Here is a 72,089-nt window from a genome sequence, read left to right on the forward strand (position 1 = left end):
ATGGCACTTGTACTATGTATGTGACAAATGTGATATACATATGTGATGCACATATATATACTGTACATAGATAGATAGATAGATAGATAGATAGATAGATAGATAGATAGATAGATAGATAGATAGATAGATAGATAGATAGATAGATAGATAGATAGATAGATAGATAGATAGATAGACAGACAGCATCTGCTGGAGCAGCTGGCCGCAGAGGCTCCCTGTGTCTGCACATCCGCTGCAGGGATTAGTACCGTTCATCGAGTGCCCCTCAGCGCGAACATCCAAACTCTCCTCCTTCCAACTCCCCCATTCCCCCATGACCCCTAAAGCACTCGCCCCCCAAATCCCCTCTCCCAGGAGCTGCCTGAAAAAGAGCCCGCAGCACACAGCAGCCTCCCGCAATGCTTCTGCATACATCTAGCTAGACCAGCTAATGACTGCTAAATAGAACGGGATGTGCAACAATAGAGGTATTTCTATGCCCCCCTAATGGACTCTGCTGAATATATTCGCATCATTTACACCAGCTAATGAACAATAAATGGAGTGGGATGTGGAATGATGAAAAAGCATTTTATTTGTTATGCTAGACACCTCCTACCAGATTAGCAATGGATTGCAATTTGAATATTTTAAAGTCTGAATGAAATTGCAATATACTAATGATTTGGCATTTGTAATACCTCTAAGTACCAAAATTTGTGCCAACACCTAGTGTTTATTTTTGATTTACTGTACATTTGTGAAAACTGAATCGTGTACTATGTCAACTGTTCCTAACTCTCTGTGAGCACTAAAACACAACACACTGTACATTCATTCATTCATTCATTTATTGTCTGGTCAGGGTCGCAGTGGGCCTGATTCATTGGGGGAAAGGCAGGAAACACCCAAGGCAGATTTCCAGTTCATCACAGGGCAGACACATTCACACACACTCTGACACTAAGGGCAATTTGTAGTAGCTTCAATTGGCCTCACTGTATGTCTTTGGGCTTGTGGAAGGAACCTGGAGCACCCGAAGGAAACCCACACAGACACAGTAAGAACAAACAAACTTGACACAGAAAGGACCCTGGAGAATCGAACCCAGGCCCTTCTTGCTGTGAGGTGACAAGTCTAAGCAGTTACCGAAGTCTGAGAGGTTAGAGAAAAGATAGTACTAGTAAGCAGAGGGTTGCTGGTTTAAGCCTCACTCCGGGCCAAGTTGCTACTCTTGGGCACCTGAACAAGACTCTTAACCTTCAACTGTTCAAACTGTATTCAGTCACAGGTGTAAATTGCTTTGGATAAAAGCTTTCACCAGATGCAGTTCTGCCTGTTAATAAATCTAAATATTCAAATAGACTTCTTATCCCAGCAAGTGTGAATATTGTGTTTAATAAAATGTGCGTTTAATAAAGATTAGACTATATTTTATAAACAGTTAATGTAGATTATTCCTGCGTTCCCTGCTTAATGAGAGTCAACTCAGGTACTGTGGTCAGTATCAGTACTGCAGGATACTGAATTATTCAAGCAATATACTGCACCTGGGATTTAGATGGGATTTAGATGCACCAACATATGGAACAAAAAAGCAGAAGCATTATTCCTATAAATCAGGCTAAAACATGAGCATATATATCCAGCTAATCCACTAGATATAGGGGGGGGGGGGGGGTCTGACTGGACATACATATGGTTCATGATCGCCCTCTTCTGGTGATTTCTGCTGAACTGAAATGAAATTTGCTAGTCATTACTGTGCTGAATCAGAGGACACAGCAGTGGTAGTTTAATGGATAAGGAAGTGGACTAGCTCTGCCAAGCTGCCACTGTTAGGCCCCTGAGTAAGACCCTTAACCCTTAATTGCATGTATTGTATTCAGTCACTTTGAATAAAAGTAAATAAGTCATGACTTCAGGTAATTCATTTATAATTAAAGTCAGTATTGATGTTGTTCCATGAGAAGTGATGTGTATTATTGCACACTGAACTACTATAGCCATTACCAGAACTTTCGGCGCATCACTATGCACAGCCACCTTACACATACTGCACACTTATGACACATGTATGTGGTACTGTTCACAATGCACAGCCACATTACCTATACTCTATACTTTTTTTGCTGGTACTGCACAGTCTCTATCTATTTTGTATGCTTTTCTTACATATTACTTTTTACATATTACTGTCAAGGATATGTTCTCAGTATTGCATTGCTTTTATCTCTTCCTAAATTGTAGGTTTTTTTTGCTATATTCTATGTATATTGCACTATAGATATCTACTTTCACAGCTGTAATTATGTTAGGTTATTTTTACTCGTCTTTTTTCTTCTGCACTGCTGTGATCTATCTGTCTGTCTGTCTGTCTGTCTATCTATCTATCTATCTATCTATCTATCTATCTATCTATCTATCTATCTATCTATCTATCTATCTATCTATCTATCCATCCATCCATCCATCCATCCATCCATCCATCCATCCATCCATCCATCCATCCATCCATCCATCCATCCATCCATCCATCCATCCATCCATCCATCCATCCATCCATCCATCCATCCATGCTTTTAAGTGCTGATAAACATACCTGTTTACTAAAAGTAATATTAATGTAAAAAGAATTTCCATATTCACACAGTCATATTTCATCTATGCTGTAACTGGGGAAAAAAATCACATGATCTTTCTCAAGTTTAAATAAAATCTGTTTATTTGAGCAACTGGATTTTCACTTTATCCCACGTTTTATTGCTTTATAAAACAAATGTGCAATAAGTAAAGTAAGAGTAAGCAACAATATGAAAAAAACATTCTGAGGTGATGGTTAAAAGCTGGTCAGTTTCATACCAAGTCAGAACTTACCTACGTTTTTTATATTATTGTTTCCCCTTTAGGGTGCTCGTATGGTGCTGAGATTCTGTAAATCCATATTGCTGGTCAGACGATTGCAAGGACATTATTGGCTAATGTCCGAGGTGGGGAGGGGGGAAGTGGAGGGTGGTGCGAAACACCCTAGCCACTGGAGGTCAGTGCCGATCCCAAGCCCAGATAAAAATAGGGGGGTTGTGTCATTATTCCATCCCTTTCAGTCACTGGTTATCTTTGGTTATAGTGTTTTATGACAGATACCTGATTTTAATCAGGTTTTAAACACATAATGAAAAAATAATATAGAACTGAATTACAGACAGTGGATTTGGATGAAACACGGTTTTAAATGAGGCTCTGAGGTTTTCCTATACAAGTACAAACATTATTTGTATCCTTCTAGGCTGAGCTCAGTTTTCTGGGGGTTTTATACCACAATTATGTACCGATTGATTGTCTGACACACTTGATGGTTTGTCTCATCCAAAGCAAACCTACCCCCTCTCCCCCCACCCCATTTATGGGCTTTTGTATGTGTGCCAGCCAGCTGGATCCTGCATGCCAGGAAAGAAGAAAGTGATTAATGAACACCATCTGAATCTTTAATCATGCTAGAGTAGATCAGTTAATTGTAATGAATAGTTGTGCGTAAACATCCCTGAGAAAGGACAGGTGCTGGGCAACACCACATTAGCTTGATCAAAAGGACTTTGCTTAGAATTTACGATGTTCATGGGGTTTAAAGTCCCTTAGGATAAATATTATCTTATAATTACTTTATTTTCTTCGTAATCATTTCACTCTGGTCTGGGAACAGCGGACACAGCAGTACAACGTAGGTGGGGTGCTGGTGTATTGCAGGGTGTTACACAGTTACTCATTCTCACTTACACCTAGGCTACATTAAGTAGCCAAACCACCTGCTGGCATGTGGTTTGTTGATCTGGGATCAACATTGCTCCTGGACTGAAGTGTGTTTACCCCTGTGTTCCATCACCTTTCCTTCTAATCAGACTTTGTAATCGTTTGGGGAACTGAGGATTTTTTCCTTATTCTTTCTTGAAACAGGACTTCAGTTGCTCAACAGTTGTTGTCGTCTGATTCTTCTTTTCATGCTGCATCATATATTTATAATAGGAAACAGATCTGGACTGCAGGCAGGCCGGTCAAGCACATGCCCTCTGTGTCTAGAAAAGCTATGCTCTCGTAGCGTGTACAGAATAAAGCCTGGAATAGTCTTGGACTAGATGTGTCTCTATAAATGATATGGATATTTCGAATCGTATTCCTAAATAAAGGTACAGATCTGCTTATCTTATAATAACAGCATTAATGTAGCCCAGATTATTTACCAAATATACAACAATAACTGTGATCACATGGGTAAAATTTGCCCGATACAGTCTCGATAGCTAATTGAACCCAAAATAATCTTTATAGCTAGAATCAGCCATCCAAGAGAAGCAAGTAATATTTACAATCCTATTTTTTTGTAATTGATGAGAGTAAACCTGCAGGATGCCTTTAATTATTGGGACTGTATAATAAAAGAATGCTCTCCAACAGCAATTAAACAAAATACTTCTGGCAACCTAAGCAATATGCTAGCGAGTACAATATGAGAATTCTTCTTCTCCTTTGCATTCTTTCTTTCATGCCTGGCATGTTTGCAGTCCCTCCTGGCACTCATATGCATCTTCTAGTTCTGACAATAAATCATCATAAATGCTTAATTTCTGCCTCTTATTAAACGCCCCCATTTATAAGCAATTACGGTGGTCTCCCAGGAACAGCCACTGCCCTCGAGACCGAGCATCATTTACTCAGTAATGCCAAAATGACAATGGAGAAAAGACAAAAGCTGCCTGATTGACTCGCACGCCTGCCAAGAAAGTCTCCAATAGCAAAACACCTTTTGTGTGGAGATACAAAGACAGCATGGGCTACAGTGAAACAATATTGGAGTCCCTGAGATGCAGGACACACAATTTTATGTAAAATCCAAAAATATAAAGGGGAGAAAGTGAAAAGCGGTGAAAGCAAAACACCATCTGTGGAGAAAATCCACAAGATTTGTTGTTTTATGTCACTCCAGGAGTCTTATTAAGAAGAGATGCACGTCTTCCACTGATATGGCACCTGAGCCCATCCGTTCCTTTCCATCCCTTTACAGACGACACGTCATCCATCCAGCAGCTTCACAGTTGAGTCGCGAATCAAAATATCATAATATTACAGTGAAAACAAAACAGTAGGTACAACAGTGACCCAGTCTAAGAAAAGGAAAGGAGTAGATTAGTTTAAAAGCTCAACAACAAAGTGGTATTTAATGACATGATTGGACATGACTAACGTACACTTCAGTACAAACGTGATGTGGTGCAATTAGTATTCATACCTCTACAGGAAGCTTCATCAAACACTGTTCCTGACTGGAACCTGGGATTTTTTGAGGAGGAATCCAGCTTTTTAGTCACGTGACTTTGACGCATGTTGAGGTGTTTGACACTGCACTCACCTCACCACAGCCCTGACAGGCTCAGCAAGCATGCATCACATCTGAGGGATTACAGTTCTCCACTGGGGGAGCCCCCTGCCAGCACTTGTGCAAACCCGAGCACAGCAACCCCATACGTTTCTTTGGAAACACGATTGTGATAAATAACGGCAGCGTGAGCTGTGTTCAACAGTCAGAAAACACAAGCAAAAACAAAATAAAAATACTTCAAGCCTAAACAGCGTCTGGTTTATAAATCCAGTCATGTGGTGGAAAAGACACCCTTACAAATGATTGAGTTTAGGTGTTTAATCAACACCAGTTAACAGGTGTATACAATCAATCAAATAAAATAATATGCTCTGTAGCAATTATTTGGCCAGTTCCCTTTTTCTCAGGGCCCGTACCTTAACTTTAATGAACACCTTTGGGATGAATTGGAACATTGGTTCTTTTGGTTCAGGAACTGGTGCTGGACGAGATGACATGGCAAACAATTCCAATGTTCTTTTGTCTTAATGGGGCATTCTGTTTCCAACAAACATACTTTGGAATATTGTACAAGCCCTACCAGAAGAGTGGAGTCAGGGTGCGGGGCTTGTATTTTTAGGAATGGACTGTCCAACAAGCTCATGTTCAGGTGTCATCATACATATACGTGTGAAATATTGTTTTATGTCTACCAATAGCTGGTTGCTTCTCCATTGTAACCCTAAAACAGATGAAGCTGTTTCTGAAGATATGTGTTACATACAAACCTCATTTCCAGAAAAGTTGGGACATTTTGTAAAATACAATAAGACACAAATCTGTCAGTTAAATACATGTTCAAGATAATCAACAAAAGTACAAAGAAATGACTTCTAATGTTTTGGTTGACCAACTTGTTATAAAAACATTTTGAACACAATTTCTGTTGAGACAAGGGCAAAATAAGAGTGAAAGGTTTATAAAATATTTGGTCAGGGCCACAGTGGGATTTTAGAAACACTGGCCCAAAGCTAGAACACTGTGGATAGACTAGTCATCTCTTATTAATATATACCTACAAGCAATTTGGGGTAGGTATGGGCTTACTTGTGGGTGTTTGGACGACTGACCGTAACTGCAGTACCCAATGGAAAATAACATGGACACCCAGAAAGTAACTGAAGACTGGAATAAAATAGAGATTCTCAGGACCTGGATCTATGTGGTGCCACTACTTTGCATTTTGATAAAAATCCAGTTGCCCTGTGATGGACTGGTGACCTGTCCAGGGTGTTTCCTGCCTTTTGCCCAGTGAATCAAGTCAAGTTAAATTATTTGTATAGCGCTTTTTACAACAGACATTGTATTAAGCAGCTTCCAGAATCCAGGACCAACAGACCAAAAACTCTTGTTGAGCAAGCCAAAGGTGACAGTGGCAAGGAAAAACTCCCTTAAATTACAGCGGGGACCTTCATCCTCCTTGGGTAAATCGGATCCATCGTGACCCCTAATAGGATAAAGTGATGGTAAACAGACATTGAATAAATTAATGAATAAAACCCAGTGTTAACGTATTGATACTTCTGTTAAAATGGGATGGAATTGTAAAAACTGGTAGAGCAGATGCCATACAAGACTAAAATCCTGAAGACCTGATTTCAAATCTTGTGTATGGTCAGTGTGTATATGAAGTTTTGCTTGTTCTTTCTACCAGTTTTCAAAACAGGCAAAAGATGGATTGGCTATGCTACATCCCACGTGTGTTGATAGGTGAGTATATGCTGCACTGCATTTTTTTTTTCTGGGGGGCGGGGGGGATGGGGGCGCATGAACCTCAAGACTATTTAAATTGAAGCAGCTATTAAAGGTAAATTAATAAAAGAGCTAATTAATGAATCTTACTAAATCTATTTGTCATTTTGTCACTTGAGATGCACATATCATTAGTGGTGTACTAAATTAAACAAATAAATAAAATAACCAATACAAACTAAGGCCAACTGAAGAATGGCCATATAAATATAACCATACACAGTCTTATGAAATAACTAAGGTTTGGGAGACAGAACACGGCTGAAACTCTTGGATGGATTATCGTACCCACCTCCTCCGTTTCTACCACAGCTCTTTGTGTTTTAGTTTTCTTAAATAAAAAATGGGAAATGGGGGACGATTCGGCCACTTTGAACTCTGAACTCCAGCCCAACATACTCAGATTTATCATCCTCCCAACTCCCCCACCACTCATTTTCCATACTGACTCATAATCACTTCTCATTCACTACAGTTGAAGGACTGGCCAGCATTTGTAAATAGGTTTGGATATGCTTTACATATTGTCCACCAGCTTGGACATATAACTGTAATCCTGGACCTTTATAAAATTAATGGGGAATTTTTTTATGGAAAAACTGGGATTTCCATGGGAAGGAGACACAACAATTAGTTTACTGACAAGAATCAATCCTGGATAAACTCAGACCACACAAGAAGATGCCGAAAAAGGAAATTTATGATCTGCTCACTTGGTCGACCGGGAACTCAGCAAATTCTCATTGTAATTTATTTACTTCTGCATGTGTGTCACAATATTTGAATATTTGGCTGACGAGTGTGTTGTTTTTCTTTCATTGATTTGAATTCATAAGTATTCATTAGGCTAGGATATTTATTCTAATATGCAAATGAACACAACCCATGAGATGATCAGCATTCCTAGTTTTCAGATCTGAGTAAGCCCATGACAGTTATTCCAATACCACTCATCACATTCATATTCATTAGCTGGCTTCATTATATTGAACAATATTGGAAGTGTGTTTGGGATTGCTTTAGGTGATCATGTTTAGTAATCATAATTATTAGCTGCAGTCTTCCCAGTAAATTATTAAATCTCTGCAGTGGCGGATAGAACTGAGAGCCAGCACAAGTTTTCTTTCCAATTCTCAAAGTTATTTGTTGATTTAGAGAGAAATGAGAGACTTAAATGAATAACCTTAACCCCCACACATTCTGCATCTAAAAAGCTGTAGCATGTACAGAATGAGGTCTAGAATTTTCTTGCTGGCCACCAATGCATCCCCATGCTATGACAGTTGTTGGCTTTTGCGCCTTTCACTGATAGCAGTCTGGATGGTACTTTTAATCTTTGGCACAGTGAACCCGACTTCCTTTTTTACCGAAAACAAGCTGTTTCCCGTGGACTCATCTGAGCACAGCTCACATCTCCACCATCTTTCTGTCCATTTGAGAAGAGCTCGGGCCCATAGAATTGATGTACTGCTTTCTATTTGTATAATAGAGTTTCAGGTTGCACTTCTTGCTGCAGAGGCGTACTATGTTAAGTGATAATGGTTTTCTGAAGTACTCCTGAGCCTATGTGGCTATATTTATCACATTAGCATGATGGTTTCTCATGCAATGCAGTCTGAGAGCTCCAGCTTTGCCCTACACGGACTGAGATCTCAAACTTTTTACTCTTTTTACAGGATATTTCAATAAAAAAATTGTTTTACTACCAAACAGCTGTGCAACAAATGAAATGTTTAAGCATGTAGGTTTGTAATAAATTCTGTTCAAGTTAACCAGTCTGATTTGAATTCCTCCTGCAGCAATTATTGCAGAGCCCGAGGGTGAAGAGGATGGCTTGGGAGCTAATTACACCAATTAATCTACTAAATTGGGACTGAAGCATGATGAATCTTTATTCTTAATTAGGACGTGCTTAAGGATAGCAATGTTCTAAATGCAGCAATGTTCTAAAAAGAAACCAAAGGCAACACAACTCTATTTTTTTAGAAACAGCAACCTGCTCTGAATGGACCTGTTGTAGTGAGTAGTAGTGACTTAATTAGGGATCAGCAATTTGAGATTTATGGTTCTTTGGACCTTCGTTTACACTTTAACTTCAGTCACTGTCTGTAGTACGTTCTCCCAGGGGTGTGGGTTTAATTCATGTGGGAGAACATGTGAACCCATCACAGACAGTAAGCAAAGGCGAAAATTCCAGCACACGTTAACACTGCCGCAGTTTATCTTTTAATAGTTTTTATTGCCACCCAGTGGTGAAAATGTAGAATTGCAACCATTAAATCTACACAGCAGGGAGTCTCATGAACTTAATTACAAATATAAACAAGTGTGTATTTAAAATGAATTATTATTTATACTTTAAAAAGTGCTTCCTCTTTTTAAAAGGGTTTCCACAAGAGTTTTGTGGATTTTAGTCAAAAGAGAATCTGCGACGTCGAACACAGACGTTGGATGAAAAAGTCTGCAGTTGCAGTCACTGGAGTTCTTTGTGGACCTTGCTTTGTGCACAGTGGAACAGGAAATGGCCTTCCCCAAACTGTTGCAACAAAGCTGGAAGCCTATATTTGATATATAATTAATTTTATGACCCCGTTATCAGTGGGATTTGTTGTTCTCAGCACAGTTTATCTTTTAATAGTTTTTAGTGCCACCCAGTGGTGAAAATGTAGAATGGCAACCATTAAATCACAGCAGGAAGTCTCATTAACTTCATTACAAATATAAACTCGAAGTGTGTACTTAAAACTAATGATTATTTATACTTTCGCAAGGCTGTTAGCAATTGCAGATTTGAAGCTTATACAACAAGTAATAATTATGGTTCATTTTCTAACATTGTGGTTTATTTTGGCTAATTACTCTCAGCAAACAAGCTTAAGCTTCCCAAATTTACAAGAGTCCTTGTACTTGCAATTTAAAAATCCCTTTTTGATTCTTCAGGTTTGATTGATGTTTAATTGTAGGTCAGGCGAAGAAAGTGGAAGAAAGCTGAAAACTGTACGATTTAGTACCATTTGCATAAAGGTAGCCCCATGCCCTGGGATGGATTGGTGACTTGTTCGGGGTGTTTCCTACTTTTCACCCAATGAATCTGACCCAGGTCAGGATAAAGCAGTGGTAAAACAAAAAAAGAATGAATAAACAACTGATTCCTTTTTGCTGCACCCATTAAGGGTCGACACAGTGGATCATTCACCCACATACTTAATTTTTACACCAGATGCCCTTTTCTGACGCAACAAGGGCTGGGCCCTGACCCTAAGGGTGTACTGATGTTCCTCTAGTGGCTGCATTTACATAACGCCATGTGTCTTGATCATGACAAATAATTTTCCATGTGTGGTTGTAAAAACATATAGTTTACACTCTGGTAGAAGCCCCACCCCACCCCAGATTTAGTACATTTAACATTAAATTGTATGGTGCAAAGGATTAAATTACCAGAGCAAATGGACAGACAATAACTTTTTATTTTGCCCAGTGACACATCATATTAATATACATGTATGTACAATACATGACACCTAATTTACATTTTTAGAAATCAAACCAAGCAATAAAAAAATGAAATCTCTTGCACCTTAGCTTTAAGTTAAACTAAAAGCATTGTTATATTCTACAAACTCTTAACTCTCAATAATAGTTGCATATTACGTGTGTGAAAATGCACTAGCAACAGCACTCACAGATGGCTGATGGGAGATAACGTATAGGCCGGCTGGTTATGATCTGTGCACATTCATTCCTCCGTGAAAAAAATGGCATTTTTCTAAAATGGATTAATTACAAACATCCAACATTTACATTCTTTTAATAAGATACAATACACAGATATTACTCCATGTCGTTACCCAGAACCATTTTCAGCTATTACATGGAGTGATCTAGTTCTACTGGCTCTAGAGTGCATACCGAACAACAACTCTGACATATTCTACACAAAATGCTCACACGACCACATACACTATTGCATTTAGTAGAGCAACTTCAGTGCAAATTACTCCCGAGTACGTGAGGTGAGGACAAAAAGAAATCCAGTTCTGTCTGTACAATACAATAGTCCAGAAAAAATGCGATATATAGCTTTATCTCGTGATCAAGAAAACAACTGTTTTCAAGATACACTTGTTTGAGATTTTTTCCTCACATTTCTGATAGGCTGAGGCGGCACATTTCTGTGTTCTTCTGTGATAAAGATCAACAAACATTAATTTGAAAATTGTCTAGCACTAATAAACAAGCGTCATTCCCTGATCAAAGCAAAAACTAATGCAAGTTTCATTATGTGGATACAAAACAAAGTACAAAAGAGGCAGTCTATGCATTTGATCATTAAAAAAGTTGTGATCACAAAAAACTGTTTTAGGTATCTTAAGATCAAAAGTAAAACAACTAAAATCGTAATCAACATCAGTTTTCTTAAGATCACAAGAGCAAAAAAACAACGCCTTTTCTGGACTTTTATTACATCACTTAAGCAGCTGAACTAAAACTTAAAAACTCTTCTGTGTTCCAAATGAAAAGAATAAATAATAAAAAATAAAAAAACGGCACCAGGGTCTGAAAGCATTCGAAGCCATGTGCTACTGGATATGAGTGCATTCCGCTACTACTACTATATTAGTCTCATTATATACAATAACATTCAGTGAGCAAGTGTAGCGTGTGATAGTTATGAATGGCTGTTAATGGGTCAAGCCAAACGCTGAGGCAAATAATGGTGCAGTTATATTACAAGGTGCATGAGAAGGAGAAACAGTGTATGTGTATATACACAACAATCAATAACATCTGGTCGTTTCAAGAGTGTACAATTAATTTCTTTTTCTTTCTTTTGTTCTAAAACACACACAATCACAAAAAATGACCTGATCGTTTTGACCAGGATTGTTATCAAGCGAGAGAGAGAAAGAGAGAAACAGCGCCCTCTACCTGTGAATTCCTGAATGTGTCTGGACCTTTTTGGATAAGTGGTTCCCAACTGGTCCGGCCAAAGCTGTGTCCCCAAAGTTCATTCTAGTTCATTTTATGTATAAAAAAAATCCATACTGCAGCAAAAGTTTGCAAACTAAAAGATCAATCAGTTAAAATCCAGACACTAATAATGACAATTAAAATGCACATGCCACATTAAAATGCAAAACTACTGCCTTATAATTTTAGTCCTGATAATATCAGGGACATTAGCCAATCTCAAAAAAGGTGCCAAGCTTTATGCTTCTGATATAACAATACATACAGTTCCCCCATCACCCCACACACCACCCCCTAAAAATCAATATCTGTTTTAAAGTAAACTACTGCAATCCATGAGCAAGTTACAATGCACTGATTGTATTGAATGGAAATGTTGAATGAAATTGCACTCAAGTCTGTAAAGTGTCATACTTTTGACAGTCTATTGCTAAAGTTTATATGCTTTTTTTAAAAGGCAGTGATGGTTTCCTACTTGCACCCAAGACCAGTAGTTAGTCGACTGTTAACTGCCATCATAAAACCTCCCTGAACCATATATCTCCTGCTAACCTACAAAGGTTAAAGTTTTAAAAAAGCCAGAACAAAATTTCATGTCTGGTCACGTCTGCTGTTGAACATTAACAACAGCACGTCTGCTGTTGGACAGTCACCAGTTGAGGACCACTGCTTCAGAAAAATCTGCATAAACCCAACACCCCCGCCCAAAAAAACTACATTTATTAATTATATCTAGACCAGAACAGACAGGCACAGAGAAAACTCTTGACATTTAAACAGAGGTGAAATAACCACATAGTGGTAAGACCTTGTGTCTAAAAACTAAATTTCCACCAAGTCAGGAAAATTAAATTTTCTATAAACGACACGACTTGAAACAAATCCTAAAAACAAAAGAAATCACGGTTGTGCACTTGTTTTGGAAGACTACGTTACAGTATCCTATTAGAGACAAATATATAAATAACTGGTTTAAATAATTTAAACTTTTTAGTTTAACCAAGGTCACATCGACCGCGTTCTTAAAATCTTAAATTGGGTGTGATTACATGCACACAATGACTGGACAACTGTAGTTCTAAGAAAAAATGGGGAATTGTTTTGACAATAAACCCCTTGGCAGTGTTACATGCACGTCAGCACTTCAAAATCAAGTAACAGTAAAATTCAGGCGTCTATATAAATGAGCAGTGTGTTTACTTCCAGTAATGTTGGAAGTGTCATTTGATAAATATTGACCCAGCAGATAGGAATGTTTGATAAAAGTGTTATTCTAAACACACACATGATTACTCTATTACTCTATTATAATACAGGGGGGTGAACAAATGTTTACTGTCTCAGTTAAACACCGATCACTTGAGCTGAACTATGTTCCAATACGTGACACAGACATTCCCCGTAGGTTAGACGACACCACCACCAATGATGTGTTTGTTCCACACGTGTGCAGTTATAGAAAGCTGGCAGGAATATGAAAACAAGTCTACATGTACATGTTACTGGGGTCAAATTCTGGAAGCTTCACCAGATTAAAAAATAATAATAATATAATAAAAAATAAAGTGGAGCTTGATTTTTACATAAACACTAGCAGCAATCAATATCAGATTATTGGTGTGCATGTAAACACACTCTGTGACGGGCGCTGCTTTTGGGACCATGCTATCTGTGCTCTTGTGGGCTAACGGAAAATAAACACACAACTAATCACATAAGTTTAAGGACTGCTTAAATATAAAAAATAAGACAGCAATAGTAGTTACAGTACATAATTATCACCTTGAGTAGTGTAGTGATGTTGCTTGTTGGTAGTTTAAGTGTTTTTAAAAGAACAAGTAGTTAAGTGTTACTTTTTTATTTGCACAATGATGTTTGTAATTCCAATCATTTTGGAATTAGGCATGTCTAAAATATTAAACTGGGCAACCTGTCTCCAAATGAATGCATTTTCTTTCCCATCTCACTCACAACAAAGAAATAGAGAGATAGAGGGTAACCTGAGCTCATTAGGAGAGGCTCATCAGGAGGAGTACAATGTGTGTTCGAGGCTCGATTGTAGCCCGCATCAGGCAGGAGAGATGAGGACCGTGATGGGGGATGAATGCCGCTGCGGGTGGTACAGACTCTTTTAAGGTGTCTGGGCACCAGATCTTTTAAACGTTCCCAGTAGGCTTTGCACACCTTTCTTGACGCTAGAGCCCACTCTGCGAGCCACAGAGTCGGCAGGGGGTCCAGGCAGACACGAGATGGTGCTTGGGGGTCTTCCGTCCAGACACTTCTGGTACCTCAGCTGAGACACAGATGGAAACAAATGCAACGTTAGAAATATGGCCAGACATGTACTGAAGTTGTGACAGTGGTTCGGTCTGAACACCTAGTGAGCTTTCTACACAGACACATTTTATGCCATCCTACACGCTCCTGAGAAGAAGGCTGTTCGAATTCTTACGTGCCTTAAAATGCTGCCTATTAAAGTGCCTTATTTTAAAGCGATAATCTGACTGAATAGCGATGGAGCATCCGATGCTTCCTTAGAGATGAAGGCAATCCCAGCATTCAATGCGGCACGACTTCTTACAAAAAATTACAAATAATGGTTCTTTTCAAATGTAAATAAATTCTAATTCATTTTTAATTTGTGTAAAGGTGTACAAGTGTCATTTATTTGCAAATTTGGGCTTGTCAGTGACAGTTTAACTGTTTTTGGTACACAGAGGGAGATGTTAGCTGGCAAGCTAGTGGGTTGTGCCACCTCATCCCATTGGTTTGAATGGTCTAAGGCTAACTGTGTTAGCTTAGTAAGCGAAACTGTGGTGACGTAATCACCGTTTAAGTATTGTGTCCAAATAAGCTGCCTTATGAGTTCGATGTCTTGTTGGAATCCTCTCTACTTAGGCAGCTGTCTAGATAGGCAGTAGGCAGCAAGGCAGTTAATTATGTTTTCGAACAGACCCAGTGTTTCCAATACAAATTTAAAAATCTGATATTGGCCAATTAAAAAAAAAAACGCACAGTAAACCCTTGCTGTTCACTCACCATGCAGGCAGCTTGCACAGCTTCACTCAGACTGGCAGCGTTGGGCTCACACCAGAACATGTGGCAGATGAAGTTTCCAGGACCCTCAGCCACGATGAATGCAAAGGTGTGGACATCCTTCCCTACGCCCATGAATGACAGGAAGCGCACGCGGCACTCTGACAGAACTTCCTCGGTCTACGTCCACACCAATATTAGAGAATTAGCAAAACGGATACAACCCATTTCATTATAAGATTAATGGTTCAGATATAAAAATGTGTGTGTGTGTGTAGACTTACATCTGAAACGAGGATGGTAAGAGTAGCAGAGGCCACATTCACAGTCACAGGATTCCACTCAGCTTTGTCTTTGGAGGCAAGTGCAGTTTCCAAGGAGGAATTAAGAATGTCCATGCCTGAGTGAGACACAAATTAAAGCAAGGATCGTCAAGCAGCACAAAGGAATTATGCAAAATTCAAACAGCTGAATTTCAACCATGCTACTGTATGGATAATCTAGGGCAGTAATGCCTTTATTTGTCATTTATACATTTACACATTTACAGTACAATACATTCTTTATGTGCATATTCCAGCTTCTTTGGAAGCTGGGGTCAGAGCACAGGGACAGCCATTGTACAATATTGTAAACCATGTGACTCATTTACATAGTTTGGCAGAAAATCCTTGACAAATGATTGCTTCTAGGTTTAAGTTCAAAGCTTCAAAAAAAAGAAAGGCGTTACTCACCTACTGGTTTTGCCACAGGAACACTACCAAGGTAGCGAACCTGGAAACGCTGGACCAGCTCATTCTTTGGTGCTGGGAACTCTAAAAGTAAAAAATAAATAATTAAATAATTAAATGCAAATAAACCTCTGCTAAGCAAGAAAACCATAAGTGCTCGTCTAACACTTGCACCTGACGGATATCATTATGTCCACTTTAACGGGAGATTTTCACTATACTGTAGGCAAACCAATATGGGCATCACCACATCTTTCATTCTTCAGACAATGTGTTATGCAAATAAAGGTGTATTAGGCTGATGTTTCTGCTTAAATTCTGAATAATGTCACATACCCTGAACTGGGATGTCCACAAGTTTTGAAGGGTCAATGTTAAATCTGTTCAGACCTGACTTTGATGACTTTCTCTGTTCCATGATCTGTGAAAGAAATTCTCCAGGTTTATACACAATAGACACAACTTCATTACAAACAAGCAAAATCCAGGTAAGACTGCCTATTGGTGCTCCATTAAAATAACTCCACTACTTATTTACTAAACACCTATGTTCAAATACATCAGGGGTGTCAAATTCATTACAAAACTCAGTCATGAGTTAAATAGATCTGCTGACTACATAAATCACTATCCTACATTAATAATAGCAGAAACTGACATACAAATCATGAAGATAATTAATTTTATAACTAAAATTATGAAATGAACCACAAGACATTGTTTATTCAAAAGAAGAGAAGTGCTTACTTTGGAACAGATGTCATGCATGCTGGTGGCAATGTTCTTGGCAGGAGTGTCACAACGGAACACGTGACACTTCAAAACATGGGTTAGCTTGTCTCGAGCCACATAAGCAAAGTCCCTGTGGTGAGAAACAAATGTTTACAACTGTGTGCTTGCATGAAACAAATAGCCTAATGTTTGACGTCTGAAGAGAAATGGTGAAAAATGATGGGCAACGTGTAGGATTAAATGCTACCAGATTATAATAAAACCATTTACCATCACATCATTTTAAAAAACTAATACAATGAATTAAACACACACACACACAGACACACACAACACTATGACAGTAACGAAAACTTGATTGGTGGAATGAAAATCGGCTGCAGTACCGTACTGCAGTGAAAACAACAAATATGAAAAATAGGGCACAATAAAAGCAATACACTACCTCTCCCTGAGTCCCAGAATGCAGCAGCATAAAGAGAAACCAAACAAGGTTTGAACAGCAAATAAAGCAAGAAGCACAACAAAAATCCAACTTAGTTTAGCAGGTCAATGTGAAATAAATGAAATAACGCAAGTGTCCTTTAGCAAAGCATATATTAATTATGAAGCATCATTACAGAGGAGAAATCAAATTCAAACCTAAAATCAGACAAACAACAAAAACACTAAAAACAAGGGCTGAACCATTTTAATCAATTAGCAGGTCTAATACTACAATAACCAATAACAGATCTACACTGATGATTGTCAGGTTTCTCCTGGTGCAAGACAATGCCCAGCCTCATGTGGCCAGAACATGGAGGCAATTCCTAGAGAACAAGGACAATGTCTTTGACAAGCTCTCACGTTTTCCAAACCTGAATCTAAGTGAGAACCTTTGGGACATTATGTCAGTGCATCTGATGCTACCAAGCAGTGCCACAGACTGTCCAGGACCTTACTGATCCAGGTCTGGGTGGAGAGCCAAGAGGACACCATTCACAGTCTCATAAGGAGAATGCCCAGACGTTGCTGGGAGTGCATACCGACACGTGGGGGCCATACACACTAATGAGTAACATTATGAGTTGCTGTGATGAAATTCACACAAATTGGATAAGCCTTGGATCAGACTTGAATCTTTCACTCATCTAGATGTGATGTGTGATGTGGTTCCCTTATTTTTTTGAGCAGTGTAGAAGGACATAAAGGTATGTATATTTTTGACCCAACATAATGGGTTAAAAAAATCCCACATCTTAAAACTTAAATAAGCAAACATGTAAAATTTTGGGTGCAAGAATTAGGCTTCACTTTCTTCATATTTTGTGCCACACGTCTGTCTCTTAATTTTTTTTTTTTAGGCTTGGTTGGTGTACTGACCTGCCATTGTCCCTGCCGACACCCCAAACACGGATGCTGACTATAGGCTGTGAGTGGAGAAGGGTCTGTCCCAGAGGATCAATCAGATTTAGCATTTCGTTCTCCAGAACTAGAAGCATGTCCTTCCCCTGCAAAATACGGTAAAAAGTTGAATAAAATTTTATTCAGTAAACACGCAGCAATGCACTCTATCTGCAACACGCATGCACGTAGACAGACGCACCTCTCCCCAGATGCCAGCAGTGTCGTGCAGGTTGTGTTTGTGGTAGGAGAGTTGTCGAATGCAGTTATTGACAGCCACGCTGCTCTTGCCAGGTGCCATTTCTTCTTCTGATATCTCCACCCAGCCAAGAGATCGCACAGCAAAACACTACAACACAAAAAAAAGATTATGAGTAATAACAGGGACTGACAGTGACAGTTATGAACAACACTACTGAAAACCAGCTTCATACCTTGGCCTCTCCATCAGCGCTGTATGAATTTGGTTTCTCTTCAGTCTCTGACTGGGAACAACTGGGCATTAAAAAATTTAAAAAATTTAAAAAACATGTTAAAAACACTGTTAAAAATGAAAACAATGAAAAAAGCACATTCAACTTGTGGTAAAGACTTTAACAATACTCAGTGTGCATCAACACAATGTTCAGTTTTGCAGAGGTTAACTGGCCAAATCAACAAAACACAAAAAGTTCAGTGTCTGTTAGATGCCCAGCTAGGTCAACAGCACCGCTGGGTTTCAAAATAACAAGTTTGAGATCTCAACGGTCCTGGGCTGGGGCATTAGTCTGCTGAACCACGTAAGTGCACATTAGAAATGAGAAGGAAATGGAGATCTAAAATTTTTTTACTTTAGTTGAATAGCATCCAGAAGTAAAGCACTGCTTAACCATGATGCATGCTAATGGAATCTTGCATAATTAGAGTATGGTGAAACTGACCACAGTACCTCTCTTACCAAACTGAATTAAAGTACCTGAGATTGATGGAGGCATAGCGCAGAGTGGCTCCTTCAAATTCTTTCAGACTTTGATCAGAAGTAACATCCTCCTTCATCACAAACATAAAGAAAACCCATGTTAGGTAACCCGCAAATTCTTTAAATATTTGCACAGTTAAACAGTGTAATAAAAAAAAGCTGAAATAAAAATTACTGAACCTACCTTCCAGAGGTCGTCATTAAATCTATTTTGACGACCAACACCAGTCCATGTGATCTAAAAGAAACCACACAGAGACGAGGCCACATTTTTTAAAATTCAGCCTACTCTGTCTAGCTGTTCAACACATAATTTTAGAAACTACATAGTTTTTTTCCACATTTTTCCAGTTTAAAAACAAAAAAAATGTATAACCGCTCTTACCTGCGGTTCCTCAGAGGGCGTTATTGCAGGTGAGGTGCTTGATGGTCTCTCTGGCACTGCACCCTCCTCCATTGGAGATGGTGGTTCCCATTGTGTGGTGCCTGTTGGAATATGCCAGTAGTAGGTGCCAGAGGTGTCCCGCACACGCATCCACCCAGCTGGCAGGTCCGAGTCTGTCTCAAACGCACTGCGGTCCCAGTAGGACTCTAAAAAAGGGGTGTTTACATTAAGGAACAAAGGCACTTAAGAAGTAGCAATGCTCTTTGTATGGTTTAAAACATGCACTTTATTTTGTTCGTTTACTCTGGTTAATTTGGAGAATTTTCCCAGAGAGAAAAATCAAAGCACACCAAAATACATCCTTTTTAATGTTACCCTGTACTTTTGATTGCTTCCTGCTAATGAGAATGTGAGACTGTATAATAAAGCTTAAAGTTTTGCATTTTTAAGGGCATCATCAAACAACTAGAATAAATAATAAAAATAAGCTTACGCTACCTGAGTCTCCATCAGGAGTGCTAGTGGCTGTGCTACCCTGGGACAGAGACATGCAGCTAGAGTCTTCATCACTAGGTGCTCCATTCTTGCTGAACAGTAAGCATTTGTTTCTGCCTCCTCCTTCTTCACCTTTCCTCGAGTCACTGCTGCTCTGCGCCTCTGATGAGTCTGTGTCCTTCTCTCCACCGCTAACAGGAAGGCTCTCCTCTTCTTCATCATCCTCATACTCTTCCTCCTTACTTTTGGGAATTTCAGAGGTATCGATCAGAAGAGGCTCGTTGGCTGCATTCCTGATGTCTATGTCAGAGCAGAGGACCTTGAGGTTCTTATTGTTCTCAATGTCATGCTCCTGCTCTTCGAGAATGCGGTTCTGGTTCGGGTTGTTGTCTGGGCTCTCGTTTTCATTTTCCATGAGGTTAAGGTTCTGATCTGGGTTTCTGTTTAGGTCCTGTTGCTTCTCAGCGACTTTGCGCAGCTGGTTCTGACCCTCCTTTAACCATTTGGCATTGCTTCCAGAGACGGTGTGACCCTGCTCGTTCTCTTGATTTCTCGCCCGCTCCTCTTCGAGGTGCTGTTGGGACACCTCATCGTCCACACCGCCCATGATGTCGTTTAGGAGCTGGGAGGGGGTGGTGTTGGCGTAGATGAGACGGCTCTTTGGAGAGGAGTTTTTAGCTTTGCCTTTTGGGCCTAGCTCTGTGTCAAGTAAAGCGTTGTGGGGGCAGCGCAGATCAAGGCTCAATGAAGAGGGCTCACACGTGTTCTCGTTAGCCAAATCTGAGGTCCTCTCCAAAGACATGGCACAGAGATGGATGTTTCTGTAAAGTTCATGTGAAAGAGCAATTAATGGAATAAAACAGCATGTTCAAATTAGTGCTATTTAGCCAGTAATAAAGTTGATTTCTTTTTTTTATTTCAGTTCCATGTTTTCCACCACTTTATCCTGGTCAGGGTCGTAGTGGATGTAATTTCCCCCGAATCACTTGGCGCAATGCAGTAACACACCCCAAACAAGACTCATCGCAGGGTCACCATCACTTATGTTAAGCACTATTTTTTTTATCCCTATAATAGTCGGCATATAAAAAACTGGACCCGGTCACTTATGTTCCTTTTCCACTGCATGATATCCTATGGTACAGTATATTTTTACATCCATGATCCCACACTTATTGGCTTTTTCCACTGCATCAACATAAGTCTATGTGACGGATACTGTGCCTAGATACCCAGGCTATATTTGGTTACCCTTCTGGTCCAGGGACCAGGGGCTAAACGTACTGAAGCAGGCCATATGGGTGGGGTGAGAAACAGTGCTGGCCATTGACTGGGCAAACAGAATCACCAGTGAAGTGAGAGAATACAAAGGCCATATTCAAACCCAACTGTAACAGGTTTTATTACAGTGCTGCCATGAAAAACAAACTTACAAGGGGTTGCAGAAAATGTAACAGCTAAATGCAGCAGAGAAAACTCTTGCATACCATTCATATAGCACATTAGGTACAAATGTACCTTTGTGTACAGTGCAATGGGAAAAATGGCTTTCATTTGTTTCAATAGGGAAGAAATTAAACCAGTTGACGCTGTAAACACACTTTTGGATCTCTAGCATAACTGTGCAAGAGCCTGGTTACCATCATTTTGTAGCAGTTGGCCCAAAAAAACTCCAGATAAATGTGTATAAGGTAGATTTGGTTAAAGAATGATTTTAGAGATTTCGCTTTTGATACTTCTAATGAACAAAGATCTAATGAATAAAGATCTCTTAAATTTGGCTTTAACGCTATGGAGGCTCACGTCCGTTGGCATCCAGTGGAGGGCAAATGCAGGGAAACTAGCCCTTCTGCACAGCTCACTGACTACAGTGTCAACAGCTCCTTACCGTGGAGAAACTCTCACTTGCTAACCATCGGTAAGTATGCGAGAACATTATTATTCATTTATGGTATTATTTTCATTTATGGTCAGTTTAAAAAAGAGGGCCTAAATTTCAGTTCTGTAAAACTGCTATCCAGGTCAAGTGGTAAAATAAGCAACGGTAGTTTAGTGGATAAGGTACTGGACTGGTAATCAAAAGCTGGTTCAAGGCTGACACTGTTGGCCCCCTGAGCAAGGTCTTTAAGCCTCGATTGCTTGCATTGTTTTCAGTCTCAGTTCTAAATCACTTTGGATAAAACTCTGACCTGCGAACCATCAGTGAGTGTGCAAATATTACTTTCTAGAAAGGTGGCATCGGATGAATGCCATAAATGTAAGGCATGGCAAAATGGGTCTCTCCAAAACAGAGCTGGCTATTCTAAACTGACCCAAGTGTGAATGAGAGAGTATATAAGCAAATGTATAGAGATCTAAGATCCAGGGTGTATCCCTGCCCTGAGGCCAGGGTTTCTGGGTGGCTCAGGACCCGCCGCAACCCAGACTGGGACGTTCTAAATGTATTAATTAATTATCAAGGTTAACAAAAATACAGTCCAGTGTAAAGTGTCTATTATTTATTCTCTAAGAAACAGAAATATACCTAACTTCATTCTTTAAAAAAAATCACTTGTGTGCATGGAGGCGGTATTCTGCTTCAAATCACTGCAAATGAGTGAACACCAGGACATGGTTAGATTTCTTCTGTTTTCGTTAACAGGACCGTTAGTCAGATGTCACCAGATACACAATTAATAACTATTTATTGTTATTCTTTAACTAGCTAGTAATTTGGTACCCGCAGTTAGCTTATAGAGTACAGGTCTGGGTAAATGCAGTAACACGTAGCTAGCAACTAGCGCAGGCCGTACCGTTAGCTGCGCATTTAGCCTAGCGACCGAAGCTAAAGGCTAACATTATCGAACAGCCTTCTAACGAACCGTTTTCAACATAAAATGGACAATGTAATGTTTAAATAACCCAAATATAATTCGCGAGTTGTTTAAGCTAATAAAAACACGTAACGTCGCTTCCCTGCGAATTGTCCTCAAGCTAAATCCCAAACTAGCTAACGCTTTAGTTCATCCTCCATGATTTCACTGTGGAGACTGATCCTCAGATCATACCGCCACAACACAAACACATCCTTACAGCTAAAGACCGCTGAGTATACAGTCATTAAAACCAAAAACAATACAATAACTCACCTTTAGCCAATAATTTTCATTTATATCCGGCAATGCCCTATTACCGAGGACGCGAATGGAACTCGTCCCGCTACAGATCCGTATCTGGTCCGCTGTCTCTATTAGGGCTGTCAGTCGATCCCATAAAGAGTCGATTCTCCAAGTCCAGCCTGTGGGAATGAGGAGTCGACTCTTAAAAATGTACAGTCGATTCCCAACAGTGCAGAATCGACTGCGGTGCACACAGTAGTGCGTTGTAGCAGTCTGACAAACGCTCCATTCACAGCACCAACAGCAACCTGATCACTTTACAAGTTACACATTGTACAAGTGTTAATGCTGAACAATTATTTACTTTAATGCAGTAACATTAGTGTGGAGTCCATAATTCTGTTTTTTCAGTGATTTATTATTGTTATCCAAATAATTAGCCATATTCTGTCATGTACACCATCGATCCAAACCTACGAATGTACCGTATAATATACCGCACGTTTTTAATTAAGAAATTAAAATAGTCTTGTAGAATCGATTCACTAAATGCAGTCTATTGAATTTAAACACCAGGAATCAGAATCGGAGTTGTTTTGAACAATTCAATGAATCGAACAGCCCTAGGAACCATTGCTTACGTAACACACCCCACGTTAAAACGGCGTCATAGGAACAGGGGGGCAGTGCACTGATGCTGTATCGATTTTACCTCTTGCATTTAGTTTAAACCCAATTTATTTAGCATTTTTAAGTAAAACATCTTTTAATGTAAGATTTTAATTTAACTGGCCAAACACAATTTTAACTTTTAAATGTTCTTATTCCAAAAGCAGACACTAAAGATAAACAGACTTAATAGATAGAATAATTTACTTTGGCAATTAATTACCAATGTGCTTTCAAGTATTAATAATTTGTTTATTTGATTATGATATTTGGCTTAATCGCCAAGCCTTTTGTGACAGCTCCTTAGTTTGCACCATGGTTGCAACACACCTTGAACCCTTAAATCTCTGGGTGTTGTTTATATAACACATCACAACAGAAGCAAACCAAGACTCGTTATTAAGTTCCCAATGGTTTAATCATGTTGTAACCCACTTTAGATCACACAGACTAGCAGTAGGTGTTATAACAGTAATATTACATAGGGGTTAAATAATTGTGACAAAGCAGTATTAACAAAAATATTCTGCCACTGTGGAAAAGCATATCATTCATTTATTTATTTTTGTTTGTTTGTTTATTTGCAGTAACATTCAACTGATAGACTTTGTTTGCAGCAAAATCTAGCTCTGCAGAAAAGTTTAGAAGTCTTTATCAGGCCACAGTTAGTGTTTTGAGTCTGAAGGTATATTTTCCTAAAAAGTTACATTATGATTCATTCACAGATATACCAGTCTGTAAACCTTGTGAGGCAATATTTATACCATTCAAACTTGATCGCACCTGACTGTCTCTTCTGTAAATTATCTGCCCTACCGTTTCATGGGTGGGCTATTGTTGGTTAAAGGCATTTCCAGGCCACAATAACAGCACTTAAACAAAGCAGAAATGATTCAAGTGGTCTATGGAGATGACATGGCTGCATGCTTTATTTTGAGCATCCTTTAATACTGGGTATTGCTAAAACTACTATTTAAAGAGTGCTTACACAGATCAGTCCATGTACTTTCACTAGTGTGTTTGTATTGCTAAAATATAGCAAATAAAATGGATAAGCTTTTCCAATTTGACAAATTGCCACTTCTCATAAATTATGTAAAGCTACATGGCGTCTGTGTGTGAAGTTTTACTGACCCACAGGAAGCTGGAATGTTTTCGCGAGTTTTATATGTCTGGCTTTCCACAACCGGACTCCTGTCTTTAAAACGTAATTTAAAGAAAAGACACGTTATAGTAAAGTCAATTATTCACCCACATGAAATTATACACCATGAGAACGCATGCTCCCAATCAGGTCGTTTTAAAACCTTCTACTTAAGCATTTATCCACATAAACACTGCATTTCTTCAGTCTTAGTACACATTTTAATAGTTCACATTCCAGTACACATAGTTGAAAAAGCCTTTGTACAGATTTGTGTAAGAAGTCAGTGCAAATTATTTGGAATTTGTAACACAACTTATCTGTGATATGATGTACAAGAAATAATTTAACGTAAACAAATAAAAAGTTGCAGTTAATAAAAAAACAGTAGTAGATTTTTAATTGTAACAAACGATTGGTATGGTATTCAACGATTCAGGATAAAGATTAGATCTAGGGTAAAGAATAAATCCGGAATCATTAAAGTAAAGACATTGCTTGCAAATTAGCATTGGTAACCATGTGTAGATTAGCAGTTGGAAAGGATTTTTAGTCAGAAGACGTTTTATCATTTATAATTATTGGCTCCTATTGTTCTCCCATTCTAGCAGATATCAATGAATATTAAAACATATTAAAACACGACTGCCTTATTCTAATCAGAAAGAAAGTAACACACAGGTTTTACAGTCTTGGGCAAGTGTTTGTATAACCCTGGTCAGCATGTTTAAAAACTGATTGATTTTGAAAACCTTTGCGATATGCACTATTTCTATTGTTTGCTGAATATAACATCTACATCATATGCCAAAAAAAAAAAATACAGTATGTTCAAAAAGTATTTAAATCCTTTATGAACAATCATGTTGTGGATTTGATTTTGACTGGATAGAACTGGAATTTTTACCCATCAGTCTTAACTTACTCCTATAATGACAGTATGCAGACCTTTTGCGATGGCACTCCAGTTTGTAACCAGGTGCATAAGGTGTATAAGGTAATCGACAGAACGAAAACTGAGCCATAAGTCTAAAGAACTTTCTGTGGATCTTTGTGATCCAATTATGGCAATGCATCGATCCAGGCGATAATATAAAACAATATCTAATAAGGCTTTGAGCACTCTCAGGATTATTTTGAAATGGAAGGAGCTTGGCACAATCCTTAACCTTCCCAGAGATGTCCGACGCCAAATCAGACATCCAGACGAGAAAGAACTCGACAGTCATTCTAAAATAACCCCCAAAGTTCAGTGCCTAGATAGTTGAGCCTGTTGGACGAACATCAATGTCTGCAGCACTCCATAAATCTGGCCTTCATGACAGAGTGGCAAGAAAGACGTGTATAAGCATTTAAGATCAGAAATCCTTGAGACTTAAAACTTATTTTTGAAGCCCCTACTTAGGTTACTTTGATGTAAATTTGATGTACACATTAAAAGGTTGTTTTATTTTATTTCATTTGATTTTCATCTTTTACCATCGATTTGGCTTGGTCAGGGTCGTTGCAGGTCCGGTTTCCCCAGAATCAACCACTTCATCCTGGGATGTCAACCACTGGGAAACACTAACAGCAAGGCAAGGATACCCTGAACAGGGAGCCATGTTGAGTCTCAAATATTACTAACATTTTGTTAAACCTAATAAAAAGAGACCATAAGCAACACTTACGACCAACACAAGAAGTCACAGAAGAAACGGTGAGCTAGTGTTCCAATATTTAATACTATTTAGACAAGATTTTCAAAGCCAATTGCTCATTTGAAATGTGTTAAATAGTGGCACAACGAAACAAAGTCAAAACAATACTAATATTTGTGTACCTCACTGACTTTGGCCTGACCTCTCAGGGCACTGATAATATCAGCATTGACGTTAGAGCACAGAGGTCCAAACGCTTTACACTCAGAGCATTGACATGTGGAGAAGTGCCCGATCCTATCCTATACGTCTGCATTTTCTTTCTTTTGTAAGCTGCAGATAAACAAGGTGCTCAGTTCCCCCTGTGGCATGCTGACGATTTACAATTCCGGTGTCCTGAGCAAAAAATAAATGAGGACAGTACAGTGGCACAAACAAGACAAACAAAAGAAACTGGTTGGCACAGAGAAAACAGTTGAAGTCACAAAAAAGTCACAACGGTTCGCCAGATGGCATACAGATGCAATACGCCCTTTTGAATTTGAGATGTCAGCATTAATATAGAATGTAATGTGGTCCGATTTCCACAATGATAACAGACGAACACATTTGCCTAAACTAATAACACACACAAAAGTACTTTTCATTTATGAATCATTGACCATCCAGGCTAGAAAAAGTATGTGAACATTTTAGCTAAATATTTCTTTAAGTCAGGCATTCCAGTAATTATTGGACGATGATTGGAGGTGTGGGTTGTAGCTGTGTCCTGTTCTGTATATATCCAAAGTCTAAGTCTAAAATAATTCTCAGGGTGTGACAGAAAAGCCTTTCTAATGACCTGATTGTTTATTAATCCACAATAAAACATAGTACCTGCAGCACTGAATGGAACTGAATTAACATCTTAAAACCTTTTTTCAAATTCGTAAGGCATGGTGGAGGAAGCATAGTGGCTTGGGGCTGATTTGGCTTGGATAGCTCGCAATTATTTAAAGAACAATAAACTTTACGTTGTACAAGAAACCGAATAGGCTACCAAGTAAGGCTAGCACTGTCATTTAAATGTGACAGAGGCTAAACGGGTGCTTAGTTAGCACAGGGGAAAATATGTTAGCCTACTATTGCTGAGATCTGGTGTTAGAATCTCAGCAGTGCTAGCTGATTCCGGTTGGCCATCTATACAGACATTCTGTGCGGTTGTTAGTGCGCTTTTAGTGCTGGTCCCAAGCCAGGAAAAAAATAAGGAGGTTTGTGTCAGATGGGTACCCAGTGTGGGGAAAAACTGTGCCAAATTAGGTATGTGGACCAAATTGATTTGCTAAGGTGACCCCTAAATACGAGAGCAGCCAAAAAAAGATGTTTAAAAGGAGAACATGTGTTTTCACAAGTCCAAGTCTAGAACTTGGACCCCATCGAAATAAGAGTGTAAAATGAGCTGAAATGGTCTGTCTAAATTACCTCCTCACTGTTGTACAAGTCATATTAACACCTAAAGACTTTTGTAGGACGATCTGGCAATTTGTTCAGTAAAGATATAAAAAAAAAAACCACAATGTGTCCTCAGTTTAGGCAGCATGTGTTTGTCTACCATTACGACATGGATAAAGATCAGACAGTATCACATGACCTATTAATGCAAAGAAAGTCTACAGGATTCCCAAACGTCTTATGCAGCAACAAAATGTAAACAAGCATGGAACGACATTCAATGTGCAACATCGCAGAATGTAAAAATGACAGCAACTTAACGCCTAAAAGTGCATCCATCATTATTAAAGTAATACAATTCCTACACCCATCTACTCGTCTATTAAAAGAACAGGTAAACAGAACCAAAAACAACAATGACATAATAAAACTCCTATTGCCAGGACAGCACTGAAATTGAGATTCTTAAAAAAAAAGTACCAGAACAATCAATGCCACAATGTGTGTAAAAGGTTTTTTTCACAATAAATAGACTAGTACCAGCACATGTTCCTTGTCACATATGGTTCGTACAGTATGTGACCGGCACTTACTAATTTAATCTGTACATAAAAATCACAAAGAACACAAAGAAATCAAAAAACGAATGACGAAAACTGCCAGAAGTACAGCCGCTTCCGTAATTTGGCAGACACTAAAAGACTGAAATAACTCGACAGTACCACAGCTCAACTTAAAGTAAAGGAAACTCTTCTCAATCTGAGAGCGCGGATCGGGTGAGTGCTTGTTTTTTGTTGACGTTACTGAATGACACAGTACTTCTTGTAGTCTGTTTCAAAATCTTCATCCATGCTACTGGTGTCGGTCATCTTTTTCCCATCAGTCTTTGGCATGAACAGAGAGTAATCCACTCCCTGCTGCTCGTAAAAGAGGATGTACGCTGAATCGGTGTCGATCTCCTCGGGGTTCACCTCCTGTACCCGTCACAAGCACAAAACAAATATAAAAAGAGTTGTAAGTCTCAAAGGGCACCATAACATACACTTACTGACCAAAACAACCCTGTGAACATCCCTCCAATTATTAAGTTTAGCAGTCCAGCTACGTTCACTTCTGACAGGTTTGTTTGTTTGTTTGATTCTTAACGCTATGTCAGCTATTAGGCTAAATAAAAGGTTTCATCTTTAAAAAGTGGGGGTCGATATGTTTCTTCATAAGAATTCATGGAAACACTTTATATGGATTAGGGTGTTGTTTGAGTAACTGTAAGGGTGTAGAGTTTAAGTGATTTTTTTTTCATGTCTTATATGCTTCAAATTGCTACAAATCTCCTAGAAAAAAGACTCGAACCATGACACTCTAATTCGGACATGAACATAATTGCTTATGGTAGGCAACTCTGGATTCAGTCCCAGATTCCTGTGTGAGTAATTCCTTACCTTGCAGCTGCTGTCATTGTAACAGTACCATTTCTCATTGGGGTTTTTGGCATATGTGACATAATGGCCTCCTCCAAGAATCCCTGAGTGACACTGGGAACATACAAACAAAAATCACCTTAGAGAATGAAAGAATTTCTAGGTTGCAAAACGTGATTTACTCAAATTAAATGTGACAATCATACCACTACAAACCACTTGATCGAATTAATTTGGCAACAATTTCTACAGTCTAAATAAATAATAAAATTTTGAAGCAACTATAAATAAGTTCCATGAGCAGTAATGCCCACTTTATAGGGTAATTGCTAAATGTAGTGACTATAGAAACTAATCACAAAAATAATCTGGAATTCTTCATGGCAGGGCACAATTTATTTAGAAGACCACAAAACGAGGACCCCTGAGCAATGAAAACATGATAATATTTTATGCTGAGTTATCATTTGACCATTAATTTATTCGTTTTCACATTTTACCACCTCTTTATCCTGGTAAGGGTAGCATTCGATCTGGCTTCACCGGACTAACGGGGCACAAAGCAGTAACTCACCCCGAACAGGACACCTATCTATCACGGGCCTCAGCCACCCACCCCTCAGACATAGGCAATCTGTATGTAGACACCCGAGAGTCTGATATCACAGCTGGAAATTCGAACCCTGGATTCCAATGGTAATGGCCGTAATTATCAGATGGCACTGCGTGATTTACGGGATGAATCCACTGGACTTCTAAATCTCCAAATTGTAATATTAATAAATCTTTACAGATTTGATATTTAAACAAATAATCCAACATCCTACCACAACAACACAAAAAGCACCTGCTTGAGCGCATTCCAAGAACAATTAGCTGTTCAAGAGCGGAAGTCTAACAGGCACCAGTGGCCATGCCTGAGGGAGGGAGGTCAAAGGAGTTCATCGTTGCTGTTGCAAATGTGACCTCTGCAGGCTGATTCACAGGGCATGGCCTGACTCTCCATGTGTTATACGGCTTCCTGTGAGTGTCCAGCGCTGACAGGTGGAAAGAAGCTGCTGTGCTAAAAATAGTCCTCCACCAATTGAGTATTGCAACAGATGGGCAAGTCTGCTGACCGAATACAAGCACTGGCAAACACTTGTGCACTCATGGAATAAACTGCTAAGTAAACATGCTATTATAATGACATCTCATAGTCTAATTAGATTTTGATTGCAATTATTAATGCTAAAAGCATGTCAGCATTTTGATACAAGCTATACAACAAGACAATGTTAAATTCTTGGTCGGAGACACTTACTGATATTGCATACAGATCATAGATGGGCTCCAGACAGATCCTGTCTCTTTGGTCCTGGGAAGCCTCCAGGTCTATGCTGTCCTCGGTGTAACCGTTGCTCTCCAGTTCTGAGATGGAGGTAGCATTGTCACAGTCTCTGGCTGCTTCCTCTCCGAGTGCCGAGTCCAGGGCGGCGGCTTCGGGTTCGTTCTGGCTCTCAGGTTTAGTACTGCCGGGCTCCATCTCTACAGGACTTTCCCTGCCACTGTCCAGGCTCTCCTTGCTAAGAGACAGCTGTAGATGGGAGTCCAGCTGGAATGTCCGCTTCTGCCCCTGCTGCTTCCACACGTCGCCTTTAGGGCTGCTGCTGGGACTGCAGCCTCTGCTGATGGAGGACGACAGCAGCCTTCCAGAGCCAGGGGAGTCTGCAGAGCACACACACGCTCACCATTAAACACCCAGGGGTCAGAGGGCAGAGGTTTAAGAGTCACACCTCGCTATTGCAGTATAGATATAATGCAACTCATAACTGACCTTTTAAATTATTCACATTGAGTGTTGTGGGGGTTAAGGGTGTCTCTCCTGCTCCGGAGTTTGTCCCGAGTTCCTGTTCGGACAGTTCCTCTCCTGAACCAGCTCTCCATCCCTGCTGGCTGCGGTCTACCTCCCGCGGGGTTAAAAACGCACTAGGGTCAAAGTTGTCTCTGGGAAAGCGTACTATTTTCTGAGACTTAATCCAGCGACCATTGACAAACTGGAACCGTTTTAAATGTACAATCTACACAAGAAGAAAAAAATAAAGATTATTATAAAAAGAACAATGCAAAACTGAGATATTTTATACACATATCTAAAGAAATCTATTTTTAATTTATAGTAACTGCTGTAAAAGGAGTGAACTTTTGGTACCAATATTGGTGGGAGCCTCCAGATGTCCAGTTTCTTGGTGGCTAAGCGGTGGGTCTTGCACTTGGAGCAGTAGTACAGCTCATTTTCACCCAGTTCCTCCTCTGTGGTGAAGGCCCTCAGACAGCTGTCCAGACTGATTGGTTCAGCCTGAGCACGCCGACTCTGCTCCACGCTCGCATGCTCCTCCACCAGCTACAGGACACCAGGACATGAGATGATTTACTGAACCGCCTGTATGGTCCTACGTTACTTCTGCTTGTACATTTAAGCACTGTCAGCTTTTATTTTTAAACCTGGTGACCTGAAATTCTTATTTTTTATTCTATTTATTGGGTAGAACAAATGAACATTGACAGTTTCACATTTAACAACCCATAAGCCTCATTAATAACATACATCTGTGCAGAAAGAATGAAAATAATAATAATATTAGCATTAAGATTGACACAGGAACGAGTGACATACGTAAACATTTTACTAAGGAATGTCAAGGGAGTCAAGCTCAGGGTAAAATAATAAGAAAGACATTCCAGTTGTGATGGAAGGTTTTCACATTAAATTTAAATACAAGCCTTATCTTTTCCAACTAGAGAAAACAAATCACATTGCCCATACACTGGTCAAAAGAAGGGGGAGAGACATGTTTCTACTTAAGCAGTACACATCACCCAGCTCTCCGGGAGCAAAAGTCTACACAATGTCCCCTTATAATGTCAATTTTTTACCAGTGCAGTTGGGTCTATCTCCAACATGCTAGCTAAATCGCCTTAATTGTACAGTTACAAATTAAGGAGATTAAGAACAAGGGCATGCTTTCTTTAAGACATCAAGCAAATCAGTGAATCTCTTGCATATGCAATGAATACTAATCAAAGTTTACTTTAAATCAAGTAATCAATGTGTATCCATATTAAAATTTAAGAAACATGGCTTACCCTCTCTTGGGATGTTTGATAGCGGAGGTGCAATGCAGTAGGATCCCAGTCAACAGCTATGCAAACATTGCCTAATGCTGCCCTGTCATCATTACACTCTATGGTACAGCCTCTGCAGAACCTTTGAACAAGAGACACAACATCACTCTTTAATCTACCATGGTATAATACACTGTCATGCTAAGGTCAGTAACTTTATCCCCCAATCAAGTCTTTTCCAATTTCCCACCTTGACCTGTGTCTATATGAATTTATGCATTTATGCAATTGGTAAATAAATAAATATATGAATGAGCAAATGTACATGTGTTTTAATAGAGGGATGTGTGGATGGCAATTTAAACATGGGTGTGTTCGTAGTTTGTTATAAATGCAGTAGAAATGTATGATTATATTTTTAAGGCAATAAAGTCACAAAAGGTCACTACACATTCAACACTGACACACTGGGGGGTAAAATTAGTTCTCTTATATAATACATTATATAACATACTATATAAACTATTATATATATATATATATATATATATATATATATATATATATATATATATATATATATATATATATATATATATATATATATATATATATACAGTACAGGCCAAAAGTTTGGACACACCTTCTCATTCCTGTGGTTTTTCTTGATTTTTTTTAATTTTCTACATTGTAGATTAATACTAAAGACATCCAAACTATGAAGGAACACATATGGAATTATGTAGTAAACAAAAAAAGTGTTAAACAAACCAGAATATGTTTTATATTTTAGATTCTTCAAAGTAGCTATCTTTTGCTTTAATGACAGATTTGCACACTCTTTGAAATTTTCTCAACCAGCTTTATTAGGTTTCCACCTGGAATGGTTTTCAATGAATGTTTGTGCCTTGTCTAGAGTGAATTTTTGGAATTTGTTGCTTTTTTAATGTGTTTGAGACCATCAGTTGGGTTGTGCAGAGGTAGAGTTGGTAAAATATAAAACATATTCTGGTTTGTTTAACACTTTTTGGTTCACTACATAATTCTTCATAGTTTGGATGTCTTCAGTATTAATCTACAATGTAGAAAATAAAAATAATCAAGAAAAAACATTGACGCGAAGGTGTGTCCAAACTTTTGGCTGGTGTGTCCAAACTTTTGGCCTGTACTGTATATATATATATATATATATATATATATATATATATATATATATATATACGTATAGCGAGAGAGAGAGAGAGAGAGAATCTTATCAATTAAGTTCAGTCTTACTTGTACCACGGACACCAGGCACAAGAGTTTCCATCTCCCTGTACAACTCGTAAGGTGAAGGGATAGTGGTATCCCAGACTGTCATCACTAAAATGGATAAAAGCAGTGAAAAAAATCATACTGGTTACCGTTTGGACATCAATTTTTAAAAGCATGGATAATATCTGTATGTGAGAAGTGGGGATTGTATTTCTAACACAAGTTTAAAGGTTTCACACACACTAATCTAACACAAAAGTCCAAAAATGTCCAAATGTTATAACCGCTCACTAATAAACTATAAAATAACAAATTTTATTTCTTTTATACAATGTCTAGATTTCAAAGCATTTAAACTGCCATCATCGTCTTGTGTTATGTCTGACACATAACGTAGACACTGACCAGTCCTGTGCATGGTTGCTTGACTCTTGAGGGGGAAGGGGACTGGCCAGTCGTGACACCTGCGTCCACACAGTGTTGTATAAATCTCGGCCCCGTGTGTCTGCCGTGCAGGGAACAATTAGTGGCATGCCGAACAGACTGGGTCGGTTTTTCTGAGATGAGAGGAAGTACAATTCGGCACGCATCTGTAACACAATATAGAAAGAATAAATCAAGCAAATCGTCTTCAATTTCCGGTTAGAAAAACAGTTGTTTAAAATATTTGCATTCACATTTACAAAATATCTGATAACTGCAAGAAATCATATTTTGAGCATCCATATTTAAATTTAAAAATAGAAAACAAATGTGACTGTTACTTTACTTTCCAGTAGCGTGCTGGTAAATTTTAATTATTTTATTTAATGAATAGTAGAGAAGCACTAATACATACAGCTTAATACAGTTTAATCCATCCAATACCTCCAAATACAAGCAAATAAACAGAACTTTACCAACTGGTCTTTACCATTTTCCGGTGAATGGCGATAATGTAGCCCGTAAAAGGACCAGCAACGGGTGTCAGGATGTGGCCATTAAGGAGGCCATTGGCAGGACTGGCTTCTGTGCTACAGGGCACTATGGTATTTGGCATGCCCTTAGGAATTATGTCCAGCCTCAGGGATGTACCAGAAGAGACTGATGGGCTGGTTCCATTTGCTATAGTTGGGAGACCATCTATAAAGATATAAAAGGATCAATAATGAAATCAAAACAAAAATACTGAAATTATTATACTATAATGCATTATAAAATATACAGCTGTAAGAAAGAATTTGAATGACTATTAGTGTAATAGAAGGTTATTGGTCTAAAAGAATCAAATGGGGGGTTGTGAGTCAGAGGATTCACAATCAAGAATTGGTAAAGAGGGATAAAGCAAGGTTTAAAGGTCATTAAAGGTCATCAAGTCTCACCAGTGCCTGTCTCCTTTGGACAGAAGTCCGTTGACGGTGTGGTGGGCAGTGGGATTTCGAATGCGCACAAGAAACTATTTACAGCCCGTCGCACTTTCTGATTATCTAACGGAAAATTCTATAATGAAGAAACATTTGGTCAGTTAGAAAAATAATCAGCTCGGGATCCAGGAAATTCACAAGATTGCACAATCAGCACCTTTATACAAGACAAATGGATCTCCACCAGGAGGATCTGCTCTGGCTTCAGTTGGCACAATTCACTTAACAGACATTTCAGCCCTGAATATTTCTCATCCACGTTAAGTCTGAGCCCGTACCGCACCGGCGTGGAGCCATCGAGCTTTATAACTGTGAAGAGAGACCAAAACAATTCCAATTCAATGCAATGTAAAACAAAGCAGAAGATAGAAATAAAAACTGTAGATCGTTATGTATTAATAATACTCTATGCTACCATGGTGCTGTCACAAACGTACCTATGATCTCAAGATGCATGGAGTTGTCCATGGGCAGAGGAAGTGAAAGAAAATTAAATGGGTCGAAGCGAGCACTAACGTGTCCACAGGTTTTGCACTTGACCTGAGACCTGAGCTGACCATGGAACAGGTCCACCACGATAGAGCGGTTTCTTCTCAAATGATTCTCCCAGGCCTGACATGACACAAACATAAGCAGTTAGACTATTAAAGATTATTCCTAGTTTAGTTCATTTATACATTTAGTACATTTTAACACTCATTAGCAGGACAGTAGTCACTTACAATTACACAAACATTTATTTATTTCTATATTTGAGCACAAATATAGAAATAAATAAATAACAATACCAATAACATTAAGAACATGATTCAGTCACATTCAAGAGCCAAAAACAAAATAAATGAAACCATAAAGCAAAAAAATGTTTTTAGAACACCCCACTGTTTCAGTTTTTAATTAATATCTTGAGTTTAATGTCTCAATATACTTTTTAAATTAGATATTACACAAAACCATGGAATCACTTTACCAAACAAAAGTAAATAAAAGATTATGACTCATCAAAGTTGCTGTCTTTGGCACTTCTAACAGCCGAAAACGCTCAAGGCATTTTTCCAAGAACAGGAATTAAATTTTGTTCATAAAGTTCTTGCCTGGGGTGCTCGCGTGCAGCGGTAAAACATGCTGGCACACCAGAGCTGACATCTTGAACTCGTAAGCTTAATTCTTAGCTCTGCTAACGACAGGCTGGGCAATCTTTCAAACCACTTCCTATTAGTTTCTATTAGCTCCCCCAGCAAGTTTCCTACACCATCCTGTTAGGATGCTTTATTCCAGTTTCAAAGAATCCATGCACGTAAACATCTTTCAAAACCTGGATGAGAATTTTCATATTTGAGACGGAGCCTCGCACCGCCGCTAAATGTTCTAGGTTTACATTCAACCGTTAAGGTGGGCTGTGCTGTGTATTGTAGCTTTCATTCATTCTATCGTTACATTTCTGAGTGCAAGTTAAAATGTGGCAATTTAAATTAACAAATTTGTAAATTAAGTGAGTGTCCTAATTATATCGAACCACACATTATGTTTAGAAAGAGACAGAATACAAATATAATAGTCAGATAAAGCTAACCTCAGATGCAACTTCCCAGTCAGGTCTTCCATCACTGTCCTTTAACTCCACGTATGGCTTGTCATGAACGCGATTAAGATCCTCATGAAGGCCGTCCAAGAGGAAGGCCAGCAGTTCTTGAGAATCCTGCTGTTGAAAGCCATCAAAACGTGGAGCATACTTTGCTATAGTCCACTGAAAGGAGACATAAGGTCCAGGTTAAGGTGCAGCAGAAGTGATAATACAAATGTGTGCAGTTGAGCTGCAGTTTGCTTTAATAAGTCAATCCTGCATAAGTACTCAGATATTTGGGTCAACTGTGAGAACACTTGTTGTATATTGTTTGGTATAAAATCTTACACGTTTTAGACTGGTTATATAAAGGTTTGTTTAAAGGTGTACCCTTAATTTCAGTGGAGCAATACTTTTCTGAGCACCACTCCACAGTTCTTGAATAAGATCACCGTAACATTTAGCCATGTGTCCCTTCATTCCAATAGGATTAGTCCTGCAAGAAAGGTTAAAATATTCTACACATTACCAACCAACTGTGCAACTTTAGACAGAATATACAACAAAATTCAGTTACATTGAAATTTTGTTCGTAATATACAAAAAGAATCAAACATGTTTTAATATATACATATACATCATGGAGCCAAAACATTAGGACCACCCCCAAAAATGTCTATGTCACATTCAGGGATGCAGCGAATGTGATCAAGCATGGAGACCTGAGTGACTCTGATAAAAGCTGAATCGTTATGGTCAAACAACTAGGTTGAAGTATCTCCAAAAAAGCAAGGTTGCTCAGGGTGACTACTGACAGTGGTCTAAGGAAGGACAAGCCATGAACCACCAACAGTTTCCTGGGCAGCCAAGCCATTAATGCCAGGGAAAATGAAAGCTATGGTACCTGGTACATACCAACAGTTTTAACACTGGTGATGGGGTGAATGTGTCAACACACAGTGCATGAAAGTCTACGATGTACAGGGCTGCACAGCTGCAGACCAGTCAGTGTTCATGCTCACTCATGTCCACCACCAAAAGAACCCACAATGGGCATGTAGGCTTCGAAACCGGAATGGTGGAGCAATGGAAGAACATATCCCGTCCTCTCCAAGATCATGTGGACGGACGGGCACATGTGCAATAAGAAATTGAAGGACCTGCTGGTAACGTTTTGGTATCAGATACCACAGGACTCCTACAGATGTCTTATGGAGTCCACGTCTTGCTGGTGGTCCTAACATTTTGGCTCATTGGTGTAGACAAATATTAAAAGAAATAGATATCCTTAAGGTTTAAGTTTTAATTAAATGCAAAGAAGCTACACACATAAACACACCTGTTAAGTTCGTAAAGGTGGAATCCAGTGGTAAAGTAGTCAGTTAGTGGTTTAGTGTTGCTCACACACTGGATGCTAGAGTTCATGAAGCATGTGTTGCCAAGGTTACTCAGTCCTGTGGCTCCTTTCTCAGTTGGTACTGCACAGGGACAAAAGAACTCAGTCAGAATGTAAACAACCATGTACACCTGTAGAAATGACAGTTTTTCATTTATTGGTAGTGCACCTTTATATCTATTCATTCTGTTGTTGCTGGCCAAGAATGACATCTCTTCAGGCCAGCTCATGTCTTTGTTACGCACTGAAAACAAACAGAAATACAAGTCAGATGAACAAATGTTCTTTATTAGAAAAGAATTTTAAATAATGTTCAGTTATACCAGATAAATAAGAGCACCTTCAATCACCATGTACTGCTCATCAGGGATCTTCAGAGCTTCCAATGAATGGTCCTCATCATCAAGGAGGGTCAGATAATTCTGTTGGTAAACACATTACTCTAATTTTACCTCTATGAGACATTTCACAGGGCTACAATAATACTCAGCTTTTACAATTTAATTACTATCATTTTGCACTATTTATTATTGTTTATAGGAGCTCAGGTGGTGCAGTGGTACTTAACTACTTAGCCTCTACGATAAGATCTGAGGGGGTTAGAGGGGATGGGGAAGCCTAAACCACCTAGCCATTTAGAAATGAGTGTCAGTACACTCTCAGTGCCGGTCCCAAGCCCAAATAAAAATAAGGAGGGCTGCATCTGGAAGGGCTTTAAACATAAAAACTATACAAAATTAGTTATGCGGACCAGAAGGATCTGCTGTGGCAACCCCTACATTTGCAATTATTCCCTATACAGTTAATTGTAAACTAAATAATGCCATAAAGTATTATTAAAAAAAACAGTGTGGTCTAACTACAAATAAAAACATTATATTTTTGTATTGCAAGTTTTTTTCCCTGAAAGTTTTAATGTAAAAGCTAGATCAAGGCTAATTTATGCCTTTTAAGACGTAATTTCAGCAGGAGCATCGGTAGCTCAGTGCTTAAGGTACTGGACTAGTAATCATAAGGTTGCCACTGTTGGGCCCCTGAGCGAGACGAGACCCATAACCCTCAGTTGCTTGAATTGTATTCAGTTATAACTGTAAGTAGCTTTGGATAAAGGTGTAGGGTTAGGGTTACGCCTAAAAGGCGTAAATGTAATGCAAGTTGAATATATATTACAATATCAGTTTATGTGTTTGTTTATGAACGTTTCTTTACCTCATTCATGTACAGCCACAGCCTCATGTCCTCATCTTTTATTCGTAGCCTCTGGGACAAGTAGTCATGAATGTCTTTTATAGTGCCAACTCGGCTAAAGCAGCCTGTATAGGCCAGCACTCGCTTCAGAGGAGCATTAGGGGATGGCATGTTACCTACAATGCATAAAAGACAGATGGTTGAGGATCAGCAAAATGTTAAAATTAAAAAAAAAATTAAAAAAAAATGCTGTTAAAGCAGAAAATATTACAAATATGGATGCAAATTTTGCAAATTCTTTTTAACTGATAAGCAATTGTTATTAGTCACTGATTAACTGATAACCAACAAGCTTATAATGTCCAATTACAATAAAAACTCACAGCTCAACAAGTCTTTACATTTTATTTAATAAAAAAAAGCATAACGCTTAGACCATGGCAATAGTGTGAAAGAGTGAAATGAACACAAATACTGTGAGCAGAACCAAGTAAGTATTTTGAATTTAGATTTTAAATAGTAGCCAGTAGCAACAGTTCATTCCTAGAATTAACTAAACATGCTAATAATATTAGTAATATTAGTAATAATAAAATGACATTTCTACCCTGGTTATCAATTAATCATTTATTCTTTAATATCCCTAGACACAATATTATTTTTAAAGCATACTATCATTTTAAAGTACACGTGAATGTGAATTTTATTTCGTTTGTAGTTCACTAAGGAGAGCTGAAAGACAAGAACTGTAGTATCTCTAATCACACACACGAGTCACACCACATGACCGTGCCCAGAGTCTGTTGGTTTAAATTAAGGGCTTGTGACATTTACGTGTAACCACATGCACTCATTAAGCTTGTATAAAAAGGGAACATGCTTCAGGTTCTGTTTACCATCAGTTTAATAGAACGGCATGATATGAATGAAGAAATGAAAATAAGCCTATTGTGCTTCACAGGTTTTAAGCTTCAGTCTTACCGATGTTCATCCAGCCGTTGGACTGAGGTGTGCGGGCAGGAGGCTGCTGCCTCAGGAAGAGCAGATGTCTGGGGAAAAGTTCTAACTCAGGTTTCATAATTTCCCTGGACCTGATTACCTACAAATCAGGAGTAAACCATCACCATAATGAATTTCCCAATTTAACAATCAAAAACAAACACTGCTATAAAAAATTACAATCAATTAATCAGTGATTACATTAAGAGATACATTTGTAATTAAATATAGTAGTATGCAAATGCTTAGACACCCCTAATCAAATTTCATGTTTTTTCAGTGAAATCACTTTCCCTTATACAAAAAACACACATTTTATTACATCAATAATGTTTATTTTTAATATTTTCGTTTATTGTTTTATAAATTTTTATATATTTTGTAATTTTTGTTACACATTTATACACTGTACATTAAACTTTGTTAACTGTAAGACAACTTAAATTATTTTTACGCTTAAAGTCAACAACATGCATTTTAATCAGGAGTGTCCAAACTTTTGCATAGAACTATGAGACATTCAATGCAAATTATATTAAACATTTACAATTATTTTTTTGGTGAAATAGTTTATCGATGAATAAATAAAACCATTTCAACACAAAAGCGGCTACTTGGTACATACCGGGCGTGGTAGGCTGAGGTTTGCTCCATACCAGTGAAACAGCGCTCTCCAGACTGGCTCAGGTACAACCTCAAAGTCCCGGCCCAGATATAGGCTCGGGGAGCGCCTCAGCAGCGACCCTTCCATTGTTAACGTAGGAGCCTAAAAGGGAGAACATTCATTAAGGTACATTTGTACATTTGATTGTGTGGTAGGCTGGACTAAACACAGAAGTTTGTGTGGAAGTAAACATGCATACATACAGAAAATGTCATCTGTGTAGCCACAGTGATACCTCAAATCAAAACAAGCTGTCAAAAGAGTCCTACTCAGCGTTTACCTTGAGAGGGTCAGAGGTAACCAGTGGCTGGTTGTCTATGGCACCTGGCCTGAGAGCGGCCACGTTCCCATCAGCACCAGGAAAACTCTGGCTGTCTGTCTCAGAGGAATCGGTTTGTCGGGAGAAGCAGATATCTGTGGCAGTCGAGCTCGAGTGGAGGAGACCTACATGAGAATTAAAGCATTTCTGTAAATATAAAAGATAAATGTCTGCTGAAGCCGGACGTGGGATGAGATGGTGCATTAATACTAACTTCCACTTATGGTTTCTGATGCCTCAGAAGCACTTGAGATGTTGTCTGAGAATTTCTCCTCAGGAGAAGAGTGTGAGCTGGCCATGCCCTCACCCTGACCAACCGGTCCGACACCAGATGGTGATGTAGGAGTTCTGCTTCCAGAAAATACCGCTGGTTGATCCACCACTATCACCTTGTTGCCCTATAAACAAAATAACAGCAGCAGCTGCCATGTGTCCTAGTTCTATACACTCAATAGAAATGAAAACTTTGATAAGCGCAACACATGCATAGTTAAATGCGGGTATAATCAGTTTGTGTGTCAATGAACAGATGTTTTGTTCACTTCTTTAGTTAAGAATCCAAATGCAATAGAGAGGCTGTAGTGAGCTACAATCCCCAATGTTGCTTTAAGCTTACATATTTTACGTAGTCCTTCCACTGCTGCCACCACTGGTTGGAGATGAGGAACCAGTAATCTCCAGGTTGGAGGCCATGCCGGCTCTCTCTCTCTAACCAGCCCCTGCACACAGAGCACAACGTCTTTAATCATCACTGAGCACACTGAGGACTGCATGCACAATAGAAGTGAATAGAGAGGAAAGAACTGATACGAACCTTATGATCTGTCCTTCCTCTTCAGGAGTGGCAGGCCGGAGTCCAAGCACAATGTGACATACCTAATAGGAGTCATAAGGTAGACAACATTCACAAGACAAACAAACAAACAAAAAATAAAAACTTCTCATATACTGTGAGGCAGAAAACATCAAGTGTCTGTCTTGAGATTTTCTGGCTTTTTCCCTTGAAAATGGCTAGTTTAATGGAAGTTTAAAAATATCAAAACTCTGGCATTATACATGTTCCAATTAAAAAAAAGAAGCCAATTAAAAAAAAAGAAGCCAATTAAAAAAAAGAAGCCAGCCCAAGCGCTTCTGTTGTAAGGTAGTAAATACAAAAACAACTGTATATTATACAAAGATTATATATGAAAAAAGCATGCGTAACCATGACAGCATAGCAAAAGTTCAAGAATTGGTGCTTAGCCGTAAGGACAAACCTCAGACCCATCGATCACATGTCAGATTTTTAGGGAAACTGGACTGGCCAATCATCAGTATGAATAATTCATAGTGATTTGGTGCTGAAACAGTGAAAGAATTGTAAAAAATGATCAACATTTGCCAAAGTTATGGCAAATACACAGGATTCCCTTTTTAACTCACAGTGTAAATACATTTCTGCACTATACATAGACAATTCAATATAACTGTTGACCATACCTGAAATAAGAGGTTGAGGAATTCTGCTGCAAGAGCACTCTGAACACTCCAGATTTGATAGTCTTCTAGTGACAAATGGCCTCTCTATATAGATTAAAGCATAAAGAAACTGTGATCTTACTTGTTTGTTCACACATTTCTAAAATATACAACTAATCAGAAAGAAGACAAATACCTTAGTAGTGTCATGTACTTTAAGAATGTCTTCAACAATATCAGGCACAGTTGACTCCAGTTCCTGCAAAAAGAGTTTTTCTTTTAAATATATTAGAAAACTGTAAAGGCAAAAAAGGAAACATTACATCAAAAAACTGGAATTGAAAGCATGCTACATGACATTAGAATGTTTTACAGTGATTTTAAGGCTTCTTCAGTACCACTTACAGGAATGGAGTCGGTACGATTGTCCCTCCAAACCTCAAGTAGTGCACCAACCATCTCATGGATTTCATCCCGACAAAGAACTCCATCACGGTCAACATCAAACACTTTAAAGCAAACTGGTGCAGAACAAAAGTCAAAATAAGCAATGTCCCATATATACACATAATTATAGCGCAAGCTAAACTATGCAGCAGGGTAAGTTTTGGTTTGTAGTTATCTAGAATACATCATACGTGCAGAAAATTCCAACATTTGGTTCTTCTGTACTGGTCTGAATCATGGTGTGAGTAACCAATGCATCAAAGAGCTAAACAGACTAGAACTTAATTAAAGAAAACCCTTGCAGGTGCAAAGTGATGTTGGTGGATGCACGCTTGTCTCGTGATAACAACCACGGCTTTCCTTAATCAGGGGTGGGGGCGGAGGCAACAACAGGAGACTGACAGGTTCCAATTGGACATGATTGGATTGGGTGCAAAAGTGAAAAACTGAATTAATAGAAGATAAATAAAAATGATTTCATTAGTTTCCTGCTATTGTTATTATGCTGACTAAAAGACAGCCAAATAAGCAACAAGCAAAAAGCAGAAATGTTCACACTTACATTTCTGTCTCTCAGCCAGAGGCCCTCGACAGCATGCGGACAACCCACAGGAAATCTCTTTGAAATCAATGTGATTGTCTCTGTTTTCATCAAAAGCTTGGAACAAACCTGATAAAGAGATTGTAAATGCAAAATTAGTTTTTAAACCAGTAAACCCAAATGCCATTTACACCATTAAACTGGTTAATTCCCCAGCACACACTGCTAAGGATGAAAGTGAACAAACTTAATGAGCACATTACCTTCACTTATAGATGGATGAATAGGAGGGGACACCAGCGGGACGAATGTCTCCAAGTCAAATCGTCCAGTTCTTGACTGAGCTTTTAGTAACCAGTACCGCTTCTCCAGATCAATGATGTCTGATTCTTCCACTGTTTAAGATATAACATTACAATCATGTATATGTTTATACATTATGTATATAAAAAATGTATGTAAAAAAAAAAATCACACCAAGATAAATCCATTCAGATTTTGTTCCACCTTTAATGTGACCTATAATCTGCACAATTGAACAAACTGAAACCTGCATTTTAACAGGGGTGTGTAGACTTTTTTATATGTACAGTTAATGGCTTGGCTGGAGATGCTGTATAGAGTATAAACATGGTATTACATTTATCTTCACAGTTTGATGCACTCACAGTGTGTGACTCCAGCGAGGGTCTGGTAGAATGTAGGTGTGTCGCTGTCATCAGTCAGGGTCACACACACCCCACTGGAGAGAAGCCAGCGGGAGAAGGTAAAAGCATCCTTGTTTTGAAGAAGCCAGCTCTTAAACTTCTCATAATTCACCTTCTCTGCCTGGATGCAACAAGAACAAAGAACTAATCATCAAGAAGCATTTCCTACATTACTATAAAAATTACAGTGGGGAGTCCGTTTCTAGGCTCATTCAAATAAACAAATATATATTTATGTAGAGGTTTATTTAAGAGCAAACATTCTAAAACCGAACTGTATAATGTATCTAATCAAATTCAAATAACACATGCTTAAACACATCAGGAAAGTCTAAGTTATAGATAATGCATTAAAAATTTGCTTCTCAACTTGAGAAAGCTGCTGACCTCAGTAAAGCATTTCCTAAGTGAAGGGTGAACTTTTCCATCCACAGCCTGCAGCATGGTCTCAATGTCCTCACGTGTAGCATAGCTGCCTGATTCACTTGCAAAAAGACTGAAAATATCTGCAAGAAAAAAATGACTGCACTTTATCCTTTCATATATTTACATTTATAAGATTTATAAATACTAATGTATATTACAGAAAGAAGCAGGCAAAGGGCTAATTTACATCTGGCTTTTTCTTCATCTCGTCCTCTTGTGAGAAGCACCAAGCCCACTATAAGGTTGTTAAAATGTAGGCCTTTTGGGGTGCCACCAAATGAACTGTATATCACCTACAGCAAAAAAGAAGAAAAAAAGTTAACCTTCAAATGATCCTATGTAATTTTTAAAAGTTGAATCATATAGCTAAATAGCTGCAAGTGAGTATTCCTGACATCAAGTTTGCTGCTGGTCACTTGACTTTATGAGCAGGGTTGCCAGATTTTACCAGTTCATTGTAAGCGTTGGCAAAACACAACGGTTTAAACTTCCCATAAGTGTAGTGTCCAAATTTAAGCTGCTGGACTTTTGTTTTAATAACCAGCCGAGTCTTTCACTGGTACCGTTCAGTTACTGCACAATTATTTGTAGCTTTACAGAATGACAAATTAACATCAGCATAGTTTTGTTACTTCAGTATTAATCTGGTAATTTAACACTGTGTTACTGTTGACCTAGCTACTGGCTACACTGTTTTGATTTGACCCGATGCCAAATAAACATGCACATTTCCATACCTGTGTTAGGTTTCACTCACATTCCCCACATGCTGACCTCCATGTTTTTATAACCAAATTCTATTCAGCTGACATTGTTAGAAATTGTTAATACCATTGTTAAGATTTACAAGATATTTTGTGAATAAGATACATAAAAGCAAACAAAAACAGAAGCCAAACACTTCTATGGTGAAATAATATTAATTTTTACTATATTATATCAATTCATATCAATATTAGACAACAGCATTTTTGTTGTACAGTACAGCCAAATTTCTTTACTTAAAACTACTGGTAGCATTTATAAGATATGTTTTCGACTCCTTATTAACCTTGCCCGGACCGGAATGACATTGCAATCTTTTGGCTAGCACAGCTGGCATGTGGGGGGAACTCCCTATACATTTTTCCATAGGTTATTGCTGCTGGCCCATAGCGCTGACATCAACAGAAGAGTGTCCTACCTGTAGCTATTTATAGACTGCCTTACGGTGCTTTATTAGGATTTTGCCACAAATTGGTCATATATAATCAATCAAACACAAGAAGCACTGCAGTCTGTTATTTAAACCGGACTTACCTCTGAGATATTGAGCGGGACCATGTCCCCCAACACTTCCTTGTAGAAACATTGCTGACTCATATAGTACGACAGACCACAAGTCCTCCTGAAAGCATCCCTCAATCTTTTAAGCTCAACATCAGTTACTAAAAGACAAAATTGAAGCTTTTAGACAGAAGCATGTGCAAAAAATAACAAGGACAGAGATACAACATTAACACTGTGAATACTGCGTAACTCAGCTTTAATAAAATCCCTGTACGCATATCTTAAATCTTTGCAGCATCGATTCCACAAGGTGTTGGTAACATTTGTTTAAAAGATTTGGCCATGTTGTCAAGACTACATTATGAAAATGATGCAAAATATTTAGCTGTCCATTCCTGTGCCCATTGGTGCGAAATCAGACCCACTGCAACCCTGACCAGAATGAAGTAGTTAGTTAAAAACAAATGGATAAACCAGTTAATAATGATTTCAGTAAATGTTTTTCAAAAAAGTTTTTATCAATTTATTTTGCTAAACAATGAGGAAAAACCCTAGGAATTCTAAAACCCTGGAATGTACTGGATTGTAATTTCCATATTGTATCTGTGTTAACACAAAACAAAACCTGCTGCCCTTTATGTTTTGCATAACTTTCCAACCAAAGTGAGCAGAAAGTCAAGACCATTACTGTAAGAATGTCATCGGAAACAGAACAAAAAGTACTGGTGCATCTATGGAGCGCTTAAAGAAAGTAAATACAATTTAATGTTATAGAGCATGGACTGTGTTACATAGTTATACAGTACTTATTTGTAATGTTTAGACAATCAACCAAAGGTTACTCATCATAATTAATCAGTTTGCTAAATGGCTGCAATATTAGTGAGTTTAAGGTTATCTGACTGCAAAAACTATTGGATTTATTTCCTATTCAGCACTAAACCATGGGCTCTAAATGATTTTTTTCTTTATAGATGTCCTATTCCTATACTGAGAACTGGTATCATGGCCAAGGATGAGCCTAAAATGCTGGCTCTGTATTGGTTTGTAATATAAGTAAAACAGTGACATACTTCATTCAGTAAATGGGTTTGATGTTGACTGACACAACACAGAGCATCCATATGAACATAAAACTAAAACTACTTTAAAGGATTTTAAAAAAGCATATCATTATTCCTTTACAGTTTTTTTACATAACTTCCTTGCAGACACGATGTCGGTACTGGATTAGTATCGGCAGTGGCTGACATACAGAACTTTAGCAGGAAAATGGCTAGTGTTAGGTAAAAATGAGATAGGGACATCCCTATTTTTAATCGTGTTTTTTACTATTATTTTAAATATTAATGCCCAATGAAAGTAAGTAATTAAGGGACTTAATCATCAACAGTGGTTTACTGGTACCAGACTATTGTTTAGAAGATTGAGGGGTCAAGCACCAACACCACCAAAACACTGCCAGTGTTGGGCCTTTGAGTAAGGTTCGAACCGCACCCCTTCTAAGAGGAATGCAAATTATTCATCCTTATTGATTCTCAACGTTTGGCAGGCCTTTCGTAGGCCTAACCCTAGGTCTAAATCTAATTCATAGGATTTTGCTCAACAGCAATAGGGACCAAAACATAAATACGTATTTTTAAAATATATATATAGAGACAGGAGAAAGGGCCAACATGGACACTGGGCAAGGGCAGTGAAGCTGCAGTGTATTGTATGGTATTGCTGCAACTTAAATCAGCTAATACATTAGAAAGATTCTGATTTCATTCTTGAATAACCTCTCTGCAAGGTTTGTATGCATGCGGTTGTGATTTTAAAAGAAAAATGGAGATGGTCAAGGTGATGGATCAGATATGCATCTTTATTATTAGATAGCGGTTGCTTTAGCAAACATATTTATTTTAAGTGTCCACTGCAGGGTATTGCACACTTAACCACACCTATGGTCAACCCCAGCTACCTGCAATGTTCGGGCACACAAAAGAAAACCATAATACTGGGAGAAACCCCCACACAGGCACTGAGATTACCATGCTTTAACTTACACTAACAGTAAAAAGAGGCAGAGGCAAGGATCGAACCCAGGTCCATAGGTACCTTGAGCTGTGGAGCACAGACATGACCTGCAGTGCCACTATGCAGCCCCAAAATACTAATAAATGTGAAATTATACAAATGTTTTCTTTAGATTTAAAACAAAGTACACATATGATTTCTACTTTCCCTACTAGATTTGCATAAAAAGGTGACTCAGCCTTATTTGTTTTTAAATCGTGGTTTCTGGTTATACTATGACATTCACGGTGGTGTTTCAGAAGCCTGTCTGTCGTGCATTTTGGACAAGAAATAAGCTCATGTGTCAAATGATGTGCTTGTGCAAGAAATGTGTTTGAATTGCGCAACAAGCCACATAAAGCCCTCAGTGTAAACAAGCTAACGTTTGACAGGCCGAAGTGTGCAGTGCAATGACAGACAGGCACCGAACCGTTTTATACCAATGTGTGTATTTTTGCTGCACCAGTGATATAAGGCATTTCGGTTGATGTTAATCTTAGTACTATAGCTGAAGTGCATGTTTGCAATTCTTACATCCCAGCTAGCTAGCTAGTAGCTTGCTAAATGACAGCTGGCTACATAAAGATGTAAACATATAAACATGTACATCTGTATATTTAACGTCGCTGCAAATAGACATTACTTTAATAAAGCACAGAAACACAATAAACCTAAATAAGCTCAATGTCAACAGCTGCATCCGTTTGTCAACCATATCCCAAATCAAATCTGACAGCTAGCTTAGCTGCTCGCCGCTACCACAGAGCAAACAGAAAATAGCTAGCTTTGTTAGCTAAACCAGCTAGCTGCATAACACCAGACTAGCATTTGTATAATAATGACTGCAAATGCTCACCTCTCTTAATGGCCTCGTCGTACGACAGGAACCCAATTCTTGACTCTTTTGCCCCCATTTTTATTCATTTCATATCATAACGAAACATAGAGCATGACTAGTTAGCAGGCTTTTGCCCCTGCATATCATAATAAGCGACTTGTTCTTTGCTGGTGACGCTTTTGCTCAGGCTGAATACCAAATAGCGCCTTATTCCCTACTTAGGTGCACTACATGTCCAATTAAAAATGCTAGCTTATACGCACTACATAGGCAAAATGTATGACAAAATCTTAGTTATCAGGCGTTATGCTCGTTCAAAAGCAGAGCGAATGAATCTTTAGACTGAATCGTTTAAATAAATCATTACAGATTTATAACAGAATAAACAAATTATTAGATTAATAACATAACTAATGAAAATTGTTAAATAACAACCCTGTTTCAGAAATGAATCTGAATTAGATACTAATAGGAGATTGCATGATTAAAACTTAATACATTACACGTTTACTTCAGCAGGGATTTACAGTGACACATCAACAGACACAAACTGTGTGGCAGCAATATTAGTACCAATATTAGAATTATTGACTTTTAACTTTATCCTACATGATGTTACCTCTTCTGACTAATCACCAGTGTTATTAATAAGCTCATGTATTACCTGACACATTGGCATTCTGTTGTGTTGACAGTAAAGCTTCCAAAAAGGGATTGTATATCCAATTTGCATTGAATGTTTATGGTGTGCTTGCATTACAGCTAAGTGTAACAACATCTTTTGGATCATAGGGCTTCAAAATATAGTTTTAATTTACCGTTGATTATATGTATTTACAATAAATATGTAGGTTTGCTACATCTGCCCCCATTCATTGCTGATGCTTAATCGTTAACCAACAACTGACAAAGATGCCATTGTTTGATTTATGCTGTTGGTATAAGGGGTTTTGGTCTGTTGGTCCTGGATTCTGTAAAGCTGATATAAATGAATCTGACTTGACTTGATACACATAACTTATTCTGTACAATACCTGAACAGCTGGACATTATCGAATTATTCTAATTCTAAGCTGAAACGTTATATGCCGGAATAATACTTGAAACATTGCATTTGCATATCAGAATATGTTTTTTCTATCTCGCCCATCATTTACTCAGTACCATGTACTGACCAACACTTGTCTGTAGTTAACACGTCTTCCTTAATTACTCTTTAGATTATGAATGTCTTTTTGTATTTATTTTAGGCCTTTTTTGTATTCATTGTACTGTTGTCTATCTGCACTGTGTACTGTACTGTCTTGCACTTTTGCACTTTTTCTATGTTGCACCCTGGTCCTGGAGGAACATTTCGTTTTAATATGTATTCGTATATAGCTGAAATGACAATAAAGCCTCTCTTGATATATATATATATATATATATATATATATATATATATATATATATATATATACTGTATATACAGTGTATCACAAAAGTGAGTACACCCCTCACATTTCTGCAGATATTTAAGTATATCTTTTCATGGGACAACACTGACAAAATGACACTTTGACACAATGAAAAGTAGTCTGTGTGCAGCTTATATAACAGTGTAAATTTATTCTTCCCTCAAAATAACTCAATATACAGCCATTAATGTCTAAACCACCGGCAACAAAAGTGAGTACACCCCTAAGAGACTACACCCCTAAATGTCCAAATTGAGCACTGCTTGTCATTTTCCCTCCAAAATGTCATGTGATTTGTTAGTGTTACTAGGTCTCAGGTGTGCATAGGGAGCAGGTGTGTTCAATTTAGTAGTACAGCTCTCACACTCTCTCATACTGGTCACTGAAAGTTCCAACATGGCACCTCATGGCAAAGAACTCTCTGAGGATCTTAAAAGACGAATTGTTGCGCTACATGAAGATGGCCAAGGCTACAAGAAGATTGCCAACACCCTGAAACTGAGCTGCAGCACAGTGGCCAAGATCATCCAGCGTTTTAAAAGAGCAGGGTCCACTCAGAACAGACCTCGCGTTGGTCGTCCAAAGAAGCTGAGTGCACGTGCTCAGCGTCACATCCAACTGCTGTCTTTGAAAGATAGGTGCAGGAGTGCTGTCAGCATTGCTGCAGAGATTGAAAAGGTGGGGGGTCAGCCTGTCAGTGCTCAGACCATACGCCGCACACTACATCAAATTGGTCTGCATGGCTGTCACCCTAGAAGGAAGCCTCTTCTGAAGTCTCTACACAAGAAAGCCCGCAAACAGTTTGCTGAAGACATGTCAACAAAGGACATGGATTACTGGAACCATGTACTATGGTCTGATGAGACCAATATTAATTTGTTTGGTTCAGATGGTCTCAAGCATGTGTGGCGGCAATCAGGTGAGGAGTACAAAGATAAGTGTGTCATGCCTACAGTCAAGCATGGTGGTGGGAATGCCATGGTCTGGGGATGCATGAGTGCAGCAGGTGTTGGGGAGTTACATTTCATTGAGGGACACATGAACTCCAATATGTACTGTGAAATACTGAGCAGAGCATGATCCCCTCCCTCCAGAAACTGGGTCGCAGGGCAGTGTTCCAGCATGATAATGACTCCAAACACACCTCTAAGACGACCACTGCTTTATTGAAGAGGCTGAGGGTAAAGGTGATGGACTGGCCAAGCATGTCTCCAGACCTAAACCCAATAGAACATCTTTGGGGCATCCTCAAGCGGAAGGTGGAGGAGCGCAAAGTCTCGAATATCCGCCAGCTCCGTGATGTCGTCATGGAGGAGTGAAAAAGCATTCCAGTGGCAACCTGTGAAGCTCTGGTAAACTCCATGCCCAGGAGAGTTAAGGCAGTTCTGGGAAATAATGGTGGCCACACAAAATATTGACACTTCAGGAACTTTCACTAAGGGGTGTACTCACTTTTGTTGCCGGTGGTTTAGACATTAATGGCTGTATATTGAGTTATTTTGAGGGAAGAATAAATTTACACTGTTATATAAGCTGCACACAGACTACTTTTCATTGTGTCAAAGTGTCATTTTGTTAGTGTTGTCAAATGAAAAGATATACTTAAATATCTGCAGAAATGTGAGGGGTGTACTCACTTTTGTGATACACTGTATATATATATATATATATATATATATATATATATATATATATATATATATATATATACTTAGTTATTTACTTATTTATTTATTTAGATAGACAGACATATAGATAGATAGATAGATAGATAGATAGATAGATAGATAGATAGATAGATAGATAGATAGATAGATAGATAGATAGATAGATAGATAGATAGATAGATAGATAGATAGATCTTGGTGAAGCAAGATCTTGGTGATTACAGCAATAGATAAAGACGTAGATCAGGGCAGGACAGACTGAGCAGTGGGAATCTCTCCAGGCTCATTTGCATGACTTTGTGTGGCCATCATTCTCACCCTGATGTAATGCCAAGCAAATGAGACTGATGCAATAATGGCCAATTCATCGCCGCTCCACCGGCTCGAAAACACAGTCTATAAATCACAGAAGAAACACATGTTCTATCTGACAGCTAAATCAACACAGAGTAATCACATGCTAAGTGATGCCAGACACACTGCACAGTAAATTAATATACTGTTGTTGTGTTGAGTGCATCCTGGCACTATAAGACCTAGATAAAATATTAGAGGCCATTAGAAAGGTTGGCTTGGTGTGTGAATACTTATGGATTTATGTTAGCAAGAGCAGGGGCACCAGAGGAAGGTTAAGACGATTTCAATAGCCCTGAACCAGATATATAAGACCATTTCTATGTTGCATCTGGTTCTCAGGCTTATTAAATCACATTAATTTGCTTATTTCATTAAGATAAGAGGCAAGGTTTAAATACAACAGCGATGAGTCCCCTCAATTTATATTGTGATTAAAGTTTTGTGAGCTTGTGTAATCAATTTTATTATGGTGTCTTTATAACATACATTTGTCTATCTGTCATTCTGGTTATCAAGCTTTTACTTGTATTAGTTGAAAGATTCAAGAGAATTAACAAATCACAGATTTTTCTTTTTATTACATTGTAATTAGTGTGATTTAAACACTTGAACTTATGAACTAGGAGGGGTGTCCACATACTTTTGCCTATTTATTGTATGTGCCTATTTTTAGTTGTTATGGCCCAACATTGATTTTGGCGCCCCTGAGAAGTAAATGTATTTAACAAGGCTGGAGCCATAAACTGAACATGAGGGGGTGGGGGCAGATCTACCTGGGGTTGGAGGGATTCGGCTTTCCTGCCATTGTAAAACATTACTTCATTTTTACATCAGTACATTGTGGGGGGGCATTTTATAAATTATGATATATACTAATTTCATATATTAATATATAACGTGATTACGCCCATGGTATTTAATAAGATATTTAATAAATGGCCGGATAATAGATGTAACTATTAGTAATAACCACCAGAGGGCGCAATTGTCTGTAATGTAAAGGATCGTCGCTTGTTGCATTAGCAAACAGTTCAAAATTGCGTTATTGGAACAGAAAAATAAAAAGTGTTGGTTCTATTAAATCAAAAGCATTTTTAAGCATAACAACATTAAATCTTAAATCAGATGAAGAGTAAAACAGTAAGTCACTTGAGCTGCTTTTGTACAACATGTGCTTTTGTAGTTGTGTAGAATCAGGCTCCCTCTGTAGTGAGGTGTAATAAACACTGCAGCAGATTTCATTACCTTTCTCAGACAGGCCTCATGAAAAATACATGCATTAGTAGTATATGGTCTCATCTAACAAAACCGTGCTGGCAAAAACAATACACTGCCCAATCAGCAGGTACGAGAAATAAATACCTCATCTAACTAAATACTTTAGATTCTGGAGATTCCATTATTTAAAATGTGCCTCTTGTAACACATGATAGCTTTGTGTAATATTCAACAGAACAACAACGTTTTACACTTTAAAAATACCTTTTAAAGTTGGGCACCTTGAGCAGTCTGCCCTGAATGTGAGCTGCCTTTAGTGGGGTTGTGACGACATTCCTGTTATGTGGCCAGGTGAGGACTATTCAGAATAAGGATGTGGCATTAGGTGTTGAAGTTCAGTCCACCTTTTTCTCTTTTTTAGCCATCACCAGTTTCACCGTTCCTTGTCTTTGTTCTTTTTTTCCCAGAAGATGGGTTGCTTCTCGCTGGTGGATTGAATAGCTGGCATTGGTGGCAACTTTTTATTTTTACTTTGTTTCCGTGGCTCTTTAGCTACAGTATTGTGGTATTAGGGATCACAAACTTGTGGAGTGTGGAGACACAGGCTAGAGTTGGCAAATCACACCATGTTTACCTATTGTACTTTATTTAAATTCACTTATCATGTATTTCACAGATGTTCCAGAGGTAGGTGACTGGAGCAAGGAGGTCTGGAAAACCACTGAACCAATAAAATGGGTCGCAGAGAAAAATCCAGTTTCATTAATTAAAAATATTTTGTTTTGTGTTTTGTTTTGACGCATCATTTGTGTTTCCTGGGTTGTGGTAAAAATCATGGACAAAATATGTGTGGCTACATCTCACATTATTTTGTCTAATTAGTTCAGTTGCATTTGTATTTTCAGTTTACATTTAAATTTATAGCATTTAACAGACCTACAATCCAAGCAACCCAACCTACAATCCAAGCAAATGTGGGTTAAGTGTCTTGCTTAAGAGCCCAAGCATGACAAAACTGGCAAGTAGTTTTGAGACTTGACCCAGGGACCTTCCAATTGCTAGTCCAGTACTTAAACTGCTGAGCTACCAGTGCTTTTATTCAGTAACTCAGTAAGCAATTGACCCCGTTACTACCTCTCCAACATTGAAGTGATCTCTCCACACTATTTTATAAACTTGCTTTAATTTTTACAGAATTTTACAGTTTATTATATTTTTGCCAATATCAAAATCAATTATGAAAGATAAAAGTTGACAGAAATGTGCTGATAAGTTTATGGGTTTTTATGGGGTTCATAATGTGAATGAATATGTTAACATATCCTGCTTTTATTCTAATATCTAGCCTGTCAGCTTTCTTCTTTTTATCTTGTCCTACTTTTATCTTCCTTTCACTTCTAAGATCCCATTTTGACCTTGTCTGGCCCCTCCGTTCCCCCCTTGCTCCCTCATCTGTCTTCTCTGTCCTTCACTTATCCCTCTTTCCCTGCGCTGGCTGGCTAGACTAATCGGTATCGTCCCATTTTGCCATCCATCAGGGCTCCTCTCATTGTTTTGACGTCTAGTTAATTCTCTGCTCATGATTTATCAAATTCTTATTACCGCTCACTGAAAGCCTCATTCATTGTGCTGTTGTAGGTAATGATAGCTCCACCACGGCCAACCAAATCCCCAGCTAAAACCCATCTTCTCCCGGTTCCCTCCTCCCCCCTGCAAATCTATTCTCATTTTCTTTTTTTATTCGGCTTGTTCATCCGAGTGCTCTACTTCAGGTTTTTCCTGTAAAAATTTTCTTAATGTGATTCATGCCGACTCTCTTATTCTCATATGACCATATTTAATACAAAGGCCTGGCTGGGCCACAGAGCTGTCAAACAGTTGTTCTAATGGCTTGGGAAAGAATCGAAAACAATCGACTCCGGTTGAGTTTAATCAGAAACGACAGCTGAAAGCAGGACAGCAGGTCCAAATCAAATTATGTGGATGAATATGCTAGTTGTTAAACAGTGCGGTCTCTGGGGTTGGCTCGATTTAATGAAAAAAAATGAAAAGACGTGGCTATGACCTAAAGACAGTCAGAATTTCAATCATTTACTTATGAAACACAAAGAATAGACACATTAATGGAAACATGAAAAAATATAGTAAACTGATTTCAAGATATAAAAAGTAAAGGTATAAGGAGTAGAGATACAACAGCTTTACTTATTCTGGGATGCTGTCATACAGCAATAAAGAGCTTGTGTGGGATGTTTGAAAATTCTTCATGAGAAAATCTCAAATTCTTTAATATGCTTTGCAGTCTTTGCTCTAGAACTTTCTAGAAAGATTCATATCTAGTGACTGGGGAGACTTTGAAAGGTGTTTGGCCACTTTTTAGTGTTCATAAAACCATTCATGAAATTTAGCAGTATGTTTGGGGAAAATATCATTACTTGGGTGACGCAGCAGTCTAATACACAATCACACCACCATATTTTAGCCATATTTTCAGCACTGTTGCACTGTAACAGATGACAGATATTGCATTTTGGAAAAAAAGTAAGGGCTTTCTTTTAAAGAAATGTTTGCTGTCAGAGTGCTGTACAGCAGTTTTTCAAACCTTGGGTCACGACCCAGTGTGTAAACCACAGTGGGAGCAGATTGTACAAAGCAGAGCAGAGAGAGTGAGATGCATTGTTTGTGTTGCCTGGTGTTGTCACGTATAAAATCATGGACATAATGTGTGTCCCTTGAAAAAAGTTAGAAAAACCCTGCTGTACAAGAAAAACCTGACAACTTTAGATAAGCTTATTGTATGCAGGTGATTTTCATAACATTAGGAGTCAAAATGTGAATAACTTAAAGTGCAAATGCTCCCACATTAAGCAGCAAATGAAGTAAAGCAGAGGTTAAACTTACCCAGTTCTCCCATCATACTCACCCTCCTCCATCCATATCCTGTCAGTCCTGCCACACCCAAACCCAGAGATGGCTTCATAATTTATGTGCCTGTAATAGTGCATTAAGTGATGACATGTCATGCTCTGTGATGACAGCTGCCATGGGAATCATATATGGAGTTAATGTAAAATGGGGTCATGTTCCACATTCAGAGTCTAGGACTAAGATTATTAGCATTTGTTACATACAGGCATGAAATGCTTAAGTGAATGGAGAGAAATGTACTATAGAGTCTCCTGTTTTATATAAACTATATGACCCAAAGTATGTGGACACTAATTTCAAAGCCATAAGCTTGTTGGACAACCTAGTTTAAATCTGTGGCCACTGATACAGAGTTGTCCCCCAACCATGGGAGTCTGTAAGAACTTGTGGCCATTGAAGCATTTGTTAGGTCAGGCTGATGTTGAATGAGAAGACCTGCCTCACAGTCAACATTCCAGTGCATGTTGTAGGACAAATGAACCAAACCATGATTAGCTCAAACACTTTTTCCCTTGTCTGGAAACTGAGGACACTACTTGTTGCTTTATACGAGTCTTTAGTTGTTCAGCAGTCTGTAGTCACATCGTCCTCTGTATGATACGCCATACATTTTCAACTGGAGACAGATCTGGTCTGCAGGCAGGCCAGTCAGGCACACAGACAAACACACACTGTGCCTATGAAGAACATGACCTGGCACAGTCTTGCTATAATAACCATAGTGTAAAGACATTGCCTTGATGGCACCAGATGTCTTTTTAAAATCCCAAAATATGCCTCCTTTTTAATGGTACCTTCACACATATAGAGTCACCCATTCCATGGGCACTGATGCACCCCATACCATGACAGATGTTGGCTTTCACAGATTTTGCTGATTATAGTCTGGATAGTCCTTGTTTTTTCATCAAAACAAGCTTAATTGTGGACTCATCAGTTATTTGCTGCATTCGAAGATGCAGTGGTGGACTGTGTGACAATGGTTTTCCAAAGTACTCCTGAGCCCATGTGCATATATTTATCAAAGTAGCATGACGGTTTCTGTTCCAGTGCCATCTGAGAGCTCAAAGATCACACACACTCAACAGAGGTTTTCAGTCCTGCCCTACACAGACTGAGATTTCTCCAGACTGCTTGAATCTTTTAACAATATTATGGATGGTAGATGGTGAAAGACTTAAATTACTTGCAATCGTGCACTGATAAAGTTAAACTGATTACCATAATTGTCTCACAGCCACCTTTGCTTTGCCCTTGGTGGACTTTCGTCTTACACCCAATTCACCTGTCCCAGATTTTTTAATGTGTTAAAGCCATTGAATTCAATTTTTTATATATATTTACGAAATAAAGCTGGTCAGTTAAATAAGAATAAGACTTAATAAATCATAGATTTTATTTTTATTGCATTTTCCAAACATCCACACTTTCCCAAAAATGGGGTTTGTACATATTCACATGTACTGCTGGGTCAAAGTCTGTTTAGCCCACTGAGCACTTTCAATTATTCCAAGCTTCAAAAGAATCATTCTTGTATAATCGATTGCAGTGCTGCGCCTCTTGATTTAGGGCAGGTAATCAGCAGGGTCACATGTAAATGCAGTAAGTGAGTGAGAGAAATGGATTGGACTTGAGGGGAATTAAAGAGGCCTAAACTGATTGCTCAGCATGATTGATAGCCCAATATGTAATACTGAGAAAAAGAAAGGGAGAGAGAGGAGAGAAAGACAGAGAGAGAGAGCAAATAATACAGGTATCAAAAAACATCCAGTATCCAGACCTCATGTCATGATGGACGCTTCTGTCAAGAGCAGAAAGGGGGACAGAGAGAGGTACAGATGAAGAAAAAGAGGGTGAGATGAAGTGGAAAGCAGCAAAGAGGGCAGAAGTGTGGAGGGGGGGGCAGGAATCTGAGTCTAAGATGAGACAAAAAGACAGAGTATAACAGAGAGAGAGAGAGAAGAAGGAATGAGTGAGGATGGGCTGACAGCAGAGCCAGTTCATCTTTGCAAATGGCAAATGAGCCGAGAGGGAGTTATTACCAAAGTGAGAGACGAATGAAATGATGAGTGAGGAGGGGGGCGATGAATTCGACCCGGCAGCAAATTTGGTTTTTAATCATTAGGAGAAAAAGACTGATGGCTTGTAGATAGATGGAAAATGAGTAACTACAGTCTGCGCATGAATTAAAGAGAAAAGCAGTTAACCCATAGATTAGAGAACACAGTTTATAGATACGGTGGTACCTTGTAACTCACCGTCCAATAAACTCGACACACTTTGTGGAGAAATATATGCAGGTTCACAGGACCATGGAACGCATTAACAGGTTTCCCATACATCCTTATGGGAAAAAGTACCCTGAAAATCAACGCCTTTTAAACTCGACGCCACTCCCAGAACCAATTGACGTTGAGTTTCAAGGCACCACTGTATAAATAAACACCATCTTAGGTTAAGTTGGCCTCTCCCTCCTCTAAAAAAAATAATAGTTCTCTTCAACCTAGAACGTTGAAATGCATCCATCTCACGGCATAAAAGACTGGGCTGAAGTATCTCAGACACAGCAAGGGCCTCACAGGCAGCCATGATGAGTACCCACTATCGGACAGTGGTCCGAGGAAGGACAAGTCACGAATTGCCAACAGGTTGGTGGGCGACCAAGACTCAATAATGGCAGAGGAAATAAAGACTATAGTGTAAGGACAGAAAAGGTAATTTGGCTCAAATTGCAGAAATAAAATCAGGTTTTATACTGGTGATAAGGTAAATTAGACACAACACGTAGTGCATCAACCCCTTCTGTGTATAGTGCTTTGTAGCTGCAGACTAGTCAGTAGGACAAGTCACGAATCGCCAACAGGTTGGTGGGCGACCAAGACTCAGTGATGGCAGAGGAAATGAAGTCCATGGTGTCCGGTAAGGACAGAAAAGATAATGTGGCTTAAATTGCATAAATAAAAAAATAGTTTTAATATTGGTGATAGGGTGACACAACACATAGTGTATCAACCCCTTTAAAAATAATAATTCTCTTTTACCTAGGACCTTGATGCCTGAAATGTATTATGCATTCATCTGTTATTATGCCCTTCCCTGCTCACCCTATACCTGTCTGTCCACCATGTTATTATTGACACATTCCCATAAGAACACCCCCCCCACCCCCCCCACACACACACAGACACACAGACTCATTAAAGCAAGGGTTTGCCATTGACACATGATGCATGGTCCTGGAGGCATTGATCCTCTCCCCGCAGGAAGGTGTCTGGCCGGGGAGATGTATGAGCGGCGGGCGCACTGGGCAGGAGCATCACTCAGGTACCATGCTAATGGAGGGGCTAGCACACACACACACACACAGAGCTGGTGACAGATGACTCGTCAGAGGTCTGCCTGGTTATTAGATAGCTGCACTAATGCTTGACCTCCTTCACTCTAATGCTTGTCCTTCATCCGCCCTCAAGAAGAAAAAAGCCTTAGGGAGGTGCAGAAGAAAAAAGGGACAGACTATGTACTGTGTTATTCCTCTAACATTCATGATGATCAGGCTGTTGTCAAAGGCTGAAGCAAACAATCAGTTTATTAATATTTACTTAAATGCAATTATTTGATGGGGTGAAAAGGCTTTAATACAATTTGCACATGGCACACTACATTCTGATAAGCTATTTGTGCTTTGTTTAACACTAGGTTGTATGGGAAAGTGGGTTCATGAAACATTATTAGTTCACCAACCTAAAGGCAAGTTTAATCTCATTAAGAGCCTTGAAGCCTTGATGAGCAAATCATGTCAAACTACAGCATATTAAAATGGTTTAGTTGGTGGTGCTTTGAAAAGGTCAGTGGCAAACTGGGTCAAAAATCTAAATTAAACTTTGAGCGGGACACTCAAATTGGAGCAGTCGCAAAGGCAAGGGGCACCATCTCAATCCAGACGAAAAGTATAATAATAATTTTTATATAATATAATATATATAATGTAGAATATAATATAAATAATATATAAAATATAATATAATATATTATAAAATAATATACATTTTATATAATATAATAAAATATATATATAATATAATATAAAATGATATATTTTGTATATAATATAATAAAATATTTTACAATTGTGATACTTTAATTGCCTTTGCACAACCCTGCATAATTAAAAAAATATTAGTTTGTATTAAATTAATAGACAAAAATGAGTGACAATGGAAAAACAGAATAGCTAAAGTTTTTTTTTTTGTTTGTTTGTTTTTGTTTTTTTAAATACAGATGCCTCCAGACAGGTGTACTGCATGAAACAATTATCCAACTATGTTGGGTAGCATGTCTGAAATTAAAAGCAAACAGTTTGACTTCATTTTGGATTCAGATGACAACAGAAAAAGATCTAACTGACTTTGAAAGATCAGAGATCAGGCACAAATGGCAGGAGCTTCAGACAATGACTAAGGTGAATTGTTGGTTTACACCTAAATAATGTTAAAAGCCTTAATATTTGTCTCAGATTGGACTAATCATCACTTATATGACTTTTATATAGGGTGTTAAATTGTATTAGTAGGTTGTTGTAGCCCAGTGGAACTGGACTAGTAATCGAAAGGTCACTGGTTCAAGACCCACCACTGACAGGTTGCCACTGTTGGGCCCTTGAGCAAGGCCCTTAACCCTCAACTGCTTAGACAAAATATACTGTCACAGTACTGTAAGTCGCTTTGGATAAAAGCATCTGCAAAATGCTAAAAAAATGTAAATGTATGAATCCATATCTAATATCTAAAGGGTATTTTCTAATGCATGTATTTTATACTTTTTACTCATGTATATAAAGCCATCTATATGTACTGCTGTGTTATTGTAAGCATGTATGTATAAGCCAGTAGGACCTGGAACATGTATCTCAGTATCTCCAGGCTCCGGCCTGCCCCTGCCACTCAGCTATCTGTCACACCATGTCTCCTGACTGACAGCCTGTCTAAGAGTGGGGATCAGGTGTGTGTCATACACTACCCATTTACACTCACACACCCTTCAGCTCTCTGGGAGGATCAAAGTTTATAAATGCAGGCTTTGGGAAACAAATGTGTCAATGTCATATAAAGATACAATAAAAGGGCATGTCGATTGACAAGATAATTAGTAGACAGGATTTTCTTGGTGTTTCTCATGCCACTTTAAGAAGACTTGTTGACTGTTCTCAATACAGCTAAATAACTGGTTTTGGAGGAACCTATTTACCATGACATTCAGACTTTATAATTTAGTCTTCAAAATAATTCTGGGGTTAGTCAAGACACGAAAATGATATGAGGAGAAGAGTGACTGTCATCTTTTGGCCTTTCTGGGTTGGAAGAAACTAAGAAAAAGATCTTGAGGTCGGTGCTATCTGGTGTCTACATACTGCCATAATTAGCTATGACTGGGGAAGGGGGGTATGCCAGGCCTGTTTTCTACCTTTCGCCCAGTGAATTGCAGACATCGCAACCCTGACCAGGATAAAGCAGTGGTAAAAACAGACAATGAATAAATAAATGTACTTAACATTTTTAATTAATTAATTACATACACAAGAATCTGATAGGAAGGTTATGAAACCACAAGTTAACTATAAAATTCACTAAACCTAAACCAGCCATTTTTCTCCCATGACCTGGTCTCTAAATGTGAGGGAAGGGGGGCAGGGGGCATGGAAGGGTAAGAAAGACAGATACTGAGCGAGAAAGGTATCAGTACGGCCAGATAATCCTGACAGCTCAGTACTAATAATCACAGTCACCTGGAAACAAGACAGGCCGGGTGTTAGAGAAAGACAACTGAGACAGCGAGAACATGAAAAGATGATTTGGGATTTGTAGGAAAGTTCACAGTCATATTTCAAACCAGACTGAGACACTGATGAAGACACACTACTTCTGTTTGAATCTTTCATGCACACAGTTACACATGAAGACAGTTAGTAAGAGTAAGACAGACTCGAATAGCAAACATTCGTTCATTGTCTGTTTTATCACCACTTTATAATGTTAAGGGTCGTGGCGGGTCCAAATTACTGGGCTTAAGGCAGGAAACACCCAGTACAGGTTGCCAGTCCATTAAAGAGCAAACACACATTTTGGGCACATTAGTATCTCCAATTAACTGCATGTCCTTGGACTGTGGAAGAAAACCCATGCAAACTCCACAGAGAAAGAACCCGGACCACTCAAACTGGGAATCAAACCCAGGACCTTCTTGCTGTCCATATAGCAAAGAATTGCAAAGAATTTGTGCTGTTTAAAAAAACTGTATAAAAACTGTGTCCAGATGGCCAAAACTGGTATGGAAGTGTTGAGCTTATGATTTAATATATAGTTTATTCACTGATACATTAATTCATTAAATCAATAATTTAACCCAACCTTAACATACTAGTAAACATTATCATGCCCTAGAAAACAATTTTGGGTGGGTATTGGGAGGGAGGGATGTCTGGACAGGGTTTCTTCTCATTTATTTGTCATATATACATATACAGTATGTTGTTTGGAAGATGCGGTCAGTGTTCAGGGTTAGCCATTATACGGCACCCCTGGAGCAAACAGGGTTAAGGGCCTTCCTCAAGGACCCAACAGTGGCTGCATAGCAGAGCCTGGATTTGAACCAACAATCTTCCGTTTGATAGCCCATGGCACTACCCTTTAGGCTACCACTGTCCCCACTAAGGGTGGTAATCTCTGGTGTGAACAGTCAGGAATACACATATCAGGGATTCACTCTGTTTGGTTAAAAATGAGTTGGTGACTGTATGTGTGCTGGAGATGGCGAGAAATCACAATAGGGAATTTGAAACTGGGAGAAAAAGAGGTCTATCTACAGTGTTAGCTTACATTAGCTTGCAGGCTGAAAAATAACTGGGTTTTCAAACTTTTGCTCACAGCCTAAAATAGCACATGCTGGTGTTTAGGTCTGGTGGTTTTTCTACTCTGTACTGAATGAACCCTCATTCTGAATGTTTATATTAGGTTGTGGTAATTATGCTGTAAAGATTTGTAACATTATTTGTGAAAGAGGTTGATGGCTGCTGGTTTATAATGTTCACTGGTTAATTACGACAAATGAAGTGGAAACACAAAAACAATAGCTCGGCTTTCTTGTTTACATTGCTTCTGATAGTCATTTTAGACACAACCCTAGTAGCTCATAAACTCTACCCCAGCGGTTCTCAACCTTTTTTTCTGTTAGACCCCCCTGTGTTCAAAAACACTTTCTGGGACCCCCTTGACATTGGTTAGTCATTACGAGTTACGGGTAGTCATTGTAGATATAATGCGGCAGCTGTTGAATGAGTTCGGCAGCAAGCCACGTTGAGAGTCACGTCCTTCTGTGTTGCTAATTCGTCCAGCAGAGGGGGCACGGAGGCGCAGACTATCACAGTTTCTCTCTCTCAGACTTGCCAGCTCCTTAGTTGGCAAACCTGCTTTTCTCTCAAACCATGATATTGAGCTGCTATGTCCTGTATGGGTTTCTGCTGGTGTGTGATATCAGCATACTTATGTCTTTCTGGGAACTCACCCTGGGAGACTGTTGGAGTGGACAAAATATTTATTTAAAGGGGGCAACTTTGCAGTTTAAGGAAGGCCCTTTCATAATACAGCATGACTGTGCCCCTGTGTACAAAGCAAGAACCCTGACCTCAGCCCCAATGAACAGCTTTTGAATGAACAGTCAGTTGAATCAGTTGAGGCTTTCTTGACCAACATCAGTGCCCAGCCATACAAATGCTCTATTAACTGAATGGGCACAAATTCCCACAGACATGCTTTACAGTCTCAGAACCTAGCCATTAGAGATACAGTGCATTCTTAGTGCCGGCCCTGAGCCTGGATAAATAGGAGGGTTGTGTCAGGAGGGGCAGCAGGCGTAAAAACAAATAAGGGCCAAATCAAGTATGTGGATAATGTGGCGCCCCCTAATGGGAGCAGCTGAAAGGAATCATTCATTTGCTTCTGTTGTGAAACCAGGGAAATGTTCATAATTAACAGATAGCACCAGAAAGAGGGATAATCCATTACTGACAGTGGCTGGGCAGTGGCTGACCACTCTATTCCTGACTGTCCGACACAGTGTAATCTGTGTCTCAAAATTTTCATGTGCGGTCAAAGGGAGTGTGCATGTACATTTCCACTGCTGTTCATGTCCATGCACAGATTGACTCTTCAGTGCCTGAAAGGGTAGCATTTACGGTCACACACTTGTGGCAGACCGGTCTTGACCCGCGCAGTTAAGAGTCTGCAGGCAATTTGAAAGCGAGCACTGTATCATTACGGCCCTCCAATAAATCCATAACACGGGCCCACTTTAGAAACACTGCATGTACACTAAACTGCAGAGACACTTTGATTTTCCTTTCGCCATAAACCAAAGCTATTGCTTTGAACAACCCAGATGTCATGAAGTAGTTACTCAGCCTCTAGCGTTTAATCATAAAACTAAACTCGGCTCCATTACGAATGCACCTCTGATTCATTTCGCGAGGAGTGAAGATGACATCAATGAGTCCCAGCTCTCCGCTTTATTGCTTCCAGTGCTCAGGGTTGTAAAGGAATGCAAGGAACCGCTGCACGTATTCAACAGTGGTGGGTACAGTCGATAAATACCGTCCTTAAGTGCAAGTATCAGTACTTAAACTGTATTTTTATTTACTGTATCTTTAATAACCTTTTAACCCTCACTTGGATCATGCTATGCTTTCTGTATTCCTTCACCAAATGCTGGTGCCTCACAACACAGTAGAAGGCATAAAGGGTAGTTTCCCAGTCAGTCTTCCTGGTGGAATCTTAATATCCGGTCTCTACAGTGGTGGGTAAGCGCTGCACTAGCCATGCATCCATGGGTCTCTTTTGAACTCTCTCAAGAACTGTCTCCTTGTAAAGGTTACTAATGACTATGTGATGATTTGTGATAGACTGGAACTCTCTCCCACCATGATCGTGACCAGGATAAAGCAGTTATCAAAGGCAAAGTGGCATGATGTTACAGCAGGTACATCATAATCTTCTATGATGTTGGGTTTACTTCCAAAATATGCTGATTGGTGGATTGGCTGGTCTAAATATATCCAATGTTTGAGTAACTGAATGAGTGTTTAATTATTAATGACTGGCACCCTGTCCAGGGTGTACTTCAAACTTCCTCTTGACCGATCGTGACCTGGGTTGGGATAAACCAATTACTGAAGACAAATTATTGGTGGCACGTTGGTCCAGCTGGTAAAGTGTGTCACATACAGCTCTAGGTTCCTGGAGATTTGGATTCAAACATTGCTTAAGCACGTTTGGCACGTCTCCAATGTCTCTGTATGGTTTTTCTGCAGGTACTCCCAACTGGTTTCAGGTACTCCAATCCCCAAATAACATGCTAGTAGGTGAATTATTCATTCATTTGTTGTCTGATTTACCATTGATTTATCCTATTTAGGGTCACAGTGGGTCCAATCTGCTGGGCGAAAGGCAGGAAACACCCCAGACAGGTTGCCAGTCCATCACAAGACGTAGGTGAATTAGTTGCTTGAAATTGCCCTGAGTAAGTAAGTGAGTAAGTATGTGAATGGACTATGGGCGTGTGGTGCCCTGGAATCCACCCTAAATACACCCAGGGTGTATTTTGGCCTTGCACCCATTGTTTCTGGATGCAATTGGAATACATCCTAGCCAGGCTCCCATTTACTAGGTCATTAGTAACTAAATACTAGGTTTGCATGCAGAACCTCCACTACTTTCTGCACCACTGTACCACCCAAAAGTAAAACAAAGCTGCAAAAAATAGCGATGAATCTGTTGTGGGTGGTCTACATGTGTAAGTCTTTGTGAAAAGTGCATGTACGCATGAGTGTACCAGAAGGTTTCGTGTTAACGTCGACTCCACATAACAGTTGATTTAAGGATATTATTTCAACTGTCATCGCTGTGATATTTTCCTTTCCGCAGCCTTCAGCTGTACAAACGCGGACCTGTGAGGAGAAGAGAGCTTACTGAAAAATCCCTTCCAACGTATAATAACGGGCTTGAGTTTCTCCAGCGCCCTGCCTTCATTAATTTCATCTATGTGTCAGCGGACCACACTCGTATTCCAACCGCCTGATGGAAGAATAAGCATCTCGATGGTGAGCAGACAAGGAAAACTAAACACGGACGATATTAAAGGTCGTCGTAATTATGTAATCCCATCCAGTGGAGTTCGGCTTCTGACAGGGACATAAATCATGAAGTGAATTTGTTGTGAAGACAAAACCGCATCATGATGGGTTGGATAATCATGTTAAATTATGCGAGGCTATGGGAAAAAAGTGCTAGCTACACTTAAGTCCGGATGGTAATGTGGAGAGTAATTTACAGTAGTTTTTGGTCTTTATTTTTGTTTATTCATCCACCTTTAGTAACTGAATTATGCTGATTACAGGGTGCAGGCTTGTAGTTGGTCCAGACCTAGAAACTGCATGCACTACACACAGTCACCTATTTCTCAACACCTAGAGGGTATATAGAGTAGCCACAGCACCTGCTAGCATGTTTTTGGCTTGGTATATAAACAAAACTAATTAAGACATGTGAAAAAAAAAAAACCACTAAACGTAATGACATAGTCAGTAACCCTGGGGGTTGATTAAACCCAGGGCCGTAACTGAGAGGCACCAACACTATAGGTTGCAGCAGCATGTAGCCTAATTATCAAAATGTTTTATATTATTTTCAGTTTTTCCAGATCCGGGGATCCGGGTTTGAAATTCAGTGGTGCTATCAGCCGGTCAGGCTTCTGCACTGACATGATTGTCTAATGTCCAAGAGGGAAGGATGGATGTCAGTGCGCTCCTAGTGCCAGTTCTAAGCAATGATAAAAATAGGAGGGTTGCATCAGGAAGGGCATCTGGCATAAAAGCTGTGCCAAAGTCCACGGATCCACTGAAAAAAAAATATTATTATTATTATTTTTATTATTATTATTATCATTATTATTACTATTATTTTTATTATTATTATTATTATTATTATTATCACTATTATTATTTTTATTATTATTATCATCATTATTATCATTATCATCATAATTATAATTATTATTATCATCATTTGTCATTATTATCATCATTATTATAATAATTATTATTATTCATTGATTAATCTTTAGTTGCCACATAATCCTGTGGGTCTAAAGCCTACATGGAAACACTAAGACTGGTATAAGTACTCTTAAAAAGGGCACCAATCCATCTTAGGGCATCAGACACACCCACACAGAGACACACACACACACACACACACACACACACACACACACACACACACACCCAGCACACCCATTCAATCATACACACCTAGAATCAGACATAGACAAAGCACACCTTTATAAGTTTTTAGAGTTAATTTATACAAGTAAGCAAACCTGTAGCCATAAAGCGAACATTGGGGGGACCAAATCTACCTAGGAGTGGAGGGATTGAGGTTTCTTGCCATTGTAAATCATTGACGGATCATTACAATATGCAAAGCTAGTGAGGAGAATATGTTTATTTATAATTTTTACAGTATATGGGGGGGGGGGGGGGGCATCTTGAGCATATCTAAAATATGTCTTGCAATTAAGAGTACCAAGTACACCTACTGGCATCTTTGAGTTTATCTGGGGGCTCGTCTGGGCTTCCACACGTCAGAGGGAGTGTGTATCAGGCAAATATACCCTACTTGAGGGCAATCAGGGTCTCCAGAAACGAAAGACAAATTGGCTACATTAAATTGGAAGGAAGAAGAGAGAAAGTTTATAAATACATTAGAAAAAAATCTTTCATCTGTTGATCCTCAAAGTTATGGTACAACACCCTTGCACAAAGAAGTCTTATTGTACTGGCTAACCATGAGAACTAGGGTCTCACAAAGGTGATCTTGTGGATCTAGGGTTAGCAATTTATGCAGGTTAAGAGATCTGTAATATCTGGCTAACTGTGAGAAGGGTCTCACAAAGGTTGTAGCATGGATAGGGTTAGACTGCCAGTTTTGACATGGGCACACACACCTGGCAACTATACAAGTGCAAAATAAATTGTGACTACTGTGCAGGGCTGAAGTGCATTGTGACTGGGGTTGAAATTTTGTGATACAGATCTGTTAAAGAAAAGACGACTTGAGTGTTGAATCTTATCTGACCTCCTGGCACCAGACAGAGGAAATCACGACAGAGGACATGACTTAGAACTATTTAATCAGGATTTGAACCTAACAATCAAAAGCAGGAAAGTCAATGTTTTTAACTGTAAATTAAGTATTTACGTGTTGAATTAAATTGCACACATGCACAGCAAGCATGGGTGTTGTCATGGGGGGCTGGCAGTGAAGCGTGGGACAGCGTGAAGACCTCGCCACTGTCCCTCTCCTGCACTCGGCACACATTAGCCCCAATGACAACCAGCACTGATTTATGACTCCAATTCCCAACACACACTTACTCGTTGCGTGTGTGTGTGTGGGTGTGTGTGTGCGTGTACTCTCTGGAGTGATTGATTATCCTGTCTGTTCTGTCTGTGATATTTTTGAAATGTAATCTTTCTCGGTAACCTTAGCCCCCATTGTCCTCTCTCTCTCTCTCTCTCTCTCTCCGTCTCTCACTTTCATCTTCCTCCCTCCTTCGGCTCTTAATCCCATATATCTTCTCCTAGAATGAAACGTGAGCATACGAGATGGAAGAAACAGAGAGCCGCTCGGCTCGGCTCGGCTCGACTCGGCGCGATCGTCAACAACGAACCGGGACGTTCAAATAAATGTTAATCCAGCGTTTTTTTATGATTCGTTCATAAGAAAAATTACAAGCGCATGGACCTTGCAATCAATTTTTCATGACTTAATCACTATAATGTTCCCTCCACATGAAAATAGCCCTCCATCATTATGTGTGTCAGGAAGATGCATGACCGCATGAAATGAGGATGCTTTAAAAGAAGATGAACGACGGAGCATGGAAGAGTCGTTAGCCTTGGCGACCCCCCCCCCCCCCCCCCCCCCCACGACCACATGCTGACGTACGCTTGAAGACTCGGCTACAGTCTATCACTCTCTTTATATATATCGTTCTTTCTATCTCTTTTTTTCCACCGCTGCCAGCGATGATAAATGAAAGGCCGTGCGTGCAATGGGAGCTCGCAGCACTTAGAATAACGCATGTTTAAGCACGGTCTTCAATTACACCGGGACTCTGACCTACACAAAGGGAACCAGACTCATCATAGTCAGCTGACTTTACCAAAAACACCATCCAAAATGCACCAATGCACCAGTTCAATAGATATGCTGACATGCTGCATTTTTCAACTCATTGACACACTCAATATAGCTTAGCTTTTACTATTCTAAAAAGACTTCTTTAAGATTTTGGAGAGTGTCTGTGACCATTTGTGCCAATTCAGTCAACTGAGAGTTTCTGAGGTCAAGCACTGTTGGTGGATGAAAAGGTCTGGGTCGTAATTAACGTTCCAGTTTGTTCTGAGGAGGAAGCAACAGTATCAGATATGATACTGGGCGAATGATCGAATGATCGATATGATTTGACATGCTACATTTTTCAACCCAATGGCCAAAAGTATGTGAACACTGCTTCTAATTATTGAGTTCAGGAGTTTGCATTTACATTTTCAGCATACACTTTTATCAAAAGCGACTTACAGTTGTGACAGTATACAATCTAAGTAATTGAGGGTTAAGGGCCTTGCTCAAGGGCCCAACAGTGGCAACCCGACAGTTGTTGGGAATGGAACGGCAACCTTCGGATTACTAGTCCATTACCTTAACCACTAGGCTACAGCTGCCCATGTGTTTGAGCTATATCCTCTGCTAATGTGGGTTTACAATTTGCATAAAACTGCATAAAATCAACCAAATGCATCCAACTGTGGCAACAATTTGGAAAGACTCGGGCGTAAACTGATATGCTTTCATAAGTTTGGTGTGGAGAAACTTCAGTGGTATGACTATAGCTCTGACCAAAAACCCACTGAATCTTTAGGGAACAATAAAAGGACCTTTTTTTAAACTTTTGCCACAAATTTAATTTAATATTTCATTGATTTTATACCCAAGTTACCAATGGATAATTAGAAGGGGTGTCCACATACTTTTGGCCATTGGGTTAAAATATGGCAGCACATTGTCCCGTTGAAAGAGGCCAAAGCCATCAGAATGAATGAAGGACATGGACGGGTGTAACTCATCAGAAAGGAGGCACATATAATGTTCGCCTGTTTGAGACAGGTCCCATGGAATACCACCCCAAACTATTATGGAGCCACCACCAGTCCCCTGTTTCTCTGTCACTTCAGTGTTTACAGATATTATTGCTTTTGTGTAGTGAGACTGTAACAGGCAGCAACCAGCTTCGCCTTTTTAATTTCTTTTTTCTTTTTTCTTTTTAAGCCACACTTTAACAAAGATGGAGCACATTCAACGTAGATGAATCAGCCGTTAAATCTCACGACTAGCTTTATGTCTCTGTAGTCAAGGTCCACTTAGAAACATTTGCTTAGCACCCAGTATTTCTGCCACAGTTGGGTCATTTTCACTGGAACACTCTTTAAATCAAGGGTCATTATTCCAGCTTTTATAGGAAAATCACTACCAGCAATTTGCTCACTCTCATAAAAAAGCCAGTTCCAGGTAGTGTTTGTTGGGCTTTACTCACATGCTTCATGACACGCTGTAAAGCTGCGGGCACAGAGACAACAGCAATAACTTCAACCACACACTAATTAAGGAAAAGTGATTTGGCCCTGAATTAAAGCCGTGTCCATTTAGAGCACTGAAGGACAGAACAACACTGCGACTAGACACCATTTATAAAGGTTTATGTGTAAGGCATGGGATATACTACATAATCATAAATAAACTATACGGCCAAAAGAATGTGGACACTTTAGACTTTTTATGGCTGCTAGACGGTACATCAAGCATACAGCGATATATACAGATTCTATAGACAAACATTGGAGGCATTTGCACTTACTGGCAGATGCATGTGCAGTCCACCAACCCCCTGTTATTAACCAAGCTAAATTAACTTCATGGCTACTGCCTTGGTACTGCCACAAACAAAAAGGGTACAAATGAGATAGCCAAAACAACGGAAACAAAGTAACAAATAAAAGACACAAAGACATCTGCAGCCAGCAATGGAGAAAGTGGATAGAAAAGGAATAGCACAGAAATGAAAACTTGTTGTGACAATATGGCAAGCTGCTTAGACTGCCTGCGACAACCAAGCTCTTGAAAAAAGAGGAAATAAATAACCTCAGGAACAAGCCAGGGATGGCAATACACAAGCGGCACCCCACCCCACCAACTGATGTAACCCAAATGTGGGTCCTGCTCCAGAAAAGGGCCATCACAGGCAGCTTGCACATCCAGAACAGTTCCCTCATGACACCTGAAAAGTGTACTGAAACTGGCTGGGTTTCCAGAAAGACATAGCCTGATGGCGTCATCTGACAGAATAAAACTGGACCAAAATCATGGTTTCAAGAGAAGGGCAGGTTTCCCAACAAAGGAGCTGACAAATCTGTGAGGA

The 72,089-nt window shown here is 39.0% G+C and overlaps 2 protein-coding genes across 2 annotated transcripts; both read right to left on the reverse strand.

Annotated features, from left to right (window-relative positions):
* Positions 1–10,596: 10,596 nt before the first annotated feature.
* apbb1 (amyloid beta (A4) precursor protein-binding, family B, member 1 (Fe65)) lies at positions 10,597–23,051 on the reverse strand. The gene is made up of 14 exons (XM_063013762.1): positions 22,970–23,051; positions 19,845–20,662; positions 19,347–19,552; positions 19,146–19,199; positions 18,959–19,032; positions 18,438–18,498; positions 18,206–18,352; positions 17,983–18,110; positions 16,633–16,747; positions 16,222–16,306; positions 15,889–15,969; positions 15,439–15,554; positions 15,158–15,334; positions 10,597–14,411 (listed from the first exon to the last, which is right to left on the reverse strand). The coding sequence occupies exons 2-14, from the start codon at positions 20,641–20,643 to the stop codon at positions 14,250–14,252; spliced, it is 2,205 nt and encodes a 734-aa protein (XP_062869832.1). The 5' UTR covers positions 20,644–20,662; positions 22,970–23,051; the 3' UTR covers positions 10,597–14,249.
* Positions 23,052–28,372: 5,321 nt separating this feature from the next.
* On the reverse strand, positions 28,373–48,967 carry LOC134332176 (ubiquitin carboxyl-terminal hydrolase 32-like). Its single transcript, XM_063013704.1, has 34 exons — positions 48,896–48,967; positions 46,012–46,139; positions 44,900–45,005; positions 44,674–44,792; positions 44,248–44,407; positions 43,843–43,974; positions 43,601–43,708; positions 42,997–43,112; positions 42,788–42,850; positions 42,613–42,696; positions 41,948–42,009; positions 41,750–41,852; positions 41,348–41,531; positions 41,095–41,258; positions 40,776–40,916; positions 40,133–40,250; positions 39,173–39,327; positions 38,304–38,385; positions 38,133–38,207; positions 37,907–38,045; positions 36,958–37,063; positions 36,577–36,750; positions 35,441–35,615; positions 35,161–35,312; positions 34,962–35,079; positions 34,514–34,722; positions 34,006–34,190; positions 33,622–33,708; positions 32,368–32,488; positions 31,433–31,624; positions 31,058–31,301; positions 30,545–30,948; positions 29,263–29,355; positions 28,373–28,797 (listed from the first exon to the last, which is right to left on the reverse strand). Exons 1-34 carry the CDS (start codon positions 48,951–48,953, stop codon positions 28,624–28,626), a joined length of 4,731 nt encoding a protein of 1,576 aa, XP_062869774.1. The 5' UTR covers positions 48,954–48,967; the 3' UTR covers positions 28,373–28,623.
* Between the last annotated feature and the right edge of the window lie 23,122 nt (positions 48,968–72,089).

This window comes from Trichomycterus rosablanca, chromosome 18 (assembly GCF_030014385.1).
Source record: "Trichomycterus rosablanca isolate fTriRos1 chromosome 18, fTriRos1.hap1, whole genome shotgun sequence".
Classification (NCBI taxonomy): Eukaryota; Metazoa; Chordata; class Actinopteri; order Siluriformes; family Trichomycteridae; genus Trichomycterus; species Trichomycterus rosablanca.

Excerpts from the sequence above, each read along its gene's own strand:
- apbb1 (XM_063013762.1), bottom strand. The coding sequence starts at position 20,643 with ATGTCTTTGGAGAGGACCTCAGATTTGGCTAACGAGAACACGTGTGAG. Across the intron at positions 19,033-19,145 it reads TTAATGACGACCTCTGGAAG|GAGGATGTTACTTCTGATCA; the intron begins GTAGGTTCAGTA and ends TTTGTGATGAAG. Across the intron at positions 16,748-17,982 it reads GTCGGCAGGGACAATGGCAG|GGACTTTGCTTATGTGGCTC; the intron begins GTCAGTACACCA and ends TTCTCACCACAG.
- LOC134332176 (XM_063013704.1), bottom strand. The coding sequence starts at position 48,953 with ATGGGGGCAAAAGAGTCAAGAATTGGGTTCCTGTCGTACGACGAGGCC. Across the intron at positions 44,408-44,673 it reads TTAGGAAATGCTTTACTGAG|GCAGAGAAGGTGAATTATGA; the intron begins GTCAGCAGCTTT and ends TGTTGCATCCAG. Across the intron at positions 41,532-41,749 it reads GGAAGGACTACGTAAAATAT|GGCAACAAGGTGATAGTGGT; the intron begins GTAAGCTTAAAG and ends TTTTGTTTATAG.